Here is a 71281-nt window from a genome sequence, read left to right on the forward strand (position 1 = left end):
TGTAAAATGAAGGGTTAGACATGTTTGAGCAATTAAAAGAAAAGAAAAGAAAAGTAAAATTAAGAACAGACAAGAGAACAGAAAGATTAGAAATCCAACGAACCATGAAAGAAATGCAATTCCTTATGTTTAGAGCAGATAACCTGCGCCATTTCAGTATCAAACCTTGAATTCAATGCCTAGGTCATATTACACTACACCTCACCTCAGCTCTCACATCTCGCTCACACCGTCTCTTTGTGTGTGTTTGTGTCAGAGGGTGAGAGAGAACGACAGAGAAGAATATAAAATTCTCAAATTCCTCAACTAATGTACAGTTGCACAGTGCACTTACCCTTATGCATGTACACTGTCTACTAGTAATTTTCCCATTATATTATGTCTTCTTTTTAAAATCTTTTTAGTGTTCAAATTATATTATTTCTTTTAAAAAAAAAAAAAAAATCTTTTTAGTGTTCATGGTTTATTTATTGTTAGGAGCGGCATTGACTTTCAGCCATTTAAAAAAAGGGGGAGGAATGTGTTCGATTAATACATTGTATTATAAGAAACAACAGCAAAAAGACACACAGGGATTTATAGCGGGAAATCATGAGTTGAAAGAAGCAGACAGCGAGGAGAATTTCGATGCTCAATACCTTTCAACTCAAATTTCTTCTACTTGATGACTGCACGATCGAGCAGAGCAGAGCAGCTTGTTCTCTTCTAAGCTAACGAATAAAAAAGAAAGAGATCAACATCATGCTCAAAGAAAAGAAAACAAGAACAAAGCTATATCTCAGAGTAGAGAAGTAGAAGAAGGATTAAAGAAATTAAGTACATTCTTCTAAGAAGAAGAAGGCAAACACACAGAGAAAAAAGAAAATAAAAATCACCTGTAGCAGCAGCAAAGTCTGTCCCTTAACAATTTTGCTCTAACCGTGGGCTAACAGGTCTCTTTTATTTTATAGAGAAGGGTTATCACTAGAACCCTAGAGAGGGAGGTAAACAAAAGGCGGCGGCTAGTTGAATTAAAAAAAAAAAACACAGCGCCTACCCTCCCAATCCAATGCCGTTCGCTAGCCATGCAAGTCCTCACTCGTGGGCTTTCATTTCATAGTGGGTCGGATTTAAAACATAAAAGCCCAAAGAAATGGGGACTAATTCTTGTCTTCGATTAACTCCCAAAACCATGTGATGAAAAAAAAAAAAAAAAAAAAGTTTTTTGGCCCACTATATTGTAGATGATATGGGCCACGGGGAAAAGGGTTTGCAAATCAATCTTTACAACTTCTGGAGCAGGGTGCGATACATGGGGCATTTTTCATACTTCCCTGTGTCTTGAGGATTGGCAACTCATTTGAGAACCCAAGGAAAAGATTCCTTAATGGCAGCTATGCACTCAAGAAGGAAATATATTCCTGATTTAGTACAAACATTATTCCTTGTTTAAAAAAAAAAAAAAAAAAAAATTCTTAGAAAAGATGTTATCAAAATATTAGTTACTACTTTTAAATTACTTTAAAAGGTAAGTGATTATAATATAATCTATTACTATGATTAACCATATATTTTTATTATCACCACATGCATTGTTCACTCTACATGTATAAGTGCTTATGGGGTGTGGAGGGTAAGGGGTGAGATTCAAATCTCTTAGGAAAGAGCTTCACATATATATATACACTTGAATTAGGTAAAAATAAAATTTCTATCTTGTATATAAAAAATGATTTTTTCTTTTAAAAAATTATATGTTTCTATTATAGGCTATTTACTATTCATTTGATTTTATAGTTAAATCAATTTTTTTTTAAAGCAAATTAATTAGTAATATTTAAAACCCCATTTAAGTGATTGCTAGTTATTCCTTCTTTCTAAAGTTAAATCCCATTCTGACTTTCACTTGGATGAAAATTTTTGATGCTATTAGTATTATCAATTTCCATAAAATGCCAAATTGACGTAATTTGTGGGATTACGTCAATCGTGTCCTTTTTATTTCCCTACTTTACTTATTTCATCATTAGTAACATATTTAGAAAGTTTAATCTCCCTACACACCCTCACGTTATTTCATGAAGGGTGCTTTGGGACTCATGGATAGGACATCTACCTCCTAAAATACAATGATTAACAACATGCCAAAAAAAAAAAAAAAAAAACTACAATCTCCATGCATATCGAACATAATCGCAGTGGTGGCTCTAAATGCAAGTTAGGGTTCCATGCATATCGAACATAATCACAATGGTGACTCTACATGCAAGTTAGGGTGGTCACAGGACCACCCTAACTCGCAAAAAAATGTATATATACACTTGTCAAAAAAATATTATATGCTAAACTAACTTATTGTAACTACTCTAATAAAAATTTTGAACACCCTAACTTGAGAATTACAAAAATTTGGGTTCAACAAAAATAAGAGTAGTGCTACTACATTCATAACATTTTCAGAATAATTTTACAAAAAATTTAATGTAGTAAGCTGTTATTAATTCTAATTTGGGCCAAATACTAATATTATTTTTTTACCCACCAATAACAGCTTTTTGCATAAAATTTATTGTAAAAATGCCATGGATGTAGCATTACTCCAAAATTAATTTTGCCTCCAAAAATAATTCTTAATCCCTACTTTTTTTAAAGCTTAAATAACAACAACAAATATAAGCAAAAATAATAACAAACATAAACCAAACAAAAACAAGACAAGACCAAACAACAGTGGCGGCTCTAGGAATTTTTTCCAGGATATTCCTCAAAAAGCATAAATTACACAATCTAATAAAAAGAAAATTTTATATATTGACAACAAAAATCAAAAAACACGCAAACACATAAAGTTTTATAACATAAAGCTTGTGGAGTTCAGTTGTGGTTGTTGTTAATGTTGCTGAACAGGGATGGACAGCAATGGCTAAGGAGAGTAAGTGAGTTTCTTATTTTCTTTTTGCCTTTAGGTTTGATTTAGTTTTAGTTTGATTTAGTTTTAGTTTAAATTGTTTAATGACTTGTGAATCTGCGAGGCACTGAGGCTGTCACGACCCAAACCTATACTTCAGAGTTTAGAGCATGACCGGCATGTTAATATTAAGTTTACCTCAATACTAACACAAACCAGCCTAAACTAAAGGTACTTATCAAGAATTGTTTCTTGACTTCTTGCTTAATTTATTACATAAAAGCCATAATATACAAAAAATGATGGCAACCTTGAAATTTCATTTCCTTCGAACTTGGAAAATTACCACCTAGCTGAAACTTAAGGTATATATGTAAATATTTCATAGCTAAACGTTCAGCGAAACTCTTATTACAAACCTAACCCCAAATATATACAACTGGGGTTCAAAACAAATTAAGGTACCGAATTACATCTGTGCTCAAAGGATCAAGTACATCTTGATTCCTCCTATACAACAAAAGAACTAACTGCTATACAACAAAACTCTACATTCTTACAAACAAGAAAACACAAAATCCTTGCCACCTCTAATACTCTCACTGCTTCTAGGAAGAACCTGTGCACTGAAATATAATAGGGTGAGCTGTGAAGCCCAATAAGGTTTTAAAGCTCCATGGGCCTTTAATAAGAATGCATGTAAATCAAATAGTTTATGGATATGCCAGATTTGATAAAATAACCTTCATACTGTTTATATTGTTCTTAAAAATAAGTTAAGAGCTTTAGATGAGAATACTTCATTTTCCTTCATATAATAAATAAAATGACATAATAAGGAACTTAAATATAAGTTCAGTAATCTTATCTTTGAACAGATTATCAAATACTTTATCATAACTTCTCATCAGATTTATAACACATTCAATATACCTTTCTTATCATCATACTTTTCTTATAATTTCCAAATAACTTTATCTCGTTTATAATACATATTAGTTAGTCCAATTGTAAGTCTGTCACTACTTTGGGAGGCTTCCAGCACAAAGTACTAGGCATCCAACATTCCCCACAATGCCAGGTAATTCTAGAATCATATCATAAAACATACTTTCAACCATGGGGGTAGGTTAACATCCTGGCTGTTACCAACAAGGGCGAGTACAGCAGAACCAGTCCCACTTTTAATGGCCAATCAAAATTTCCATGGAAATGCCAGTATTATAACCCGTACTGGCTGAGTTCAAATCATAACAATGGAATAACCCGAACGCTATATTTTTCTGATAACTATGCTTTTACATAATTATTTCATAATAGTAGCATATCTACTTCATTCTGAAATATTATTTTCATGATATAGGTACTAGCATTAATATGCTAAAGTTATCATATATATAAGATTGAACACTCACAAACATATATTTTACTTAAATCATGCTTATATGTAATATCTCTAATCAACAAGTTTTAATGCATAATAGTTTTCGAAATAATTTTTATACTTATTAAAAGCATACATCACAAGTCCCTTACCTGATAACAGAAGGCGCGAGAGATTGTACACGAGGAGCTCAAGTGTCCGTGTTCTCGTTCTTGCCACCTAAATGAAAAAACAAAACTTATTACAGAAAAACTCTTCCTAATATATAAACTTATACCTCAATCATAACCTAACTCTCAAACTCAAGAAAATCTTAATTCTCATTACATAAAGTTCCCCAAAACATATGATACAATCATCAAACACATTTTTCAGCCAAACCAGAGAGAAACCAATCCATAAAATTTATATATGCTTCAAACATACCAAAGGATGAGCGTATTAAATTATAGCTCAAAACATATAACCTAACTTGAGAATTAAATCCACAAAATCGGGTGTAGCATATGTTGTTCACTGCTCATTCCAACAGCATATGCTCCATTTCTAAAATACAAACGGGCTGCCCAAACACCTCCAATTGTCATGAAATTTTACATAACTACTCCCCTGTATGTCCAGTATAAATCATAAAAATTTCGGAGTCAAAGCATAAACCCATGATTTACTAAAAATCACACAAAACAGGATACTCAAATCTTTCCTGAGAGAATTTCTTGCAACTTACAAATTAAACCATTATTTTTATGTTCATCCAAATTATGTGAGAACACTTCTATAAAAACCATGTATGTCTTAGAATTCATAAAAACTACTCCTTGCATCCTAATTCACAAAATACGATTTAATACAGAATTTTCTTGTACTAAACGTCAAATCTGTCACAGAGACAACTTCAGTACACATTCTTACAAAATCATCAGCAAATAGCAATAGGCCTTAATTTCATTTGGGTATTTTTATACCCATAGTATACATATTAAAATATGTTAATAAGCATTCAATTGATCAAAATATCATCAAACTTTCAATCACTAAAACAGAATCATAGTTCAGCCTCTAAAATCAGGATAGAGGATAAAGAAATAGAAATAAACAAATGAAGGTTTGATTACTTACCCACAAACTTGGAAGCTGAAATTTTAGTGTTAAACCTTTAATTTCTTCTTTAGAGAGGGATATTTTGTTTTGGTGAGGGAGAGAAGGCTGCCGTGTAAGAAGGGGAGAAGAAGGAAACAAGAAGAAGGAAAGATGAATAGAGAAAGAAGAAAAGGAGTTGCTGGACTTTCTGGTCTGAGGCAGCCAGCAAAATAGGATAAGAAGGAGACTTTTGGGGCACAAAAGAAGTTAAGAAATGTGGACAAATTGGGGTGGGATACGTGGGATGCTAGGGAAGAAAATCACACCCACTTTTCAACCCTTTTCTTTTTTCTTTGCATTCACAGTTATATATATATATATATTCTTTGCATTCACACTTATTTTTCTTTGCATTTACACTTATCTACAAAGAATAATATCACTTTACACACACACACACACACATATATATATATATATATATATATATATATCCTTACCTTTATAAAGTTATATCCATCACATTAAAAGGGCATATATGTTCTATAATATCACAAAATCAAAGGTTCATGCACTAAAAGTAATTAAGATAATGACATGCATATAAACCCATAAATTAATTAGGCAATTAGGTTGGGGTGTTACAGAGGCAGTGAGGATTTAAAATATATATATATATATATATATATATATTTGTTGAATTAAAAACGTAATCGTGTTGGTGTTGGAGTTGCGATAATCTTAGTCTGAGATGAGATTGATCTTATACTGGGCTTTTCTATTGGCATTTGGTTTGAGCCTTATTAGTGGTTTTATTATAATTTTTTTTTTCCAGATTTTCGTTCAAGTTTTTTTTTTTTTTTTTGGGTTTTTTCTGTAGTTTTTTGGTTGGACTGAGATTCAACCAATGGTCAAACAGGTGACTTCATAAATAATATAATTAATAAAATTTTAAATTATATAAATAAAAATATAATAAATTTATTACTAATAATATGATAGAAAAATGTAAAAACATAATATTTAGTGACACTTTTCGTGTAAATTTAATCAAATTTCCTTAGAATGGACAATCAGAGGTTTAATTATAATCATAAAAATAAAATGTTTATTTTATATATATATATATATATATAATGAATTAATTGATGTTATATAAAAATTAAGTAACTTTTTAAGTTTATTCACTTAATTAACTAAAACTACTATTTTTTTTCTAATCAAAAGTATCGGAAAAAGAAAAAAGAAAAGTAGTTGTACAATGAAAAAAACTAAATTTACGTGACTTTGACTAATTAGCTATATAATATATATTATAATATTTTTGAGAAAAGTAGTCGTACAATGACAATGTGTCAGGTAAAACAAAAACTAAAAGTTAAGCCATAGTATAGGCTTAAAAGAATATAAAAACATGTGGTTTTTTTTGCTTGAAAGACCCTAATATATTTTTAAGTTACTCAAATTATGGACCAAAATTTAATTTTATTGGCATAAAAAAAATTCAAGGTGTTCCCAAAATTTTTTTTGAAGGTAGATAAATATAAAATTTTAAATTATTATGTATAATTTTTTTTTTTTTTTTTTTAGGTAAGGTTGTCCTGGGACCAACCGGCCATAAGGTGGCATCGCCTTTGCCAAACAACAACAAGTGAAAAAATTATTCAACAAAAAGCCTATTATAAAACAAAAAGATAAAATTTGTAACTCGTTCAACTTATTCAATAAAAATAATTTCTAATTTTATTTTTCTTTAAAAAAATGGTATCAATAAAAATATTGTGGTAATTTAAATTTCTTAGTGACCACTCTAAAAAGAATTCCAAAAACCACCATTGCATAATCGTGTTCGTGTCTCCCTTTCTCAGAATATGACTCCACGCATGAAAAAAAAATTAAAATGAAATGAGGGACATCTATTTATAGAAACACTTACACCTATTCATAAAAGCTGAGATAATGAACAAATACATAGTTCCACTTCATTTTGGATACTCACAGTAAACAAATACTAAATAAATATTGATTAGATTCTAATCAGGTTGGGTGACCCAGCCTAATAACCAACTTACTTTATTTATATATATATATATATATATATATTATTAATATCATTAGTATTATTACATATTTCGAAAATCTAACCATTAAATTGCATGTTTTTTACGTTCTTAATACACATGTTAAATTTTGTACCAATCAGAAATTATTTACTATATAATCTATAATTATATTTTATGCATAATTTTTAACTACAAAAAATTACAATTTAAACAATTTATTGACTTTTCTAAATAAAAAAAAAAATTCTAAAGAAAATGTAATCCAATAATAAAGGTGTTAAATTTAAGTTTTTAATCCATACACGTGTCAGACATGGAATTGGAGTAAAAGAATTTTGGATAAAAGAGAGATACTACGTCTACAATATTTTTACAACAAATCACAGGTGGTTAGTTGTTATTGGTTCAAATTTAAAACTAACACTAAGATTACTTTTTTACCCTAACAATAATAAGTAACAACCTGCCAATTAAGATTTGTTGTAAAAATATTGTAAAAATGTTATAGACATATCATTTCTTTAGACAAAAGGACTTGAGAAATAACATTGTTCAGCGGAGGAGGAACTTCCTCTTCTTTCTTTTATTTCTTCTAGAGTGCGTGAGAAAGTAGCAAGCATATCTTTGCTGAAACTTTCAAATGGTTATAACTTATGAATACCAACACACCATTTTGAATCGCAATTCTTTCAAACTGTCTGTCTCTCTCTCTCTCTCTCTACCAATTCAATTATGTCAATCTCCCAGAATTTTTTGTCCTGGATCAATATGCAGAAGCACTAAATTGATACAAGTAAGCTTCAAAGAATTTTAGCATCTAAATATGTAATTGCAATTTATGGTTTTGTATTCGTAATTTTTTTGTTAAAGATTTGAAACAAAAGCAAGCATTCTACTAAAAAAACAATAGTTTAATTGTTATAGATTTGTACGTTTTTGTTAGTAAGTAGTGATTGTGCTTGCCAATTCTGTCATATGCTACAGGTTGAACAGCTGTTGTATTGTAATTAACCAATTTGATTAGAGTATAAAAAAAGACTGGATAAAGTTTAGTTACAAAATTGACTGTAACTTAAGGTTACAAACTAACTCAATAAAATAAATACTACAACATATTTTAAAAATCTAACCGTTGAATTGTATGTTCTTTACGTCCTTAATACACATATTAAATTTTATGTCAATCGGATATCATTTATTACATGATCTATAAGCTTATATTTTGTGCATAATTTTAAATTACAAAAACTTTCAATTTAAAAATTTTAATGATGACATAGTTATTGTTCTTTAATTTTCTTGAAATTTTGCAAGCATAGAAAATATAAGAAGATGTAATCCAATGATAGATTTGTTAAAATTCACATCAAATAAAAAGATATTAAGAAAATTTGTAACCTAAGACTATAATTAATTTTGTAATTAAACTTTAGCCTAAAACTTGTTTTCTTAATTTATGAAAATTAGATATTTTCTTATCAGATTTCAATATATTGTTAGAGCAGCAAGTCGAAAACCCTTCCATTTCAATGGCTTCAACTTCAACGTCTTCATCCTCTTCACAAAGCTCATCCATCTTGGATGATCCATCAAATCCTCTGTACCTGCACCATGAAGAAAGCCCTGGTGCTATGCTTGTGTATCAACCTCTCGTGGGAGAGAATTACCCAACTTGGGCTAGATCAATGCGAATGGCATTGATTGCCAAAAACAAGTTAGGGTTTATTGATGGCACATTGACTCTCTCATCTCCAATGGTCAAAACACCATCAACAATTCAAGCTTGGATTCGCTGCAACAAAATGGTTGCTTCATGGATCCTCAATTCTGTTTCTCAAGAAATTGCTACAAGTATAATCTATAGGGACACTGCTCTTGAAATCTGGAACAATCTCAAGGAGAGACTTTCACAAGGAAATGGACCACGAATTTTTCAATTACGGAAGGATATTGTTGGTAGTATTCAAGGACAATCATCAATTACTTCATATTTCACTCAATTGAAGGTTTTGTGGGATCAATTGCAACATGTTCGACCTTTCCCAGTGTGTTCTTGTGGATCTTGCACGTGCAACTTAGGTCAAAAAGTCAGTGATCTTCAACATCAAGATTTAGTGGTACGATTCTTAATGGGTCTTAATGATTCCTATTCTCAAGTTAGGGCACAAATTCTGTTGATGGATCCTCTCCCATCCATCAATGAAGTGTACTCCTTATTGATTCAAGAAGAAAGGGAATGCAGTGTGAAAAAAAATTTAGATCCTCATATGGAATCAACAACCCTAGTTACTAAGGTATCTTCTTCTGCAGGAAACAACAATAACAAGAACTCTGAGGGGAAAAATGATTCCACTTGCAATCACTGTGGAATGATGGGTCACACTGTTGAGAAGTGTTACAAGTCAGAGGGAAAGAAGTCCACTGTAGTACACCAAGTCAATCTTCAAGATGAACAAGTTGAAAAGAATTCTACTTCTGCGTCTACCTCATTTTCATTCACTAAAGAGCAATGCCAACAATCCTTGGCTACGCCGGGAACTCAAATTCAGTCAGTCAATTTTGATTTTGCTAGTAAAGAACACATGGACAACAATGTAATTCAGCCAGCCACTCACTCCACTTTTATGGCAGGTAATTTTCCTTTTTTGCAGAACTTTCATCGTCCTAATTTCAGTTGTGAATTGAGGCATTTGATATTTTCTGAAATAGTGGTTAATGCCTTAATGGACATACATATGAAAGTGATACTTGTGTTATGGATGCTAGGGCTACAAATCACAATGTACATTCTATTACTCATCATAATCGCATTTGTAAAGCATTATGTTGAGGAACTTCCAAATGGTGAAATAGCTATGGTAACTCACATAGAATCTATTAGATATTTTAATGAAATAGAGTTTGGAATAAATAATTTGATGTGAGAATTTTTGAAAAGTGGTTTAGTAAAATAGAAGAAGTAAGTTCTTGTGCTAAAAATAGACAAAAATTATTGCATGAGTTGATATGGATGCTCTTAATCTTCTCTTGAGATAATTGAAATTAGTTTTTTTTTTTTTTCTTATTAATTTCTTTGCAAGAAGATGATAGTATTTATGTATTGCTAATGATTTATGAATTTCTTAATTCTATTTTTTTTTTTTTTTAAGAAATAACTGAAAATGCTGAAATCAGAAATAAATACTATAATCACAATAAATGCAATGCTCTGATCAAAATTCTAATTCTGGTGTTCGCACCACAATGTCTCTCCTTCTCAACCAACTTTGTTATTAAGTGACAATCTGGCAGCCCTTCATATGGGTTCAATCCGGTTTTTCATGAATAAATTAAACAGATAGAAATAGATTGCCATGAGAGACAAGTTACAAGCTGGGACTATAATATAAAGCTACTTCATGTTGGTATATTCAACGCTTTTCTCTAAGATGGTTGTGATCAAACCCATGCTCCCATACTCCATCATGAGGGTGAGTGTCAAAGAATTGAACAAAGCAGTAAGCATTCTGCTGAATTTCTTGTACAGTCTGCATAAACGAAAATAGTTTAATTGTTATAGTTTCCTATGCTACAGGTCATATAGTGTTCACTTCTTGTTATTTAGTAATTGTAGTGTTTGCCACATGCTTATTGGTTACACTGTAACCAGTTTGACCAGTTTGATTACTCTGTTTTTAGGTTTTAAAAACAAAGTTTTAACTTCTTTTGCTAATTAAATGAGAATTAAATATTTTCTTAACATATTTTGATATTTTTGGTAGCAGAATTTGTTGCCAACAACAGCTCAGACCCCGGCAGTTGGGTAAGGAATGGAACAACAAACCCAATTCCAAACTTCTCTAAGCAGCTTTCCATTGCATCACTCTTCCCAGCCTACAACTCTGACACTGAAACTGATGCTAGTTCAGAATCCAACGAAATACCTCCAAAATTATCTCTTTATTCTAATTCCATAATGTCATTCTTCCCACCAGCCAGGTCTCAATCAGACAGTAGTAATTCTGAAAATCATGAAATAATTCCCACTGATCCTTCAATATCAGCAAGCCCCATACACCCAATCCGAAAAGTTACCTTCAAAGACTTGTTTGAGTTTCGTAAGTGGAAGAGCAGTAATAGTGCAGAATCTAATGGAACACCTCCGAAATTCTCTCATTCTAAAAAAAAATCCATTCTGTCATTCTTTTCCACAGCCAAGTCACGAACAAACAATTCCAAAAATGATGAGACAATTCAGATAATTCCTAGACGCACACTCCTAACACCAAGCTTCAAAGACCTGATAGGAATTGTGGGTAAGAAAGAATATCCTTTGCAAATGCTACTTGAAGCCACCAACAACTTCTCAGAATATCACAAGATTGGAACGGGTAGCTTTGGCTCAATCTACCGTGCCACTTTAAATGATGGCCGAGTAGTGGTTATTAAGCGAGCTGAAATTTCAAAGTCTAAACCATATGAATCATATGTGAACGATTGTGAGTACCATGGCAATGCTTTCCTAAGTGAATTGGAAGCTTTGTCCCGCCTTAGTCACAAGAATCTTGTTCGCTTATTGGGATTTTGTGAGGATGATAATGAGCATGTATTGGTCTTTGATTACATGAGAAATGGTAGCCTTCATGACCATCTTCATAAGCTTCCAAGTACTCCTCTAATGTCATGGGTTACCCGGATTAAAGTGGCACTAGACATAGCTAGAGGCATTGAGTACCTGCATGTATATGCAGTTCCACCAATCATACACCGCGATATCAAGTCGTCCAACATATTATTAGATGCCACATGGACTGCCAAGGTGACTGATTTCGGCCTATCTTTGAAGGCCCCCATGGACGCTGAGTCACCCCTTTCACTTCTTGCGGCTGGCACTGTTGGTTACATGGACCCTGAGTACTATAGGCTTCAACAGTTGACCACTAAAAGTGATGTGTACGGGTTTGGAGTAGTATTGCTAGAAATGTTGTCCGGGTACAACGCAATTCATGCGGATGAAAATGGTGTCCCACGGAATGTCGTTGATTTTGTAGCGCCATACATCATCCAAGATGAAATTCAGAAGGTTTTGGACCCAAAAGTACCACCACCTACCCCATTTGAAATAGAGGCAGTGGCATATGTTGGGTACCTAGCAGTAGATTGTGTAAGTCCTGAAGGTTTAAATCGCCCCTCAATGACTGAGATTGTAAAAAGCCTACAAAGAGCCTTGGACGCATGTTTGGATCCAGATGCTGAATAGTGTTCATTTCATGATTAGTTTAACTGTACTTAAACCAACTGAACGTTAACATTAATGTTAGGTGGCGTGGTAGATGGATGTGTTTGTGGCATTCCTCGCAGTGGAGGTGATGAAGCTACCGGCCAAATATAAATAACTTGACATTAATAGTTTTCATCTGTTTATGATAGTTCTTAATCCTAATGTAATCTTGAATGTTAATGAATTTTCCTTTTGGTAGATTTGATTGATTTGCCTTTTGTTGTGAGGTTTGGGGGGTTCAACGGGCTCTTGGTGGATTGGGAGATACCTTATTGGTCAGTTGGATAAATTTGCTCTTTGGAGATCTATTTTGGTTGATTCAAGCACATTCTTTATCTATACTGCTCAATGTTATTAGTTGTGAGGTTCAAATTATTTTAATTGCCATACAAAAGAAAAATTAAAGACATTATAGGTTGATTTCAGTGGCATCCTTCTCCTAAGTATGATTACTTTTCTCAATATTATGAGACCTGCGATTCAAATAGTGATTTCAGCACATATAATTTTCTGTTCTATATACTTTGAATCTCACCCTGATTCACTCTAGCTTGAGGCATATATTTAATGTCAGTGTATGTCACAGAAGTTTTAAAATGTTGAAATATTCTTTTATACTTTTTTTTTCCAGTAATTAAAACATTTTGAACAGCTCAATGACCAAGTAGAAACTTTTCAAAGTATAAGGATTAAATTGAAAACAACTCCAAAATATAGGGATAAAAAAGGAGTTTTACTAAAAATAAATTATTAAATTTTGGGATAATTTTTAATTTATATCTTAAAATTTTGATATGCTCCCCTAATGTTAGGCATCATTTTTGAGGAGGCGAAAAAAAAAAAAACAAAAAACAAAAACAAAAACAAAAAACAAAAAACCCTTCTTTCTATGTTTGGTGTTGATATGTCCATTAAGTGTCGCTTAAGTCTATCACATATGTTAATTGACGGAATGATATCATACCACATCGGTTTAATTATTAGATATAATTAAATTACCTAAAAACTTTAAAAATTAAAATAAATAAAAAATCTCACAAATCTAATATACTAAAATAAAATAAAATAACTTTGTTCTTTCTTTTCAAATTTTTTTTAGAATAACGATTCTTGGATGAATAAACCGCAATCTTCTACACCCAAAATCTTTTCCACTTTAATTACATTACAAACAAGAAATTAATTTACAGAAGTTGTTTGAAAGAACTAACAAGATTTGACAAAGATAAAGAAATTTAAAATTTTAATCAAGATTTGACCAACAAGCTTTACCAATCAATCGCCTCTCAAATCCTCTTCCAAATTGATCTCTATACACAACCTTCGCCAAAATCTCTTAACCAATTTAAACCTCAATCCCTAAAATTTTGTTCTTCCTCAACCTCTCAGCATTCAGCAGAACACCACCACCATTTCTCACTAACCAAACGGTAACCAATTGAGAATTTTCTTGGAGTTCAAATAGGATCTAATCTAGCCAATAACTTGAAACACATGAGCATAAACAACAATAGCTTAATTGTTTTAGTTTCCTATGCTACAGGTCATATAGTGTACATTTTTTTGTTTGTAAGTAGTTATAGTGTTTGTCACGTGGTTATTGGTTACATTGTGTAATCAGTATGATTACTCTGTTTTTAAATTATAAAAACAAAGTTTTAACTTCTTTTGCTAATAAAAGAGAATTAAATATTTTCTCATCATATTTTGATATTTTTGGTTGCAGAATTTTTTGCCAAAAACAACTCAGACCCTGGCAGTTAAATAAGCACTGGAACAAGAAATCCAAATCCAGACTTCCCTAAGCAGCTTTCCATTGCATCAATACTCTTCCCATCCTACAACTCTGACACTGAAACTGATGCTAGTTCAGAATCCAACGAAATACCTCCAAAATTAGCTCTTTATTCCAATTTTATAATGTCGTTCTTTTTAGCCAGGTCTCAATCAGACAGTAGTGGTTCTGAAAATTAACCTTCAAAGACTTGTTTGAGTTTCTTATGCGGAAGAGCAGTAATAGTGCATAATCTAATGGAATACCGCGGATATTCTTTCATTCGCCAAAAAAAAAAAAAAAAAAAAAAAAAAAAAAAAAAAATCCATATTGTCATTCTTTTTAGCAGCCAAGTCTCAGGCAGTTCTGAAAATGATGAGATGATTCAGATAAGGCCTACTAGACACACAATCCTAGCAACAAGCTTCAAAGACTTGATGGGAATTGTGGGTAGGAAACCATTGCAAATGCTAGCTCCTTGAAGCCACCACCAACTTCTCAGAAGATCACAAAATTGGAACGGATAGCCTTGGCTCAATCTGCCATGACACTTTAGATGATGGCCGAGTAGTGGCTATTAAGCGTTCTGAAATTTCAAAGTCTAAACCATATGAATCATATGTGAACGATTGCGAGTGCCATGACAATGCTTTCCAAAGTTAATTGAAAGCTTTGTCCCGCCTCAATCACAAGAATCTTGTCCCCTAATTAATTAGGATTTTGTGAGGATAATAACGAGCACCTTGGATCCGAAGGCGGTGGAGGTGATCAAGATAGAGGCATTGGATCGGCGGATGTGTTGGTGGCGTTCCTCGCAGTGGATCACAACTGTAGAAGCAATATGGTCTTTCGTTGATTCGCATTTTCCTATATGGGGTGGGTTGGCTTTGTAATTTGTATGAATATAGTTTTGTTTCATTCGTAACTATTGGCAGTTGAGCCTGTATTGTCGAATAGTCAGATGCTATAAGTGGCTTTTTTCCCAATTTGTTTCTGTTTAATTTGAATATTCTATTTGGGTGTATTTAGTCCAATTATTATTATTATTTTTTTTAGAATATTAAGTATTAACACACACGGATAGAGGAAAGAAAGTTTTTAAAGAAACTTACAGTGGTGTATATTTAAAAGGGTCTAACTCTTGAATATACATCATAGATTTTAAATCTCTTTAATTCACACTCATAGGCCAATTATATCTTATTGGCTTGTATACCGTATATGTTGGGCCAAATCTTAATTTCTTTAAAGGAACAAGTGGCAAGATGGGAAAGGATCATGAAAAGTAGGATGCCACCACATTTAAAGACAACAGAGGATAAAGGCTCAGAAAATGAAGACTAGCTACAAAAATGATGTAACATATTGACGAAAATGAGGTTACATTATTTAATTGAATAAACTAAACTAAACCCATATATAGTAAGCTATAAGCTTCATGCAAAATATGGATTAAATGATTGCTGATACAAATGGAATAAAACTTTAAGGAATTAAATCTAAATTCTGAAAATTTAAAGTGTAAAATTCCAACATCTTCAAAATGTTAAAGATGTAGTTTGCTCTTTAGCCTAAACAGAATAAAAACACAAATAACTATTTTTTAGTATATTTTAATTTCAACGTAATCACTTACAATATATCAAAATGAAACTCAACGTTATTTTGTATCATTAAATGCATATATGATGTACTAAATTATGCAACAAATATTGTTGAATATGTTCAATGTACAGAATTGTGTAAATTTAACGAAAAATTGTGTATATTAAGGGTCCGTTTGGATTGAGCTTATTGTTGCTGAAACTGAAAACTGAAAACTGAAAACTGAAAACACTGTAGTAAAATAATTTTTAAATGGGTAAATAGTGTCGTGGGACCCATGAATAGTGTGTAAACAGTGCATGAATAGTATTTTTTGTCCCCTGCACAGTACTTTTACTGTTCACGTGCAGAGGAAAAAAAAAAAAAAAAAAAGGGTAGGAAAACGTAGAGCTGAAACGCAAGTTTCAGCTCTACCCAAACGGGCACTAAATGTACAAATTTTCTAGATTTATAGAAAAAATTGAATACGTTAGATACGTTGAATATACATAATTGTGTAAATTCAACGAAAAATTGCATACATTAAATATACAAATTTTCTAGGTTTTGTAGAAAATTTTGAATACATTGGATACGTGGAAGGTATAAAATAGCGTAAATTCAATGAAAAATTGTGTACATTGGATATTAAGATTTTTTGAATTTATAGAAAAAATGGAATTCGTTGGATACGTTGAACGTACAAAATTGTGTAAATTCAATGAAATATTGTGAACATTAGATGTACATATTGTCTAGTTTTGAAGAAAACTTTGAATATGTTGAATGTACAGAATTGTGTGAACTAAATGGATAATTGTGTACATAAGATGTACACATTGGACATACAAATTGTCTGTATTAAAAAATTTTAAAAAAAAAAAAAAAAAAAAAAAAACCAGTAAGTTGCTCGTGTGATGCACGGATAATTTTGTGATCTTTGTGATCTTTTATATAAGATGGTTTTGGAGAATGTTATACATATATTATAAAGAAAAAGTGAACTAAATTTTAATAAAGAAACATATCCATTTTGAGATATTAAAAATTAGTTTAGTAGCTTTACTACACATTTGTAGCATTCTTAAGGTAAGATTATTATTATTATTTTTTTTTTTAAATCATGAAACCAAAAATAAATGCAAAAGAATACTACGACATTAAAAATCAACTAATTTGTGTTGTGCTCACTAATTGCATACCATGTGTAGGGCTGGGGAGCTTATGATCCGGCCCACGCTCTATCCGGGCTCAGGTGCCGAGGACGAATGATCAAAGGCCGAGGTGTCAAGGGGAACAGCTGAAGACGACCCTATCCTCGGCACTCTAGGACTTCAATGGGGAGAGCACCGTCTCGATGAAGGCTATCCCCAAATAGCCCCCTGAAGGGGGTGTGAGTGGAATGGAGCCCGCGTGGAGGTATGGTGGAAAGTTGGTTCAAGGAAAATACGTCCCCTCCGCATTAAATGCACCCGCCAGCGTCCTGATCATGTTAATGAGAAAAGATACTTGGGCGGTGTAACTTCGATCATCGCAACTAACAGAAAGTAAGAGGGGACAGTTGATGGGATGGGTACAGAAGTAAGCACCTGCCAGACCAACAAGTGGAGGGCTAAGATCGACCAAGAAGGACTATATAATGTAAAGGTTAGTGCACCAAAAGGCTGGCGGGGAATAATGGCCAAAAACCAGAGCCTCCCCGCCCGCCTCCAGGAGAAAGCCTCCCAGGGTGAACACGATTTCAACCATGTATGAACACCATGAAAGACCCGTCGTCTGGTGACTAAGACCTAGCCTTTCAAACCCACGCTCTACAAATGATATTGTTTGGGCCCTTTTACGTGCGAACCCAACACTGTTACGGTTCGTTACAAATCGCGTCCTTACAATTGGCACCGTCTATGGGAAAGACTTGTGTGTTGGCATAGGCGGTAGGTCGAGAGAGTTCCCTTGTCATTTCTAACAGCCGGTTATAGAGTTATAGCGTAAAGTTCCACTAGGGGCTATGATTCTTGACTAGGGGCTACGCTTTGTAGCGTCAATCGCATGGATGGTTCTAGGGGCTTGGCCGAGGAGCTAATTCCCCTATAGCCAAGGCCCCATGCCAAAAACTAAGTTTTGGACAGAACCAAGGTATTGTATGGTCCTCGGACTCAAACCTATGGGGAAACCAACTACTTATTAATATCTATCAAGTTTTGGACAGAACCAAGGTATTGTATGGTCCTCGGACTCAAACCTATGGGGAAACAAACTACTTATCAATATCTATCAAGTTTTGGACAGAACCAAGGTATTGTATGGTCCTCGAACTCAAACCTATGGGGAAACCAACTACTTACCAATATCTATCAAGTTTTGGACAGAACCAAGGTATTGTATGGTCCTCGGACTCAAACCTATGGGGAAACCAACTACTTATCAATATCTATCAAGTTTTGGACAGAACCAAGGTATTGTATGGTCCTCGGACTCAAACCTATGGGGAAACCAACTACTTATCAATATCTATCAAGTTTTGGACAGAACCAAGGTATTGTATGGTCCTCAGACTCAAACCTATGGGGAAACCAACTACTTACCAATATCTATCAAGTTTTGGACAGAACCAAGGTATTGTATGGTCCTCGGACTCAAACCTATGGGGAAACCAACTACTTATCAATATCTATCAGGTTTTGACAGAACCAAGGTATTGTATGGTCTTCGGACTCAAACCTATGGGGAAACCAACTACTTATCAATATCTATCAAATTTTGGACAGAACCAAGGTATTGTATGGTCCTCGGACTCAAACCTATGGGGAAACCAACTACTTACCAATATCTATCAAGTTTTGGACAGAACCAAGGTATTGTATGGTCCTCAGACTCAAACCTATAGGGAAACCAACTACTTATCAATATCTATCAAGTTTTGGACAGAACCAAGGTATTGTATGGTCCTTGGACTCAAACCTATGGGGAAACCAACTGCTTTAAAGAAACCTAGGCACCAAGCAGGACTTAGTGGCTACACGTGATATCTAAAATGATCCCTATATCTTCGTTGAAAAAGGGTTAGAAATGAGTCCAAGGCTCTGCGGGTGCAGGTAAGCTAGGGTTTTGAAACATGATGTTAAATGTATCGCATGCACAAATATTCATACGTGTTAAGATGAATTAGTGCAGAATTCATAAACAATAGTAAGTATCAATAAGGGCAACTAACAAGTAACGAAAAGGAAAAATGAAGAAAAAGATTTCATATATACATGTTCAACAGGTTCAAACTACTAACAGATTACAAAGTTTTCAAAATAAAAAGAAACAAGTTAATCGTTAAACTAAAAACAAATACAAAGCCTAGCCAGAGTTTCTACTTTTTTAGTTTTGCGTCGGCCACGTCCTGGGAAGGCGGAACGGGATCAGCTTCGACGCCCTGGAGGATAGTCCCTTCTGGGGAAGGCAGAACAGGGTCAGTATCGGTACTCTTGGGGACCGCAGCAAGAGGAATTGCCTGTGGGGGCTGGGCAAGTATGGCTCGCTCCTCAGCATTAGGCATCTGAGTGCCAACCACGAGCTCAGTAACCTCTTTGGGTGCCTCAGGATCCGTATGCTGAGATATTTCTGTCACATCCTGAGGTTCTCCCTCTTTGGGCGTCTTGCTAGGAGAGCCGCCGACCTGTAAGTTTTCCGACTGGGTGATCCCTTCCTCGGGTTGGCCGCTTATAGCCACGGAGCTGGAGGAGGTGGCCTCACGGATGGCTGTAGGGTAAAATATATTCTCCGCTTTCCACAAGTCGGATGAAGCATTCACCCCAGCTCACTTCAATGCCTCTTCCCAAAACTGGGAGCAGTAAAGCCTGCATACCCCAGGAATCTGGGCTTTAAGGATGGCTTGGGTTTCAGCTACCCCTGCATTATAACCATCATCCTCGGCCGTTTCCTTGGCAACCTCAGCCTCATTTCTGGCAAACTCGGCCTCCTACTTGGCCCTTACGGCTTCGTCACGGGCATACTCCGCCACACCTTTGTCGTGCTCTGCTGCGGCCAGTTTTTTACTTAAATCCTTGATCTGCTCTTTAGCTATTTGCAACTGATCCTCGGATTCAAGTAGACGTTTTGTTTGGTCCTCGGCCTGTTTTTGGGCGCTAGCTAGGCCCGCCGAGGCGCTATCCCTTTCATGGATAGCAACTGTTAGGTCAGCCTTAGCCTTGGTGAGTTCATCCTCAGAGGCTTGGAGAGTCTTCGCGGCCGTTATGCGCTTGGTGCGTTCATTCTCAACCGCCTTACTCTTATTATTCACCTCTTCCTCCATCCTATAGGTAGCCTGGAGAGCCTGGCAAGGGAGATAAATGCATAGTTAATGACAAATCAAGAGCGAGAGTTAATAAAGTTTTAGGTTTCAAGAAACCTTACCATGCCCAAGTACCTCTTAGTACTGAGGAAGACCTCCTGCATCCTCATTCTCCTCAGACCATCCATGTCAGTAGGAAGTAGCATGGTTCTCCCTAGTGCGTCTGCTACGTAGCCACCCTCGCCATCTCCAGGATCCCTCATGGATGCAGTTTCTAGCAGTGGACCCCCGTGAAGCATTGGGGCAGGAAGCCAGGCGCTCGGCGAGGACTGGACCTCGATCTCCTTCCCCTTGCCTTGAGAGGACTGGACTTCAGTCTCTTTACCCTTGCTTTGGTGCCCAATCTTCCGTTGTTTGGTACACGGAGCCTCCTCCTTCTCCTTCGAAGGTTGGGATTTTCCCCCGTCCATGGTTTCCTTGCCCTTGGGGCTCCTCTTTCTCTTTGAATCAGTGCCTTTCAGCCGAGGAGGCAGAGCTAGTTGGGAGGAAGCAGGAAGTTTGGGGCGGGGGGACTGTGGCTGTGACTTGGTGGAAGATGACCTAGTCTGGACAATCTGGGGCTGAGGTGGTGGGGAAGGAGCATTGGGTTGTGACGTTCCCTGCGTATCCTTCCCAGGTTGACCCTCGAGGAGTTCGAGCAGGGGGGTCGGGGGCTTTCTCTTGAGTCCCATCTCGACTTGAGAAGAAGTGCCTATTGACGTCAATTCTGCCTCGGACAAGGCTGGGTCACCTATATCACCAGGGGGGTCCTCGGATTGGTGGGCTAGGTCAAATACCCCAAAACCTTCCTCGGGCCGATCTAGCTCGCCTTCGTCCTCTGCTACTTGATGAGATGAGGAGGGGCCCACCGGTGGGATGTTCTCGGGGGCAGATGGTTTCTGGGAGATTAAAAATCCTGTCTCGACCACGGTAATTTTTGGAAGCCAAGGACGGCTGGCGCTGATCACGTGCCTTGCGTCCGCAAATGACTTCTGAACAGGAGGGTACCCTAGTATTTTGTGAGCTGCTCGGACTTGACCATCTCCGTCGTTTACAAAAACTGCCGTTTGTAAGACAGTCTCCAAGTCCGCCCGGTTGACTAAGTGAAAATGCCGTTGGTAGGCATGTGGATCTACAAAAAGAAAAACACATATGCATGGTTAGTTACTGAACAACATCAGATTAGAATGGTGCAAAGGTTCATTGCCCTTCCATTCCCAGTACCCCACCTGGTTGTCCTTCTACAATGGGGCATGGATCGCCATCGTGCCATTCACCAGAGACGATGAGGAAATCCTTGTTGGAGTCATTGAGGCACTGGATTAATCGAACCCTTTCATCCCTCGTCTTCATGTAGAAGGTTTTCCCCTTCAATTTTTGGAGATTATAGCACCAGTTCACATCATGCTGGGTCAGTCTTAACCCCATCTTCTCGTTTAAAGCGTCCACGCAACCCAGAATCCTAAAAACGTTGCAGGCGCATTGGGTGGGGGCTAATCGGAAGTGCCTGAGATAACCCCTCGTTACCGGCCCCATAGAGATTCTCATACCCCCCTCTACAAAGGTGAGGATGGGTATTACTACCGCGCCCGTTTCCCTCTTATAGTGCCACTCTCCCATCTTACAATGCCTCAGACTTACGTTGGGAGGAATCCTATAATCGACGATGAACTTATTCATCGCCTCTTCAGTATCGACTAATTTCCTCAGTCTCAATTTAGCCATCTCTATGATTTACTAAACAAACCCAACCCGCGACGGGAGAAGAAAGGGAACCAAAGAAAAATAAACCCAGAAAAAAAAAAAAAAAAAAAAGTACGAGTTAATGGAGGTAGGGAACTTACATAAAAGAGGAAAGGCGCTTCGGATAGGCTTTTTGTGCTGGAGATAGACTTGAATTTGGACGAAAGTTCAGATGAACCCAGAATATACGCGTTAGAACTCTTAAGTGCAAAACTGAAGAGACAGATCCATTCCAAAAAATCTCTTATACTTTCTAGGGTAACCGCACAAATTTTCCCGCCCATAAAGACCAAGGGATCACCACCGTTCGATCTTCATCATGCCGTAGAACGTGGGAAACACAAAGCCGCCCGTATTTAATGAGGCCACGTTTCGCCTTCCAAGGGCTCTAGGAACGTGTCTCGGGCAGATAAAAAGTCTCGGGAACCGATAGGTGACAAGGATGGACAGGCATTGGCAGATGTCTGATGTCATCAAAACCCTCCTATCCGTCCGAAGAGTCGGATAGCAAGATTTTGAGGGGCTATTGTAGGGCCGGGGAGTTTATGATCCGGCCCACGCTCTATCCGGGCTCAGGGCCTGTGCCGAGGACGAATGATCAAAGGCCGAGGTGTCAAGGGGAACAGCTGAAGACGACCCTATCCTCGGCACTCCAGGACTTCAATGGGGAGAGCAACGTCTCGATGAAGGCTATCCCCAAATAGCCCCCTGAAGGGGGTGTGAGTGGAATGGAGCCCACGTGGAGGTATGGTGGAAAGTTGGTTCAAGGAAAATACGTCCCCTCCGCATCAAATGCACCTGCCAGCGTCCTGATCATGTTAATGAGAAAAGACACTTGGGCGGTGTAACTTCGATCATCGCAACTAACAGAAAGTAAGAGGGGACAGTTGATGGGATGGGTACAGAAGTAAGCACCTGCCAGACCAACAAGTGGAGGGCTAAGATCGACCAAGAAGGACTATATAATGTAAAGGTTAGTGCACCAAAAGGCTGGCGGGGAATAATGGCCAAAAACCAGAGCCTCCCCGCCTGCCTCCAGGAGAAAGCCTCCAAGGGCGAACACGATTTAAACCATGTATGAACACCATGAAAGACCCGTCGTCTGGTGACCAAATCCTAGCCTTTCAAACCCACGCTTTACAAATGATATTATTTGGGCCATTTTACGTGCGAACTCAACACTGTTACGGTTCGTTACAAATTGCGTCCTTACACCATGAAATGAAAATATGCCCAATTCTCTCACCATCATCTACTCATTGATAGTGCAATATTAAGACACAGTAGGCAATTACGTATGCATGTGTCTTATAGATGATTTAAAACAATGGTAGAATATGGCTTTACATTGCATACCAAATACTCTCTCTACTTATATTCCCTAAACAAAAACTATCCAACCAAATTATTCAAACCTAAATTATATTTAAGCCGCTAATTTATAAAGAAAAAAGAAAAAAATTACCCGTAGGGGTTTCAGCGGCTTGATGGTGGTGGGAAGCTAGTATGACAGAGGTGGCGGCTCCTCAGATTCCTGTTTCTCTTTCTTAAAAATATTTTGTCAATCTTAGGTCTTTTATTTTGGTAATAGTAAAATAATGTGCTTCATTTTAAAATCCACAACATTTTCACGTCTCTCTATCTCTCCTTGGGGCCTTATCTGGTTAGTTATTACTATTAATCCTTATTATTATTATTATTATTATTATTATTATTATTATTATTATTATTATTATTATTGCTTCTATTTTTAATACTAAAACGGTGTGTATGAAAAAAGACATGAATAAAAGTAATGAGATAACAATAAAAAATAAATTAATATGAAATTTTGGGTAACAATAAAAAAAAAACTTAATAAAAATAGGTAAAAATACTAAATGCAAAATTAGAGTGCCACGAATACACTAGTACTCCCGCATGAAGTCTTTACTTATATATATATATATATATATATATGTGAGATTAAATTCAATAAAGACAGGGTGTAAACCCTTTGATTTACACCAGCCAATAAGGACAAATCATACCAGAATTTTACTTAAACTCATTATAAAATCAATACATCTTAATACACCCAATAACATCTCAACAAAAACATCCTGTTGCGACTAATAATATCTCAATCAACTCCTACTTGTACCAACATCATCAATTTCAAAACAAACTTAAACCCAAATCTCATCAATTCCTATAAAAAAAATAAAAAAATAAATAAAACAAATCTCATTGTCTTAGCTGCATCGTGAATCCGTGATAGAGATTCCACGACCTCAAGGTTTACTTGTTCTTGATTGGACAAACTGCTTGGACGTGCTCCTTATTTCTTTGAGTTGTAACTGATTCTTATTTCTTGGTACAAACTGCTAGCAAGATTCTATGTTAACACCAACTCAAATTTAGATTCGTTTCTATGTTAACAGAAGCAATCAAAAAGTAAAAAATAAAAATAAAAATCTATGTTCAGCAAAATCCATATATATTTCAAAATTGCAAAATAGCTAAACCCAATTCTATTTCAAAATAGCAAAACCCATACCTAGATATCAAAATATAGCTATGGCCATACCAAATCAAAGTAGAATATAGCAAAACGTGAAATAGGGCCTAGTAAACAAACCTTGAAGTCACAAAACAACGTCATATTATAATCTCTCAAGGTTTCAACAGTGACTCCTTTGGGGTAATGTGGTGGAGGATGAAGGTCCGATGATGTAATGTGGCCGGAGACAGAGGAGCAGAGGAGGGAGATGAGATTTTAGGGCCTTTTCTCACATCTAGTCTAAAAACGTGAATTAGGATTTTTTTTTTTTTTTTGAGATATTATTAGGTGTATTAAGATGTATTGATCGATTTTATAATAAGCTTTAAGTAAAAAGCTGATGTGACATATCTTAATTGGAGGGTGTAAACTAAAGGGTTTATACTAAGTCCTTATTGAATTTATTCTCGTGTGTGTGTGTGTATTAATTTGAATATGTTAGATACATTAGATGTACAAAATTATATAAATTAAACGTAAAATTGTGTACATTAAATGTATAGATTGTCTGGATTTCTAAAAACTATTCAATATGTTAGATAAATTGAATTTACAGAATTATGTAAATTCAATGGAAAAGTGTGTACAAGCAACGTACACATTATCTGGATTTGAATAAATTTTGAATACAATGAATATATAGAATGTATAGACTTGAGTTAAAGCAAAGGGTTGCATTGTAGAACAATTAGGGTTGAATATTCTCAATTCTGAATTTGTATTATGGAGGTGAGCCACGTTGTTTCCACAAGCCTCGAATAACAATTGTAATTACCTTAGAATTCTTGCTAAGCCTCTTTGAGCTCATCAATGTTGAATGGTTGACAATGAGAGTGTCCGTGGGAATCAATCTTGAGGTTAGGGCTAAAACTAGTCCTCAGCAATATGAAAAATTAATCCATTAGATATCATTGGCAAGTTAAGATTTGTTTTGTGTATGGTTTACCTATAAAGAAAAAGGATTTATTTTGTGAAATTGCTAAATATCATAATTTCATTATACTTTCAACCTTGTTTTCAAACATATTACTACAGAACATACTTTCAACCTTCTTTTTTTTTTTTTTTTTTTAATTTATTTATTTTTTATTATTTGATACACAGTTTAAATCCATTAAAGACCGGAAAAAGCACCCTCTAGATTGAAGGGGACAGATAAAATTCCTGAACGATCAGGTGATCCACTACCAGTTGTGTCCTATTGTCCTGTAGTGTCTTTGATCTTTATGGTTCTATATGCTCTTTGATGAGTTTGATAGCATTCACATCTTCAAAGAAAAAGCAATTGTCCAAAGTTTACCACTGGAGATTTTGCATGACCTCACCTCTGTTATTAAACATTGGTGAACCCTTCATTCAACAAGCCCTTCACTACCAAAGTGCAGTCCTAGCTTCTACCCACAGGGGAACCCCATCATCAACCCATAACCCAGGTACTTGGGGAGTTAACTGCCATGGTGGGAAATTTTAGGGACAAAACAATTTGGGCAGTTAGGCAATAGAGGAAAAGGTGTATTAAATTCCCAAGCTCAATCAATGATATAATCAGGCTAAAATCGAGGTTATACATATTTATGAAGATACGTACACTAATTTCACTCAAATCTTTAAGACTTTACTTTTATAATATTATAGTAAAACTACAATTTTTTTTTTTTTTTTTTCTAAATCACATCAATGTTTATTGTTCTTATAAAAAACTAGCATCGTCACATGTGCTCCGCACGTGCGATGAAGCTCTTTTTTTCTTATTTTGAGTTTAATGTAATTTTTTTAATTTAAATTTATCTATTATTAGTGAATTTACACATAAAGAAATTTTTAAGAAACTAAAATTTAGAATTTGAAATGGAGTAAATTGTTGGGTTTAGTATGTGCTAATTTTAAGAAAAAATGCATCAAATGTGCATGAAATATATTTAAATAGAAAGTGTGCTAATTTTTAGGAAAATTTTTTCTTTGCCAGTTTTTTTTTTTTTTTTTTAATTTTATTGAATGAAAATTTTAATTCCATTTTTTATTTTTTAAGAATAAAAATTATTTAATTAGATTAGGAGTATTTTTGACATTTTTTGAAGTCATAACTAACTTTTTGAATCCTCTTAATATATAGAGATTTAAGAAACTAAAATTTAGGATTTGAAATAGAGTAAATTGCTGGGTTTAGTATATGCTAGTTTTAAGAAAAAATGCATCAAATGTGCATGAAATATATTTAAATAGAAAGTGTGCCAATTTTTAGGAAAAAATTTTCTCTCGTAGTTTTTTTTTTTTTTTTGAATTTTGTTGAATTACAATTTTAATTCCATTTTTTTATTTTTTAAGAATAAAAATTATTTAATTAGATTAGGAGTATTTTTGAAATTTTTTGAAGTCATATAAATAACTTTTTGAATCCTCTTAATATATAGAGATAAAGACCGAAGTGGATGAAGATGTAGAAAAATGAAAACATAGATGAAGAAGATAAAAGGGAGAAGAAAATAAAGTTGAGAAGTGGAGAAAGTGGAGATATGCTTGTGGATGAAAAAGGAAAAGACACTAAAGTAGAAAAGTGGAGAAAGTGGGGATACTTGTGTAGAGAAAAAAAGCGGAGAAGACAGTAAAGTCGAAAAATGGAGAAAGAGGAGATACGTGTGTGGAGGACAAAAACAAGAGGGAAAAAAGAAAAAAGAAAAAAGAATAGGAAAAGATAAATAATTAAAAAAAACTATGGTCCCACCCAGTTCTGTAGAAATGGAAAAATAAAAAAATAAAAATTAGAAAATAAGGATCAATGATAAAGCCATAGGATGGGAAAGACTAATTTAGCTTTTTGCTCAAAAGTTTATTGCTGAAAAAAGGACGAAACTAAGGGGGTGTTTGGTTTGTGTTTTTAAACAACCATTTTCAGTTTTTAAACAATATTTCATGCATTTCAATGCACTTTTTCACTCACACGTATTTCCATAAATGTTTTCAAACAACAATTTTCAGTTTTTAAACACATGTACCAAACGGGCCCTAAGATAGTGAGAGTGGAGGGTATGAACAAAGAAAATTTATGAAAACCAACTTCTTAATATATTGCAATACAATAATCTACTATAAGAGATTTGGCTTTATTTTAAATTTCAAAAATCATTTATAATTGATCACGTACTAAATATCGTATTGTATAAAATCAAAGAATTTATCAAAAGATCATCTTCCATTTTGATTTTATAAAGCCAAAACCAATTTTATATCACTAATATTAGACTCTGAATAATTTGAATCTTTTCTTAAAAAAAAAAAAAGTAAAATATTATAATTGATTTTTTAATTATATTTATCATATCATTATTGTTGCCAAGTAAAGAAGAACACAAAAATATAACTAGTATGCATAATGAACTAAGTACAAATGTTAATGTGTTTTTGTTATTGTTTGAGCCATTCTTGCAATTAATTAGGTTATTATATTAAGAATGGATTAAACTATTCAATAGAAAATTTTCTTTCCTTAAAACCATAGGGGCTTAGTAAGTATTAATATCTATATATATATATATTATAGGATAATATTTATACTACTATTTAAGGGGCTTGTCTTGTTTAGACTGGATTTCTTTGTTCTAAAATACTCCTATATTCCTATGTTTAAATAGAGACAAAACTAAAGGACGATCTAGTAAAAATACAATCCTAACTCCCACTAAAACATTACTTAAAAAATAAGATTATTCTCTTTTTAATTTTCAAATTTCTTTATCCACTTATAAATTAGATTCTCAAAAAAAAATTTATATATATAAAATAGAAAACATAATTTTTTTTTTTTTTTTTTGCTACGACCACTAAAAAAGAAAAAGAAAAGAAAGCCTCATAGCACTTCGCGCGCGTGCGATGAGACTAGTGTAAAACTTATAATTTAATAAAAAATTAAATAGGATTTTAAAAAAGATTAGCCCCTCCCCCGTCCCTTTAGTTCCGTCCCTGGCTGAAAGTATGGCTAAAATATAAAAAACAAAAAGGAGAAAGAGAAAGTAAAGGAAAAGCCACGCGGAACCATGGTACCCATAAATTGTGCTTATATTCAAAAAAGTAAACCAACTTACTTTGTAAAGTAAAATATGGACATGGCCACAAACACCAACAAATAATGTTTTTAATGACTAAACAGCTCGTTTAAGAACAAACTTATTTAACTTTCTGCTTAATAACGTATTTAGATTTTTGCTAGAAGCGGGCAGTGTGCTAAAATAGTTTATTTTTACTTTTTTTTTTAAAAAGTAAAATTTTAAAAACTGTATATAAAATTATAAAATGAAAAAGTTAACTTATAATTGAGTTTTTTTTTTTTTTTTTTAATAGATGTAAAAAGAGTAAAAAGAAAAATGCATGGTAGTTGCTTGCAGCCTCTAGGGTTAAAAGAAAAACTTTCCAAATAGCATTTGCCAAATGAGCTTTCAGATATAACCAAGGAGCTCACCTAGCAATGGCTACACCAAGATGGTGGTCAGCGAGTCTCCCTGACGACATCATCGAATACATCCTTGCTTGCCTGCCACCGAAACCCTTAATCCGATTCAGATGCGTTCGCCAATCTTGGAATTCCAAAATTTCTGATCCCGAATTCATTAACAAACACCTCAGTATGAACAAAGCCAAGTCATTATCATTAGATGATGATGATAACAACAACAACAACAACAATGGTTATCTCCTATGTAGGTCACCAAGGCCAGTGCACGATCCAAGATTGATTATGGTGAGAGAGTTGTGTACGTTCGTTTGCAATACGAACAGCAACAGTTCTTTGACAGAGATATCTAGGTTGAGAATTAATCCAATTTATCATGACAGTTCTTTTGGCTTCTGCAATGGCATTTGCTACGGGACTATTACTGTTAGTCATCCAGCTCCTTGGAACTTTTGCGGCACCAGTTATCATTGGCATTTTTCGAAAGCACGTTCTCTTGCTTATCATACGGTTAGAAATGCTGGAATATATTTGTGGAACCCAAGCGTTAGAAAGCATAAGAGACTTCCAGCTGTTCTCGATGATGACCGTTTTAATTATCGCTCTTATGGACTTGCGTTTCCCACTTCTCAAAACAATGACTTGAAGCTTTTGGTATTTGGGTGTTCCGTTAACAGAGAACAACTTCGGGCCCAGGTTTACACGCTGAGTACCAATTCGTGGAGCTGGGTTGAACAGCCGGTGGAGCCACTTGATGGGTCTGTAGGATCTAGACCCTGGATTGATTCATCATCTTGTTTATTTTTTAATGGAGCTTTGCACTTTATAGCTACCGCTTCTCAGGGCTACGGATTCATTTTGTGCTTCGATGTTGATCATGAGCAATTCCAGGAGATAAAACTGCCGCATAATTTCTCATTATCTCCAGAACTTGCGGTGTTCAAGGGATCGCTGGCTTTGATTGCTTTCGACCAAGATGGAGTGTGCCACATTTGGGTGATGGGGCAGAATGGTCTTGCTAATTCTTGGACTCCAACAATTTCTGTACCGTTGCCAGGTGTTAAGAACTTCTTAGGCTGCACGAGAAGTGGTGAACTTGTGATTATGAAGTCAGATAATCAAGTCTTTTCATTTGACCCTGTGAGTCAAAATGAGAATGGTTATGGAATTCTAAATTTTACAGAGGTGGTTTACACTGCTAATCTCTTGGAGAGCTTACTTTTGCTCAATGAGTAAACCATAAAGTGGTCATCTTTGAAATTCACATTGACAGGTCTGTTGTTATATCAAGTAAAATCTCTGTTGGGAAGTTTTTGTACCTATGTTATTGTTGTGTTTTCTTTCTTTTTATGTAGATGGACAAAATCAGTTATGACTGTTACTTATCAACAAATGTTTACTTCTCTTTCTAGTCCTAGCAATGTCATAGTGAAAAACAAGTCTAGCCATCGTAAATTCGTAATGTTATTTCATTGATCATAGCATAATGATTACTGGGTTTGGAATCAAGTTAATAATTTGATCCCCAGGATACAAAAGAAACTTTTCAAGACCCGTGCTTGTTAATGCAGAGTTTCATTTGGTTTGCTCCTGTATGAATGTTGTCTGTGATTTGTGTCCTCTCATATGTAGTTTCTCTGCCCAATTAGGAAAAATGGTGCTAGGTGATTTATGTTAGCTGTCTTATATGTGATTTGTTTGTTGGTTCTTATGGCTGAATGTTATATGTGTTTTGGGTTCTCTAATGTATCATGTGGTGTAGGACAAATGGGACTGATGAGTTGTGGAGTACAATAATAGCTCTTCTTTGTTTTTGTGATATAATATAAGCATACATCAAATATACAAATGTACATAGGACATAATAGTGAATGGAGCTTTGGTTTTGCTGAAGTATGATCTTACTTCTTAGGCATGCTAACTTTGAATGGTGACACTATTGGAGACGCATGGACATACTCGAGTGTACACTTTCCTTTCACCAATTCCGCTGTAAAGTTGCCAGCTCTAAGGCATGGTTTTTATATAATTTAAGGCGATTTAGGTATTAAATGACTTAATAGTCCTAAAACTAAACGAAAGGAACATAGAGAAGATTTCAAGTTTTCAGCACTAAAAACTGGGGTCATATATAATATATGAGGGAGCTGAGTTTTGAAAATTATTGTTGATTATATAATAGTATTTCAAACCCATAACGTTTACTCCATGATAATTACTCTTTATCATCAGAGCAAATAAGAGACTGTAATTAAGATAATTAAAATCCACATGACATAAACGACATGTTAAAACGATAAAGACATATGTCTAAGCAAAAAAAGGAAATATCATGCAATAGATATTCATAAACAAAGAAATCCTCCACCTCCGGGAAAAGTAGGGATTTAGTAAAGTGAAGCTGATATAGTAGTCCTTGATCCTTATCTCACCTACATCACTTGACAGAAGTATCAGTTTGTTCACTTATACTTGCTCAAACATGGTCAACCCACTAGTCCCCTTGGAGGTATATTAATGTAAATAAGGTTTGATGGGGTCTGAATTTAGACTTTCCACAGTATTAAGTCTAGCTAGTCTTACTCATGAAGAAAAGTGAGGACGACAAAAGCCCTATCCAGTCAAGGATGATTGCTTGAGGCGGCCAATTAGGTATCCAAGTAATAAGAAAGAAGAAAATAAAGTGTTAAATAATTAAGTAGCTTTTACAAAGGCAACTACGACTTGAATTTAAGCCACTATCTCTAACAAAAGATTTCAAGGAACATAATTTCCAAGTAGAATTATTCCTAAAAAGATTACAATAAGTTTACTACCATATAAATGAGTCGATTTTGACTTAAGTACTTCCACAAATCTTTGGTGTGATTGGAAACAATTCCAAGGATGATGTTGAATGAAGCTAGACCATCCTTTCTCAATGCTTCCATAACCTATAAAAGAGGAGAGCCCATTTAGAACTGCAACTTCAAGTAAAAAACTTCGACATACCAAGCAGCAAATGATTTTTGGAATGTTATTGTACAACATGCACATGATTTGGGATAAACTTGTAATTTTAATATCAAATTATAAAACCATCTTTCTGAAACAAATATACAATTCTTTAAATTTTATGCTAATTAGCAATAAAAAAAAATGTTTGAAAGCTTTGATCCAAGGAATAAGATTGTTATAAAATAATTTTTTTTTTTTTTTAATTCTTATCTTTCAAAAGTATCAAGAGCTAAAATTATTTACGCAATAATTTACTGTTTTTCAAAAAAAAAAAAAGAGTAAGTAGTAAAATTTTAGATGCAAAAATGGTTATAGTTTTTTTTTTTTTTTTTTTTTTCCTACTTGGAGATTATACATGAAATTTATGGTGCTTGTTATGCACAATGGGGATTTGTAATTCAATGGTAGAATTTTCAAAATATAAATCTAACTAAAATTGAATTTTTAAAGTTAACATAATGAAACACGCCTTTCTTATTTAAGTTTTTTTATTAGCTTTTTTGACCAAAAATAAAAAGGGAATAGAGAGTATTAGTAAATGCTGGGACCTGAGAGGAAGCACCACTAACTTAAAAAAAAAGGAGAAACACCCAGAATGCCATAAGAAAGGAAAGCATGTAGCTTTCTAATAATATCACTTACCTGTGGCAAATCCTTTCCCCCATGGCCATGATCTTCCTATTATTTGATTGTGTTTTAATGTGTTTCTTTTTATGTTGTGATGTGATCTTTAACATGTTGTGTGTGTTATTTATTTAGTGCACAATATATATTTAGGTTAAAGATTAGGGTTCTTTTAACAACTTTTTATTTAAACATGGTCTAACAACACATAATGGAGGCCGGCCTACAAACAGGGCAATATTGGGTGCCTAACTTAGTATGTAGACCTATAAATGTAAGTGGCCTAAAAGGCCTAATTTAGTTCTTGAACCTAAACCAAGTGACAACTCTTAAACCTCCACCTCCGGTCCATTTAGCTTATGCATAATTCCCATGGGGGGCATGAACCACACAGTGAATCAAGCACGAGACGATGTGTTCACAGCATGCAAGTGTATAACATGCTTTTAATTGCAAGATCTAAATTTCTCAAATGCTTTTAATTGTTAGATCTAAATTTCTCACATGTTTTAATTGCTAGATTTGAATTGTTCACATGATGAATTATTAGATCTGTTTCCTCACATGCCTTAAAATTAATATATGTAAGATGTGATCTTAGTTCTAGGGTTATTCTTTTGATTAGTTCATAAATCTACTTTTTTATGTCAAAAATGATTTTTCTATATACTATATACTTAAATCTATTATTTTTCATACCAAAAATGTTTCCCTATCTAATATATACTTAGATCTACTGCCTTATATATTAAAAAAAAATTTTCTTTAATGAAAATCATTTTTTTTATACTTACATAAAATACATCTTTTACTTATATGAAATCTAGATCTGCTATTTTATTTATAAAAATGTTTTCTTTTACATAATAATTCCAGATCTATTATTTTGTTTATAAAAAAAATTTCTTTAATTAATACAAAAAACCAGATCTAGTATTTTCTACATTAAGAATAATTTCCTTTTTTTTTTTGTATAAAATCCTAGATCTCATATTTTACCTATATAAAAATATTTTACTATTTATATCTTTAATACTTCAAAACTATTTCTTTAAAAATAGATATATGAATGTTAGCTTGAGAATAATCCTAGATCTAAAAAAACTAATATTTGAATGTTTGCAATTTTATATTAACATGTTCTATGTTTGTATGATTTTCATCATGTCATGTTTATGGAAATGTGAATGGTCATCCTAAGTTAGAAGATTGGGTTTTCCGGGCAGAGTGGATGTCTAACACCTTCTCACTCTATAACCTAGTCCACGAACCTAGATCTCAGGTTCTTAATAAAGTGTTTTGTTCAATGTTTTTACTTTCTTTAGATTGTAGCGAGGACAAAAATGTCTTATACTTCCTTAAATTGTAACTAGGATCCAAAATGATGTAATTGCTATAAAATGTAATTTCATTCAATTCAATGCAATGCAGAATTATTCATTTGTCTTTTAGTTTTTCTTTTTTTGTATAAATTTAAAAAGTGGCGACTCCAAAAAAAATTTCCCCAAAAGAGATTCTACGAGTCTCTTTTTGAAAGGTCCAATTCCCGGTCTCTCACAATGTGGCACCTAGTGTAGCATTGTAGTCTCACGTTCCAATTACGTACATCTCCATTTAGGGTGGTCGGAGCCGTACTCATCGTCGTCATCGTGAGGTGTGAGCAGGGAGGTATCGACACCATTGAGTTGTCAATGATTTCTATTATTACATTCTCTAAAAACCACGCATCTTCTACTTAGTGCTTGGATGAACTTGTAAGAATTCTTGAGTGTAGAAAAAATGGCCTATTGGGTTTACCAGTTTTTTACAAAGTGAGTCAATCAAAAGTATCTAAACAAGAGAGAGAGTTTAGGGTAGTGTTGGCTAAACATGAGGAAAATTTTAAAGATAATGTGGGCAAGGTGCAGAGGTAGAGGACAACTCTAACTGGAGTTGGTATTTTTTTCTAAATGGAATTAAGAGAATGGGTTTGTATATCTCATCATTAATCTCATGCTTTTCTTTTCCTTCATTTTTAGATAAAATAGGAGAGGTTTATATAGATTTAACAAAATACAAACCAAGGATATTTACAACAAAAGAGGTGCAATGCCATAGGATTATCTACAGCAAAAGATGGGCAAAGTCTATCTAAACCCTAACCCATCCAATCAAACATAATTGCATGCTTAACAAAAGATAGGCTCTGAGCATATTCTCTTATTCTTTCTGCTTGGTCTTTTCCTCTCTTAGCTAAAAGATCTACAGCCCCATAGCTTCATGGTAGATATGTTGCAGCTTAACATCCCATTGTCTCCCAAGAAGGTCCCACATAGAAAACAGTCATAGATATTCCATCAATAGGATTGGATTGAGAAGTAGAAAAACCATTCCCATAGAACTCACCACCCACACCAAAAACTCCATCAAAATGTTTAATTTTGAGTTTATTGAACGCAAGTAGCTGTCCAAGTGGAGGCAAGGAGAAGAAAAACTTACAATCGTAAAGCTTTAGGGACACCATGTTAGAGAATGAACAATCTCCAACCCAATTTGGAAATCTTGTACCCTCATTATTTTTTATAGTGAGAGAAATCAAGTTTGTATGGGAACACAACTGCTCAAGCACATTTCTTTCATTTACTGAATGCTTCTCATGGTCAAGTTTCCACTCCAACTCCAACTTAGATAGATCCTATTTATCCTCTAATATAGCCTTCGTATCATCTTCAATGCTATGAACATTTTCCAAGTTTAATACAGACAACTTTCTAGAAAGATGTCGCAACTCCCCCAACTCTCTAATGTAAGACCCCCCACGTTTGCCCACAACAAAAACAGGTAATCTTCTGAGATTTTTCATTTTACCCAATTTGTGGTGGCATCTCTTTCATCTCAGTATCACTATTATCTAGGTGGCGCATGTTGATTAGTTTACTCATGTTGCCAGGAAACTCAATGATGTATGATGAAAATATCAAGGTTTGCAAATTATACAAGCTACAAAAAGAATCAGGCAAGTGCTTGATTTTAGCGTCTTGAATATTCAAATAGTGTAGATGTTTCAAATTACCAACAGAAACAGGCAATTCTAATATATTTGTACAACTAGACAATGATAACACCCGCAAGGACTTAAATGCCTGCAAGAAATCATCTATCATCTTCCCTATGTTGTTATATTCATCACACTTAAATGATATCCAATCTTCTCCGAAGAAGGTTCGCAAACCCTTAGCTTCATAAGGGATCTCAAATTTCTTAGACATGTCAAATCCAGCTTCATAATATGACAAATGACGTGTCTTTCTTGTAATTTCATTTGATTCAACATTATTAGACCTAAAACAAAATTTGCCAGATATAGATCTTGCCAAGTCATTGATAAGATCATGCATTAAGAAATGTGACTTATTTGACCGTTGAAAAAATGACCTTGATACTAGATCATTAAAGTATTATTCACCCATTTCTTCAAATTCCATATTTCTATCTTCTTTGGGTTGTTGCAAAAAACCTTCAGCCATCCATAACATGATCAATAACTCATACTTATCAAATTCATATCCATTGGAAAAATTGAGCAATATGCAAAGCATCGTTTCAAATGTGATGGGAGGAAATGATAGCTCAATCTTAAAGCCAGAAGGATATTATTTTTGGCATCTGGTAAATCCCAAATATGACTCTTCAAAATCTTATTCCAGTGTGTTGGGTTTTGATTCAAACGCAATGAACCCCCAATTGTTTTTGCAACTAAAGGCAAGCCTCTACACTTTTCCACAATCTTTTTACGAATTGCCTCTAGGTGTGGAATTTCACAGGGCTTTCTATTTGCAAATGCATGTTGTGCAAATAAAACCCAACACTCATCATTTGATAGTTCCTTTAGACAATGATGAATTGGAATAGTGCATATTTTTGATGCAACTTTTTCACTGCACGTCGTAACAATGATCTTTATCTCTTTTGCCCCACATTTAAAAACTTTAAGTAACTCATCCCAATCATTATAATTCTCATTCCAAACATCGTCTAAAACAAGAAAAAATTTCTTCTCCATCAAAGCCTCCCTAATTGTAGTTTGCAAAAAATTCAAGCTTTGAATGTTACATGGGGAGAAAGTGACCTCCTCAAGAATAGTTTTTAATATCTTAAAACTGTCAAAGTTTTCTGAAAGGCAAACCCATGCTTTGAGATCAAAACTCTCATTTACTCTACTATCATTGAATACAAACTGAGCGAGTGTTGTTTTTCCTATCCCACCCATACCCACAATGGGCACAACACAAATGCCATCGCTACTTGCATCATCTAATTGCCAAAACTTAAATATCGCTTCTTTGTCAATATCTCTACCAAACACCCCACATTTTTCTGGGCAAGAAGTCGTTAATCATGGTGATCGTAATGTTACTCCACCAACAACCTTTTTTAGACCAAGTTCATTCTGTTTTTCTATAATATTTTTTAAACTCTCCAGAATATTTTCTAGCTCAGATTGAATCCTTTTGTTGAATGAAATAATAGAAATAGAGAATGAGTTCCATAACGAGTTCCATAACTTACTAGTGTTATTTTGAGATTCAGCTTCTAGTTTGCATCGCAAGGCTTCATAGGCAATCTCATCCAACAGGTCATCGGCAACATAAACAGCATCTTTAAGCTCGTCCAGCCGTTCTTCCACAGCTGGGTTTGTGAATTGCTTCTCCTCTGCATCAACGAGCACTGCATCAGCAGACATCAGCTCTATTTTCAGCTTCTGTACCAATCCATCAATGGGTTTCCTTCCCTTGAGAAAGTCTAACACCTCGCGAGAAGCCAGTCTGTCAAACGCAACCTTAAGGAATGCAGAGAGTACTCCACCCACCAAAGCCTCCGCCATGTTATCTTCTTTGAGAAAGAAGTGAGTGATGAGAAACCAAAGGCAAGAGAACCAAAAGAGAGTATATCAACTGTTAGAGAGAGAGAGACAAAGAGAGGTTCTTTCTCAATATCTAGTACAAAAGGAAGTAGGAAGTTGCTTTGTTAAAGTTGTAAATGAATAGGCAAAGACTTTGCCTTAGGCCAGGTGTAGAAGCATTTCCCCCTTTGATTATGATATTGGAGTATCTAATTTAAATAGTGTAAATCTTTTAGAATAAGAAAGGTCTATGTACTTTCTCAGAAAAAGAAAAAGAAAAAAATAGAAAGGTCTAGGTAGTGTAGAAATTTGAAAATCTATGGAGTTAATTGACAAGACGTGCCATTACCAAATACAATTACTTATATTTTACACGGTTATTAAGCCTACCAGGAAGCACACTCATTGATAATTTCACATTAGACATATATGGCTTCTTGTGCTACGATGGTTCCAAGCAATTGTTAAAAAGTGAAACAAACGCAATCTAATCAGGAGGTATTTAATCTCATCAAACTTAGCTGATAGAATGTAGCAGTACAAAGATCATAGTCAACAAGTGTTTTTTCTTTCTTGAAATGATCATAATCAAAATTTGATAACAAAGTTGGAGTGTTTGTTTTTATTTGTTTTAAATTTAATAAAAATTTGGGACTATAATAAATAGTAGCTTTTAGTGGGGGATATCCAAATTGTTCACAGAATGATCCTAATTCCTGTCTGACATACTTTTCATCCTTCTCTAACTGATACTTGAATCTTATATCTTACACAAGTTTAAACTACCTAATCTTTCTATTGTATTGATTATTTCTCCACATGTAACATTGGTGAAATCAGTATGTCCTTCATTGAACAGCCTTTCTCTTACTTGATATGCAAAATGTTTAGGTAATCCTCCAATAAATTTTTCTTTCCAATATGGTTGACTATTAGCACTTCTTACTAATACTTTTGACAAGAATACATCTTTATACCATCTAAAATCTGATAATGTTGGACATTTTAAGATAACTAAGCTATCAAAACTTTCTTCTCTATACTTATCTAGGTCTCCTATGAAATGTTTTGTTATGGCAAAAATTAGTGAATTTACTGCATCTTCGATTCTTTCTCCTCTTTCATTTTTTACTGGTTGTCCATTTGCTTCTTTCTTAAATGCTTGTTTTAACCATGTTCTACTTCCTTCAGTTAATGTATTATCCCATCATCCTTTCAATTGACCTGTAAATCCTATGACTAATGCATGTGCTACTTGGTGATCTGTTTTACCCTCTGATTTATAAATATTTGAAACCATTGTTATTTCCTGTAATGTATTCATTATTTAATAATTGGGATAATTACACTTTATCCACCTGTGATTTGCCTTTAATTTGACTTACTTATCCGTAGTTTCATTTTTGACACTTTACCCACCTGTGATTCCCTCCGTTACTACTTTGCTACCCACCTCCAGTGCAGCCGTTACTTTAACACATAAACTCATCAAAAACAAAACCTAAAATAGATCAAACACTCCTCACTCCCAAAATACACTCTCATCCAACTTGTTCACCAAACTAAGATCACAATGCAATGTGCTTGAGATAATGGACTGAGAACCACCTGGGTTTTGGGTAAATCCTATCATTTTTCATCAATTTATTTTTGAGGACATTCTGAAATGTACTAAGTCTGGTACTATTTGAGGAACTTTGAAATTAAACGTTTAAAATATAATATTACGAAGAAGATTAATTGCACAAACATCAGTTGTTCTAAACGTTTAAACATATAAATTTTCCAATACACTGACTGGTTTTTTATTCATAACTTCATTTTAAGCTATGTATATAGTGTATACTCCATCTAAGTAATAAAATTTCATTTCGTTAAATTTATTGCAAAATTGATAATGATAAATAATTTTAGCCACTAAAAAAATGTACTAGTACTGTCACAGTCGATCAGGTACACATGTTGTTTTAGATAAATTAATGAAATATGAGGTAAGTTTAAACGGTGGGTGAAGGCACTGAGGGGTGACCGATTATATTTATGGATCTATAGAGACCCACACTTCTTCATGGCTCTCAAGGTCCACAGTTTAATGTCGCCTGTTGCAGAAGATAAAATAGAAGAGAGAAAGTTTGGTAGCACTCACTGTCTTTGCCATTTCTTTGGTCACTATCTCCAAAATCCGCAAGCAAAAACCCAATTTCGAAAAAAGAATTTTAAAACCCTAGGTTTCAAAAATTAAAAGGATCTACCTGCAACAATTGAACAGATGAACACTGTGTCTCCTTCTTCCTTGATTTGCTTGCACAATCAAAACCCAGGTGGTTCTCAGTCCATTATCTCAAGCACATTGCATTGTGATCTTAGTTTGGTGAGCACGCTGGATGAGAGTGTGTTTTGGGAGTGAGGAGTGTTTGATCTGTTTTAGGTTCTTTTTTTTATGAGTTTATGTGTTAGAGTAACGTCTGCACTGGAGGTGGGTAACATAGTAGTAACACAGGGAATCACAAGTGGGTAAAGTGTCAAAAATGAAACCACGGGTAAGTAAGTTAAATTAGAGGCAAACCATAAGTGGGTAAAGTGTAATTATTCCTTAATAATTAGCTGATAAGCTGCTCTAATTCCTAATTCTCTTTCTTCAAATTGTAAATCTCTAATGAATAAGCTGCTCTAATTCCTAGTTCTCTTTCTTCAAATAGTAAATCTAGTGTTGTGGGTCTAGGATACCAATTTCTTGTCACTGAGGTTGGGATTACATAATTCCTATTTCTTTCGTTATATGAACTACATGTAAGCTATGCAATGTATGGGATTTTTAAATTTTATTAATATTATTTTTCTAATTAGTTTTTAGAGTGTCATTATCAACACTGATATTGATATATTTAACAGTAGATCGCAAATTTGGAATTGAATTGATAGCATTAGAAAACAAAAGCCATTTAGATTCATGGTTCAAAATAACAACTATAATTCCAAAAAACCTACAAATTCTTAGAGCATTAGCATGGGGGTGTAAAACCTTCCAAATTGCTATTTTACATCCTCATATATAAGTCAAAATGATGCACAATTGTAATGGATATGTGTGCACAATTTTAAATTTTTACTTTTCATGATGAATTCATTACTTCAACTAATTTCTATGACATACTCTATTTCTTTATCCTCTTGAGATTTTAAAATATATATATTGTAGGGTTAAGGGCCCAAATCATATATTGGGCCTTGGGACTTGGCCGAGAGCGTGGGTGATCCGAGGACAAATAAATAGTAGTGGATGGTTCAAGCTCAAAATCTCATGAGTAAGGAACGAATAGGAAGGTGGTCCGAGGAGGAATATCTCCTCAAATATGCTAAGTGCAGCTCAAATATGTATCCCAATAATCAGAGTGACCTTCCAAGAAGTTCTAGTGATAGGGACGTGCATCATGAATATACAAGAAGGATAGGAACTCAAAAATATCTAAGGAAAAGCTGCTACCACCGCATTGAATGCTCTGCAGCTAACTCTCTGGCCGCATTAATGATGAAGTGATCTCTAAATAGTATTTTTTCAGCCTTACAACCATCCCCAAAGACTTTTGGGGGAGGCTGATGGGACAAGGATCAACATAAGTAATCAGATGTACACGTGTAGGGCAAGGATAAAAGGAGAGACATAGTATAATTTAGAGTAAAGACCCCAAAGGAAGGGGGATCGGAAAATTGAGAGGGAAATCACTGTAGCACTCAAACTTGTATTTGTAATCTGTTCAATTAATCAGTATTAGAACTTATCTCCTCGAACCTTGCCGAGAGTAAGTTTATTTGAATCAATCCTTCTTGCTGTATTTGGTTATCTTTCAAATCCACTTTAGTCGTTGTCCAACTCATCAGGGCCTAGTTTTTTAACCCACTCTTTATAAATTTATTGTATTTGGCTCACTGGGCTGACATCCCTTTAAATTTTGGGCTTGGGCTCAAAACCGTATCCTTACAATTAACGTCGTCTGTGGGAAGAACTTGTGTGTTAGTGAGTGCAATGGTCAACTATGGTAGGATCAGGTCCCCATCAACAAGAGTCTACGGGGTCCCAACGACAAGATGATTTCCTTAATCTTGAATGTAGGAGAGATCAAGAGGGTAGTATGCATATGACGCATACAAGCAGAAGTCACTCTCAAGTTGGAAGTCATGTCTCTTAAGAGCAGAATAATAGAGCCATACAACTGGAGATTGATCAGTTAAAGCGGAAGTTGTGTCGTGCACGGCGAGAACGAACCCCCTCCAACTCTGACATTTCCTCTGAGGGTGAAGAGGATGCTAGTTATAGGCGAAGGTTAAGAACTCCACCCAGCAAGTCCTTCTCCTACGATAAAGAACACCATCACAAACGTAGGTACAAGAGCCCGCCTCGCAAAGGCCTGGGAAATGAAGCTATGAGCAAAGTGTTGAACCAGATTTCCAAGTCGCCTTTCACGCGCAAGATTGAAGGGGCAAGACTTCCTCGGCGGTTCCATCATCCCACATTCACCATCTACAATGGTCGAACGGACCCTGTAGAACATGTGAGCCACTTCAATCAGAGAATGGTTGTCCACTCCAAAGACGAATCCTTGATATGCCAGGTGTTTCCATCTAGTCTGGGACCCGTGGCGATGAGATGGTTCGACGGCCTAAGGGCAGATTCCATAAACTCCTTCAAGGAGCTCACCCAAGCATTTGGCTCTTGTTTAGTACTTGTAGCAGGGTTCCTAGGCCCTTGGATTCCCTACTGTCCTTATCCATGCGAGAGGGAGAGACTCTGAAGACATACTCAGACAGATACTGGGAGATGTTCAATGAAATAGATGGTGACTTTGATGACGTTGCGATCAGTACTTTCAAGGTCGGCCTTCTAGCCAAGCACGGTTTAAGGAAGTCTTTGACTGGAAAACCTGTCACCAGTGTGCGCCAACTCATGGACCGAATTGACAAGTATAAGAGGGTTGAGGAAGACCAACAGCAAAGGAAAGGAAAGGCTAAGGTTATCCCTTAGGAGAGGAGGGAGTTCAGGTCGGATTGATACAATAACAACCGACCTTAGAGAGACTTCGCTGGGCAATTAGGGTCTGCCAATACTCAGGCGGTTAATGCTGTGTTCTGAGAACTAGTGCACCAGGTTTTAGAGAAGATTAAGAATGAGCCGTTCTTCAAATGGCCAAATAAGATGGCAACAAACCCCATGAGGTGAAATTAGAGCCTTTATTGCCAGTACCACCAGGACCAAAGACACACCACTGAGGAATGTAGAAATTTGTGGCACCATTTGGACCAACTAGTCCGAGAAGAAAAGTTAAAGCAACTCTTGTATCATCCCAGTGGCCAAAGGGGACAGACAGGTTCAGAACTCTAGAGAGATGCTTCTTCAAGACCTCCCTTAGGAACGATAAATGTCATATTTGCTGCTCCAAGGAGGACCAGCTCCTATCCCTCCAGAGTGATGTCTGTGGCTCGACTATCCTCCGAGGACATTAATTTAGAGTCGAAAAAGGCCTTAGTGGATATCCAACCGGTGTTGGATTTTTCGGATGAGGATAAGATTGGAACCATATAGCCCCACGATGATGCTTTGGTGGTCACCCTCAGAATTAGGGGATATGACAAGAAGAGGGTGATGGTGGACCAAGGCAGTGATGCTGAGATTATGTACTCCGACTTATACAAGGGACGAATTTAAGACCTGAGGATTTAACAACCTATGACTCTCATTTGGTGAGTTTTGATGGGAAGATTGTCATTCCAAGGGGTCAGATTAGACTACCCGTACAGATTGGTTCAGAAGTGGTGGATGTGGATTTCATCGTGGTGGACGCTTATTCCCTCTACACGGCCATTGTGGCCAGACCCTGGCTTCATGCCCTGGGAGCTATCTCTTCTACTCTACACCAAAAGGTGAAATATCCGTCAGAAGGCCAGGATAAAGAGATCCTTGGGAGTCAATCCACGACTAGGCAGTGCCTGGTGGCTGCCATCTTACATCAGCCCGAGGCTAAGTCCTCGGCCTTTGCTAAAAGGGGCTTATAGTAATCAAAAACTCTAGTGTTGCCTATCAATGGACCAACCGAAGAGGCAAAATGTGAAGATTTAGAAAGGGTTGTTATTGGTGATGATCCGGAGAAATTCTTTCAAATTGGGGCTCAACTACCTCTTTAGGAGAAGGAAGAGCTGATCGAGTTTCTCAAGAAAAATGTTGATTTGTTTGCATGGAATGCTTACGAGGTTTCAAGGGTGGATCCAAACTTCATATGTCACCATTTGAATGTTTGTCCATTCGTCACCCCCAAAAAGCAGCTACCTCGACACTCATCCAAGGAGCATTTTGACACTGTCAAGGATGAGGTAACCAAGCTTAAACAAGTTGGGGCCATTAAGGAGGTATTCTATCCTGAATGGCTAGCCAATACTGTGGTGGTGAAAAAGAAAAATGGAAAGTGGCAAGTGTGTGTAAATTTCATAGACTTGAATAAAGTTTGTCTAAAAGATCCCTTCCCCATGCCTTGAATAGACCAGTTAGTAGATATAACAGTTGGCCATCCTCAAATAAGTTTCTTAGATGCCTTCTAGGGATACCATCAGATACCACTGGCCTTGGACGATCAAGAGAAGACAGCTTTTGTCACTCCCACTAGAAACTACCACTACAAAGTTATGCCTTTTGGGTTGAAAAATGCAGGGTCTACCTATCAGAGGATGATGACTAGAATGTTCGAGCCCCAATTGGGCAAGAATATTGAAATCTACATAGATGATATAGTGGTAAAAAGTAAGCTGGTGTCCGAGCATGTTAGAGACCTCGAAAACATTTTTGAAATTCTGAGGAAACACAAGCTACACCTTAATGCCTCAAAGTGTTTTTTTGGTGTGGGATCAGACAAGTTTCTAGGCTACATGGTCACTCGTCGTGGAATTGAAGTCAATCCTAACCAAATTAAAGCAATTAACAATCTTCAGCCACCTCAGAATCCCGAGGAGGTCCAGAAGCTAACTGGGATGACTGCTGCCTTGAACCGGTTCATTTCTAGATCAGCGGATAAATGCAGACCCTTCTTCTTGTTGATGAATAAGTGGAAATGATTTGAGTGGACGGAGGAGTGTGCCCTAGCTTTTCAATAATTCAAGGAATACCTCTCTCGGCCACCTATCATGTCCAGTCTTAAAGTGGATGAGGTCCTGTTTGCTTACATTGCCGTGGCTCCACATGTAATAAGCTTGGTGTTGGTACGAGTCGATGTTGGTGTACAAAGGCCAATTTATTATGTGGCAAGTCACTACATAAGACCGAGATCCGTTATCTACCACTAGAAAAAGCCATCTTAGTGGTAGTACACGCTACATACAAGCTCCCCCACTATTTCCAATCACACACAGTTGTAGTCTTAACCCAACTACCACTAAGATCTCTACTCAGGAGTGCTGATTACATGGGAAGGATTGCCAGATGGGGGACAATCCTGGGGGCTTTTGATATCAAGTACATGCCTCGTACCTTTGTCAAGGGCCAGGTACTCGCAAATTTGGTGGCCGAGTTTATTGTGCCCCCGTTGGAGGAAGTGGTAAAGACACAGAGCATGAATGGAATATCAGTTGGCACAATCTTTCTGTAAGAGCCCTTATTCTAGAAGGTATATGTTGATGGTGCAGCAAATCAAAGGGGCTCTGGAGTAAGGCTAGTCCTGGTATCTTCTGAAAAAATCACCATTGAGAAATCATTAAAACTGGGTTTCTCAGCCACAAATAACGAGGCTGAGTATGAGGCTCTGCTGGAAGGAATGTCCATGGTCCAAAGAATGGGTGGAAAGGCAGTAAAAATGTTCTCGAACTCAAGATTGGTTGTTGGCCAAGTAAAGGGAGAGCTAGAAGTAAAAGATGCGAGAATGCAAGGGTATTTAAGCCAAGTTAGGCATTTGCAATCAGGGTTTGAATCTTTCAACGTACTACACGTTCCTAGAAGTGGAAACACACATGCTAATTCCCTAGCCACACTTGTAACCTCCTCGGCACAGAGCTTACCTCAGGTCAACCTTGTACAAGACTTGTGCAAACCTATAGAGGTAAAGGGAGAGGTGGTCCATGTTCACCAGGTTAAAGTAAGGTCTAGCTAGATGGACCCCATGGTACTATTCTTGAAAGAGGATATCCTGCCTGAGGAGAAATCAGAAGCTGAGAAGATACGGAGAAAGGCTCCTCGGTTCTGGCTATCCGAGGATCATAAATTGTACAAGCGCTTTTTTTCTGGGCCATATCTACTCTGCATACACCCTGAGGCATCAAAACTACTCCTTAAGGAGTTACATGAAAGGATTTGTGGAAGCTACATAAGGGGCAGATCTTTATCTCACTAAGCCATCACATAGGGCTATTGGTGGCTCAACATGCAGAAAGAGGCACAAGAGTATGTAAAGAAGTATGATCAATGCCAAAGATTTGCACCAAACATACACTAACCTGGAGGAGTCCTATTCGCGCTTGGTGACTTGGCATTGAGAAAGGTTCTGGGTACTGCAGAGAACCCAGCATGGGGAAAGCTAGGGCCCAACTGGGAAAGGCCATATCACATCACCTCGGTGGCTGGTATAAGAGCATACTTTCTTGAAAACCTAGATGAACATGTAATACCACACCCATGGAATGTAAATAACCTGAAAATGTATTATTATTAATAAAAGTTTCCCTTGTCATATGCTCATTTATTGTGTAAAGGCTTTGTATTTCCTATTATTATTTTACTAAGTGTTAAACAGAACCTCAGTCATGCCTGATTCCTCGAACCACATACTTTGGGAAAATTAACATTCAATGACATCTTTATAAGTGTTAAACAGAACCTTAGTCATGCCTGGTTCCTCGGACCACATACTTTGGGAAAATTAACACTTAATGACATCTTTATAAATATTAAACAGAACCTTAGTCATGCCTGGTTTCTCGAACCACACACTTTGGAAAAATTAACACTCAATGACATCTTTATAAGTGTTAAACAAAACCTTAGTCATGCCTGGTTCCTCGGACCACATACTTTGGGAAAATTAACACTCAATGACATCTTTATAAGTGTTAAACAGAACCTTAGTCATGCCTGGTTCCTCGGACCACATACTTTAGGAAAATTAACACTCAATGACATCTTTATAAATGTTAAACAGAACTTTAGTTATGCTTGGTTTCTCGAACCACATACTTTAGGGAAATTAACACTCTGTGACATTTATTCATTCTTACTAAGTGTTAAACAACACTTTATTATGCCTAGTTCCTCGGACCACATACTTTGGGGAAAATTAACACTGTGATATCTACTTGTTTTTCACCAAGTGTCAAAACAGATCCAGGGTTGTACTCAACTCCTCGGATTGTTGGCTTTGAGTAAGAAGATTATTCTCAACATAAACAGAGCCTTTCTTTTCTATATAAAAAAAATGGCCATCCAGAACCTCACTCTTTCTCTCTAGAAATAGCAGAAGTCTCGCCTTTTACATTCCTTTCTCTACTTCTTCTTCTTCTCTTCCTTCTAATAAGCTTCACTGCAACAAATGGAGGTCATCGGCAGTGGTGGCCCTAAGAATTTTGTCCAGGATGTTTCTATTCCACTTTGAAAAAATTTCGGGTCATTTCGGTCTATTTCGGGTGTTTTGGGACGTTTCAGTAAATACCGACTGAAATTCAAGATTTGGCCAGCATGAAATTTGTGCTTAAAAAAAAAAAAAGTGTTATTAAAACCAAAACAAATTTGCATTTTGTACATCGAAAAACCTCAAAAGGAAAAAAAATGGAAAGAAAAGAAATAAGAAAAAGGTACCTGAACAATAAACTATAAGTTCATTTGAAATATTAATAAAATTATTAATTATTGTTGTTTAGTTGTTTCATAAATTTGTTTGTCTTTTATAAACTATAATTTGTTGTGTTGTTGTTTCATTAATTATTAAATTATTAATTGTTGTTTAGCCTAACATTTACAATGTATTAGTTAATTAAATTATTAATTATTAGTGTTTAGTTGCTTCATTAATTTTTTTTACTAACTACTAGCACTCTAAAAAAATTCTATATAAATTAATATATCTAATTACATTTCAAAATTTTACCTCTTTTATTCAAATTATTTTAAGCTAATTTCACAACTCAATAAAAAAAAAAATTAAAAAGCATAATAAGCCTTCTACATAGCCTATCTACCCCCACCCCACTCAACACAAGCACGCCTCATGCCTGATGCCCCCTGCCAATTAGAAAATTTCACAATCACACATTACACTAAAAGACAATCAATATTTCATCAACACCAACACATTACACACACCAACACCAATAGATAAGATAAATTGATAAAGCTAAATTCAAAAAGTCAAAAACAGACAAAATATTAATAAGGTGAAAACCACATTTTCGTCCCTACATTTTCAAGCGATTTCCACTTTGATTCCTAACTTTTTTTTTCCACCGCTTTTAGTCCTTGTCTTGGAAAATGCATCTTGTTTTTGTCCCTACCGTTACATCAGAGACGGAAAATGAACACGTGGCAAACGGCAGAATTAAAAAATATTTTAAAAAAAGGATTCCTTTAATTTTAAAATAAAATAAAATTTTACTTAATATTTAATTATTTAAATAATAATTGTTCTTCATGTTCTTCCCCCAAAGAACATGGTTGCCCAGAAAATTAAACTATAGATCCACATAACAACACATGCCCGGATTTTCTAGCATTTTCTTGCTCTTTCTTGTTAACCAAACACAAACTGATTTCTAGCAAGAACAAAAACACAAACACAAACCCAGCAACAGATCTTCCTTGTCATCCAAACACAAAAGCAACAAATACAAACCCAGTTAGAAGCAAACAACCAACCCCATTGGCCACCACCAAATATCACCACCAATCACAAGCGAAACCTATTGGCACCGCCAAAGCCTAACCCCTCAACCACCAAACCCATTCGCACCACCAACCCCACTGGCGAAACCCACTCACACCACCAAACCAACCAATCATCGGCCAAACCCACTTGCACCACTGAACTCACCAATCACCGGCCAAACCCACAAAGTCAAGACCCAAAAATACAAAGCAATTTCACAGCAAACCCCCCATAAAACAAACCCATGACAAACCTCAGTTTCATTCTCAAACTCAAAATCAACAGTGGAGAAACCAAGATTTGATGATGTTCGTAGTGGTGGTGGTCAATGGCGATGGACTAAGATTGTGGTTTTGGCCTTGGATGCCTTACAACGAAAAAAAAAAAAAAAAAAAGGAGGAGAGAGAGATAAAGCTAGTGATGCACAATGGTGAACTCCAGAGAAGGTGAACGGTGGTTTGAGGAAGGAGTAGCACAGCTTGAGTTTGTCCATGGAGGTTCAAGCTGTGAGAGAAAGAGAGAGAGATAGCAGAAAGTGTGAGATAGGGAGAGCAGTGGCCAGTGAGTGAGAGAGAGAGAGAGAGTCAGAGACTCATATATGAAATAAAAAAAATAATTTATTTCAACAATTTGAAATGGGAAAAAAAGGACGAGAGGTAATGCGCGAGAAGAACACTTAGATGAAACTGTTTTTAATTGTTTGCTTCTAATTGGGTTTGTGTTTGTTGCTTTTATGTTTCGTTGACAAGGAAGATTTGTTGCTGGGTTTGTGTTTGTGTTTTTGTTCTTGCTGGAAATCAGTTTGTGTTTGTGTTTTTGTGATTGGTTGACAAGAAAGGGCAAGAAAATGCTAGAAAATCTGGGCATGTGTTCTTATGTGGATCTATAGTTTAATTTTTTGGGCAACCATGTTCTTTGGGGGAAGAACATGAAGAACAATTATTATTTAAATAATAAATGATAAGTAAAATTTTATTTTATTTTAAAATTAAAGGAATCCTTTTTTAAATATTTTTTAATTCCGTCGTTTGCCACGTGTGCATTTTCCGTCTCTGATATAACAGTAGGGACAAAAAAGAGATGCATTTTCCAGGACAGGGACTAAAAGCGGTGGAAAAAAAAGTTAGGGACCAAAGTGGAATTGCGTGAGAATGTAGGGACGAAAATGTGGTTTTCACCTATTAATAAAGCTAAAGTTCGGCCAATCATAGATAGGGGTGTCAATGTTTGACCCAACCAGCGAACACAACATGAACTCGACACGGGTTTTTTTCTGTTTAGGGTTGGACCTTAATGGGTTTGGGTCATAAATGGGTCGACCCGAAAGCGATACGATAAGAAACGTGTCATAAGCAGGTTAACCTGCGTAACCCACAATAGACATGTTTGACACGCTAATTTATTTGTGTCAACCCAAAATGACCCACTTAACACAACCCATTTAACTCGTATAACAAATAAATATTTATTTTATTTTAGATTTGTCAAATACCTTTTATATCCAACATATATTTTAAATTTAAAAAAGAAAAGTAAGTAATTACAAAAATTTACAAGGGATATAATTGGAAATTGAAACTTTACAAACCCTAGAACTACTAATACTTTTTTTTTTTTTGGCATAGAACTTGCACAAATGAAATTGGATGAGCTTGTGGAAGATGTTATGAATTTGGACAACAAAGAATCTATGGATGATAATCGTGGTCATAGTTAGGATTAGTCTACTGTTTGCTCAAATTCTTTCAATATTGATACTTAGCATTTAGCGAGTTTCAAGGATATTATATTTTTGTTGAACTATGTTATTTTATTTTTGTTAAATTTTGTTATTTTGAATTTGGGTTGAAGTGTATGCACTTCTTTTAGAGTGTAAAAAACTTATTTTCTAGATGAATGTTATATTTTTGTTGAACTATATTATTTTGAATGTGGGTTGAAAACTTGAAATGTATGCATTACTTTTTAGGATGTAAAAAAAATTATTTCTAGATAGATGCTATATTTAATATTATGCAGGTTGAAATGAGTTGTATTACATTCGTGTCAACCTAACACGACTTGTTGATTAAGCGTGTCAAATGGGTTGGGTTAGGTCAACCCGCCTTATTAACAAGTCGGGTTAGGGTTGAAGGATCATGACACAGTTATTAAATAGGTTGGGTTAGGGTTGAGCCATTTAGTCGAATACCCCTACTTCGACAAAACATGAACCCAACACACTAACTCGAGTCGTTGGTACTCTGCATCTTCACGGAGAATTCAATTTCACTGGGTCCATGTTGGAGACAGCGGGGCAGTCGTTACACCATTCATGCAGGTCACTATTTATGCGTCAAGGAATTTCGCTACCTTAGGACCGTTAGAGTTACCACCGCCATTTCCCGGGGCTTCCATTCAAAGCTTATAACACTTCTCCTTCCGACCTTCCAGCATCAGGCAGGTGTCAAACTCTATACATCATGTTACCACTTAGCAGAACACCCCTAATCATAGACTCAGGGGGAATGGGCAGACTAGTAGTGTGAGGGGCAACTATGTAGTACGTTAGGCAAGGTTTGAAAGAATAATGGAAAGTAGTATCTCAAGTTTTAGAAACTCGAAATCCATATTAAAACTTGAGTCTCAAAGACTCGCTTTGCGAGTGTTTTGGACTGAAAATACCACATAGATCTCGAGTTTTAGAAACTCGAGTTCTTATAGTGGCATTTTTAAGTCCTATAGTGACGTTTTAAAACCCTATAGCGGCGTTTCCCTGTAAAATTTTTTTTATATGATCACCCCACACTACAGGGAACCCTATAATAGCGTTTTTAAGCCTTATAGTGATGTTTTCCAGCAATTTATGGAACTCGAGTTTTTAAAACTCGATTTTTACGTTGATTTTTTCCTTCTTAGAACTCAAGTTTTAGACACTCGAGATGCTACTTTTCAGCATTGTTTTGAAATGTGATAACTAATTAAATTTTTTTATATTTATTGTTATTTGGAAAGGGTGTTCCACATACTCAGTTCAAAAGAGAGATAATAAGTCTTATTAAAGAATAAAGAGGGAGAGAGAGTTTCATTTATTTCATAATTTTCATTTCAATTCAGAGAGAGAGAGAGAGAGAGAGAGAAGTTAGCTTAGTAAAATGACATACCTTGAGGGAGGGAGCACCGGAGCAGCCGAGCAGGGAGGCCTGAAGGCTGAGGCCGCTGAGGCAGTGACGAGGCGACGAGCGATCTGTCGATCTCCGTCCTCCGATGAGGGTTAGCGACGAGCGATGACGACGACGCGGAGGGGCGAGCGAGCATCGACGACGATCTGGACTGGGAACACCCTGAGTTGCACGTGGCGCCGCCACCGGTCACCGGTGGCCTCAGTGCTCGAACTTGGCGGAGTCAAGATTGGTCGAGAAGGTAACTTGGATACCCATTTGAGAATTTTTTCTTAATTTTATCATCTGGGTTGGTCACCTTTTTTTCTGTTTAGTTGTAATACTGTTTTGAATTGCTGTGTCACTGAAGTTATTGTAGCTATGTTTGCATTCCAACAATTGGGTTGGTCCAAAAATTTGAACTTGTTTGCTTAAATTATGATGGGTATTTTTTGCATTTGCAATTTCTGTACTGGTTGGTCTGGTTTCTGGGTTCTGTTGTGCTTTCTGATGTATTTTTGTTATTTATGTACTTGGTGAGCAATTTCACTACCTGGGTTGGTTTTATGTTCATCTTGTTATAATGTAATGGGATTGACATTGGCCATTGCAGTCTGGAGCATTGAATTTTTCTCGTTTTGTTGTTCCTTACTGATTGTAACCGTGAAACAGGTATTGGTGCAAGTTTGTATCATTATTCTTGACAAATTGCACGTTCAAGTCTTTATGATTCCTTTCTCTCTCTTTAACTAGTTTTGCTCATCTGATGGATAGATGCATTTGTTGCACATGCAACTATTTATCGTCATGGTAAATTATATAGTTTGTATGCCACATGTTGGACAAGGATGAAATTATTTTCTAAACTTCTAATAGCCCTTAAGGTTGGATTTATGGTTTCCAAAAGCATTACCATAACTTTCAAAGTGAAGCTCTTGATCTCACAGTCAAATTTAAAGTCTTTGATATTAAGTTTTATTAACCAAAGAAATCATCTAAGATTATTCTACTAATTTTGACTACATAATTTCACAGCCATCTGTGTTCTACCTTGGTATTTGGTAGAATCACCATAACTTAAATTTTCAGTGGAAGCCATTCAAATTCTAGGATTTGAAATTTCTAAATTCCAATTTCATGTTTTTATTTTTTTGTATATAATTATTTTGTTTGTTATCATGGTTGCATCTTCTTTGCATGTTTTATGCTTTGCCTCTCTCTCTCTCTCTCTCTCTCTCACTTCATATCTTTATTGAGACTACGATTACAGATACATGTTTATTGTGAGTATTTTGAATTGTTTTGCACTTTCTTCTTTGTTTTGTCTATTTTCGTAATTGTAAGTACTTATAAAAAAACAAATTGTAAGAGTAAGTGTAATTCTTGCAGAATTTTGATGATGTCTTGGTTCCTGCTGATCATGTAAGCAGGAGTTATAATGATACATACTATATTGATGCTGAAACTGTTTTGAGGTGTCAAACAAGTTCTCATCAGGCAGAGTTATTGAGAAGAGGACACACTCATTTTCTTGTTACAGGAGATTTATACCACAAGGATTCCATAGACTCAACTCATTACCCTGTGTTTCATCAGGTTTCTCCTCTGATTCTAACAAAGAAAATTATATCTTGATTACCTTCTTGAAGTTTCTTGTTTCATTTTGTTTGATGAATCTGTTTCATTAATATTTAGATGGAAGGTGTACGTGTGTTTTCACTAGATGACTGGGAGGCATCTGGTGTAGATGCCACATCTTATGCAGCTGAGGACTTGAAGAAATGTCTTGAGGGCTTGGCAAATTTTCATTGGCCCAACAGCATATACCTTCCTAACTATGCATGACAAAAGTGTGGCTGTAAGTAAAATTGATTTCACACAAGACTCAATTCTGCAATTATGGGATATATCAAATTCTCTAGTCTTAAAAAATTGTTCAAACCTAAATCTAATGCTTGACGACTTGGTCATTAATACTGTTGTTGGCTTTATTGGTTTAAAATCACTCACGATTGAAAGATGCACAATAACGAAGTCATGTCCAGTTAGAGGATTGGCTGCCTGCTGTGACCTACTACCAAATTTGGAGCAACTTACTCTTGGCCATTTGAATGGAATAAAAAGCATTTCAGAACTATTTATACAGCTTGGGCTACAAAATAGTTCTGAAATGCTTTTTATTCCATTCAAATGGCCAAGAGTAAGTTCCTCCAAATTTGGTAGTAGGTCACAGCAGGCAGCCAATCCTCTAACTGGACATGACTTCGTTATTGTGCATCTTTCAATCGTGAGTGATTTTAAACCAATAAAGCCAACAACAGTATTAATGACCAAGTCGTCAAGCATTAGATTTAGGTTTGAACAATTTTTTAAGACTAGAGAATTTGATATATCCCATAATTGCAGAATTGAGTCTTGTGTGAAATCAATTTTACTTACAGCCACACTTTTGTCATGTGTAGTTAGGAAGGTATATGTCTTGTACCAAACGGGGCCATAAGTTTTTGGATCAATGAATCATTCACTGAAAACAACTTGTGTGAAGTTGTGAGAGGAATTGCTAGAGATCTTGCTGAGGAGGCATGTTTTTAAATGTTATTCCTAACAGATGCTTTGTAGAACAGTTAACTTGTTTAATCATTCACTAGATTGACCTATTTATTCCTGTACTCTGTTATGTATAGTAACTTTATGCATTGTGATTTGCTGATTGAGGGGAGGGTGTGCCTGGAGGCCCTGGACATTCAGTGTAAATGAATACATTTAATTAAGTGTTTCTTTTTCTGATCATTATATATAAGTTACGTTGCAGAAATAAACTGCTTATTATTTCATTTATCAATATCATTGTTTGCAATCAATTTTATATTGTTTTTACCTTATTGCTCCCTTATAAGCAACAGATTTGTGCACTAGTATGTTATGAACGACAAAATAAAAATATGTGCATCTAATCATGCTTAGACTATGTCAACTAGTAGAAAGGGTCATTAAGTGATTCGAAGACTAAGAATGATTATGCTTGATGTGATCTGAAGCTTGGTTCTGAACTTTTCTGGTTGTATGTCTATGGTTTCTTCATCATCATCGTTGTTGTAAGCTTGTTGTTGTTGTTGTTTGCTTGGTAGAATCTACTGAGACACTCCAGGGCATATGAACTGAGTTCTGACTGTGGCCATCACCGTATATTTATGGAGGCTGGAGGTGTCATTTGCCATTTTTTTTTAACTTCCAAGAAATGATTCACCTTTCTCATACCTTTAGGCAGTTCTATAAAGTTCTTCCTTGGGTCAGTTGGCTTCAATACTCAACTTTTGGCAGCATGGAGTGGCTGAATAAATCTCTAGCGGCTTTGTTTAGGGTTTTTAAGTAGTCACTAACACTGGCAAATGTTTGTTTGGTAGATGGTGAGAAGTTCAACAAGGTATGTTGTCAGTGCATTGCAAGTTCCTTTGTCGATATTGCTTCTTAATGAATCATTTTATGCATGTGAAGAATTTGAGAGTGATTGCTGGAAATAGATTAGAGAATATCTTTCATGGTTACCGACATGAGGTTTGTCTTTCTTACCAATGAAGACTTTAGGACCAGATATGGTTCATCTAAAGGCACTTTAAGAAATTTATCTTCTCTTTCCTATCTTTCATTAATGCTAACAGCTAATACCTAGTTTGAGGGGGAATATTTGATCTATGGGCTCCAGCGTGGTTAAAATAGGTAACCTGCCTAAAAATTGTTGAGAAAGTATTTAGGTCAAAACAAATCATAGAGGTTCGAACTGAAGGATTGTAAGATTTTATAGACTATTATTGGGATTTAACTTGGACAATTTTCTGATGATACTTCATAGGGATAAGTAAGAGGAGGACATTTCTCTCAGATGAAACTTACTATGTTTTGAAGCAATTTTGGGCTTAAAATTGAATTTTGCTAAGAGTGAACTAGTTCCAGTTGAGGAGGTGCAAGTTGTGGTAGAGCTAGCACATGTAGTTGGTTGTAAGGTCAGTAAATTTATTGCTTTACATTTTCTTCTTAGGCTCTGCCTCTTGGTCTGCGTTATGAGTAAATTTTCATGAGATGTGTTATTGGAGAAGACAGAAAGATGGTTGGTGGGATGGAAAGAAAATTGTACCTTTCTAAAGGAAATTATGAGTACTGTTTCCTGTCTACCAACCTATTATGTCAATATTTACCATGCTTGTAAGTGTTACTAGAAGGCTTGAGAAATTACAAAGAGAAATTTTAAGGGGGCTTAGGAAATAAAGTACCTTTTTGTAAATTGGGAGACTGTTTGTTCCCCATTTAGGAAAGCTTGGTGTTTTTAACAGCTTTATTGAAAATGGTTATGGAAAAAAAAATGCTATGAAGTGGGATCTTCTTTGCAGAATGGTGGTTGGGGCTGAATACAGGGAGCGTATTGGGGATCTTATTGCAGTTGCTTTGATGGTTTTTCTTCATTTTGGGATTTATTGGGTAATGCCAGAGTGGGTGGTGGGTTTATTGTGGTGTATGAAAAATTGTTTTTTAGTAGGCATGGAAGTAGCATTTTTTTTGGATTGGTAAGTCTGTAAGAGGGATCCGGATCCAAGAATCTAAACTGTGATTCTGATGGGATTTTATTATCTAAGTTGATCCATTGGATCATAAAATTGTAGGATTTAAAGGTCTAACTATGATCATCAGAGTAAAAGTATAGTCCCTTCATATTTGCCTACTCTCATCCTCCTGGAAGCAATGTCCTATGCCATTTTTCATTCCGTCCCAAATCTTTCTGAAAGTATATAGCTTCTTTATGTTATCCCTCGTTTTGAGTTAAAGCAAAGGGTCGCATTGTAGAATAATTAGAGATGAATATTTACATGTCAAGTGTAGTTCCCTTTTGTAAAGTTGCGATTTACAACTATGTTTTATGTTGATTTTATTCCATGACAAAAAGTGTTGTATTTGCATTATTTTATTCCTTGTATTTTGTGGGATTTTATTGTATTGGATTTAGTATTAAGTTGGTGAAGAATTAAGTATGAAACGAAAATCAGTGCTATTTTGCGACTAACTCGCAAGAAGCTTGCGAGTAAAGCAACTTGCAAAAAGGCCATGTGAGAAGCATATGCTGAAAGCTGAAGAGTCAAGTGTCAGGCTTCATTTTGCGAGTGCTTCACGAGACAAGTCATCTCGCGAGGTATTCGCGAAATATTTTGCTTGGAGGATTTTAAGTGTGACTTTCTTAACTTTCACCCATACTATATATACCCCTCATTACTCACAAAAGTATGAGAGGCTATTTAGAGGGAAAAACCCTAGATAGGTTTTCTACAACATAACACACCCATCATTTAGAGAGAGAGCTACTCATCCTTAATGAGAAATTATTGTATTCTCTTCTCCTTTCCTCTCCCATTGTCATACTTTGAGAGGAGATTTGTATCCAAATACAACCCACACCTATTCAGAGTGTAGAGAGTGTTTTGAAACTTGGGAAGCTTTGGGGATTTGCCAAAAGAAGCCAGTGAGGCTTGGCGGATGCAATCGGGCGTATTGCGGGATCCAAAAAGCTAGTGAAGACAAGACTTTGAGATGTTTGTTGGTAGTAGGAGCTTGGAGGGCTCAAGTACATTGGGTAAACTAGGCTTAGAGGGTTTTTAGTTATGTACTCTACCTTATTCACTAGTGGATCGATTTCAACTTGGAAGGCCGCGGAGAGGTTTTTCACCGAGTTCTTCGGTTTCCTCTTCAATAATACGTCTTGGTATTATCTTGTATTTACATTTTTCTTCCCTTTTTCTTGTGCTTTGCTTTTATTGTTTATTATTCATGTATATGCACTAGAGTAGATCCGGTGATTGCGCTTCATTTACTCTTGTTCCGCATTTAGATAAGTTAAAGTAAAAGTAATCTAGCCGTAATTTTTATTTTGGGGTCTAAACAAGCTCTTGTGTTTCAACACAAATCCAAACTTTCACCTTTCAATGTGGAGAGCTTTTGAAAAGAACTTCATGCGTAATTTAACATGTTCGCAGGCACATTTACATACTGTGGATGTTTTTGTTTACTTTTTTTTTTTTTTTTTTGGATAATATTTAGTGAGTCATTACAAAAAAGATTTTTTTTATGATCAATGGTGATATGTTATTAGACAACCTAGTGTGTGTGTGTATATCACTATATTGCCTTAAATTGGGATCTAGACTTTCTTCTCAAGCATGTTACAGCTATACATATTCATAGCTGCACTTTTAGTGTCATCACCATCTTTAACAAGAATTGTAATTCTCAATTCTGAATTTTCATTATTGGGGGTGAGCCATGTTGGTTCTACAAGCTCCCAAATAACAACTGCAAATACCATAAAAGTCTTGCTATGGTTCTTTGAGCTCATCCATGTTGAATGGTTGACCATGAAAGTGTCAGCAGGATCAAAACTTTTATTTGTGTCTTTTATTTTGTTTAGATTTTTTATTTTTTATTTTTTTTTAAAAACACATAATAGAAACTAGTTGTATTTTTTGAATACTAACTTAGATTTGAATTTTAGTATATTTGTTATTCTTGAATGATAAAAAATTTATTGTTCAAGTTTTTGTTCTCCAAAGACAAATTCCTACATCCATCCTTGGTTCTCTCTATATTTTCCTTTTATTTTCATTATTGGATGAAAAAACATTTGGCTCATGTGAGACCTGCGTGTTCTGTTCGGTAGAAAATGCATGAGCCACTGATAGAAGAGGCCAAAAACTTATCGTACCAAATTGACAAAAAAAAAATTTATGGAGCCTTTAATGACTTAATGTAACAACTTGAAAGTTCAAAGGGTGCTACTACAATTTAAGCTTTGAAAGGGTGGTTTATGAACAAAAAGTTTGATCAACTTTTCTTACGCGGTATGGAAAGTTTGACAATCACTCATTCCAAGTCTGTATGGAAAGTTGTGTTTTCATTCATGTTTCAATAAGAAAGCAATAAAGATAAATTGACTTTTGCAATTAGTGTGGCTTCCATGAAGCTACAGTTCCATTCCCCTGGATGACACTAATTGCAAAAGTTGTTTCCAAGTCTATATGAAATGGAATTGCAGCTTCATGGAAGCTATTTGTCGACTCATGAGTCATGAGTCATGGCTTCAATTAGAAATGAACATGCTTGTAATATCATGTGCAGTACCCACACCACTCTTGTCCATTATTAATTGTCACGAGCATCTTATAATTGAATAAGGTCTTTTACCCTTTTTTTTAGGGGGGGGGGGGGGAAGAGAATTGTTCTACCCTTGAATAACTTTTAAAATAGTTAACGAATTTTTTATTGTCAAAAGCCTTGGAGCTAAAAATATTGGCACTTTTTGAAGTGTCCACAATATCTAGAGCTCAAATCTCTTACACCCAATCCAAACAAATTGGTGTTTATGTTATGAACCTATAATATGCCTGTTAGAGTACTGGCTCAAAGAGACACTAACAACCATACCTGAATGCCAGCATTACTTTACTTCTATGTTGAATGGCTTAACTTGAATGCTAAGTTGTTAAGTAACCCCATCAATTGGAATTCTACTCAACGATTAAATTGATAATTTCTAGTTCCTTCTGTCTTTAATAAAAAAAAACAAAAACAAAAACATTAAAAAAAATAATAAAATAAAATATAAGTAGCGTCAATCGGCTTTTGATATGTAAAATAGTTGGTTTCCTTGGCCTATCCAAAATGACCATAGATATGGTTTTTTAATTTAAATTTCAACTCCATGAAAGGGGGGGACATGTGGACAACTCATTTCCAGGACGTTTGGACAATTCATTTCCACAACTTCCACAGGTCTGCAATGAAAAAATAGTGACTCAAAATAATTTACAATACCAATTAAGGGAGGTTGAGAACAAAAGCAAACTACTACTTTCATTACAACTCACCATATGCCCACAGTTAAAGGCCATGTCCCTTTCATCAGCACCACAATTTGGGCAGACCTAAAATTCAAAATACATAATATGATCTCAAACTGATAACATATAGTCAAATCGACCAAAGCAATGAAAAAAAAAAAACAAATTCAGCAATCGTAATAAGACCGCCAGGTCACTCAGCACATCTGTTGCCCATTGAGAATAAGTTCCCGGAGGAGGGAGTGGACTGATTTCCTTTGCTCTTCCTGTCACGTCTTTTGTCCCAGAAGAGTAAATGCAAATTAGAATGCATTCACAAACTACTTTGGTTACATGACATTAATCAATTACTACTACTTCAATTACATGAAATTTATACTGAATTAGGTCGTGGTCGTGGCTGCAAATGAAATGAGATAAAGATGAGAAAAAATGGGTTCGGCTTGGGTCCAATGCATAGGATGCACTAAACCTAAGCCTTTCCTGGAAAATAAAAATACATATAATGAAAAGTATGTAATAGAGACTAGAAAGAATATAGGAGAATAGAGTCAGAGAGCAGAAAGATAAACTGATAGATGAATGAAAAACTAATTTTTATTACGATTAGAAGTATATGCATTTATAGATGCATGAGTATAGCACATGCTGAACCAAGAGCCTGGCAAAACTACTCTAACAAACAGCTAAGGAACATTCAAACTCTAACACACCAAGATCTCTTAGAAACATTCGAAGCCATGATAAGTCAGCAATGCCAGTAGCTAAGGAACGATACTTTGCCACAGTAGAGGAGAGAGAAAAAATTGGGTTTTTTTTTTTTTTTTACGTAAATAATGCTTCATTGAAAAAACAAAACAAGACTTTACAAGAGAAAATCTTAAAGAAACTTACAATGGTGTATATCTATAAAGGCTTATCTTTTAGATACATAACATAGATTTTAAAACTCTTTAATTTACACACTCTTTCTAATGTGGGATTAACCTACTGTTTTTTTCTTTTAAAAATACTAAATATTTTAACATACACACACGAAGGAAGGGAAGAAGGTCTTAAAAAACTTATAGTAAGAATAAACAAATAAACAAGGATATGTAACATATATCAACAATAACAAATAAACATGTACCAATAAATATGGAGGACAGAGCTCATTAACAAATAAACACGGACATGTAACGTATATAAAAAATAAATCCACTTAATCATAAATTAAAAAAAAAAAAAAAAAAAAAAAGAACCAACTTTCTTCAAAACAAATCCTCAAGCTATTAATACAAAAAAAAAAAAAAAAAAACTATAAATATTTTTGGATCATTAATTTAATATCTTTTGAATCGTGGATTTCTTGGTACTGATACGCAAATGACCCATAATTAAGGCTGCATTTGTTTTGGTGTCTTGAAACACTTCGGCCAAAAACTTTTCAATAATTGTCTCGTATGTAAAATAGAAAATTATATAAAAAAAATTTTTTTTTTTTGTTTTCCTTTTTTTTTCCAACAAAACATTCCTGTATAAATTCATAAATTGCATCATAAGCCATGGAAGTTAATGTTCAAAACACACCACTTAACTTGCTTGAAACATAAGCATCGATTATTCTCGCATTACCCTAATACTACATGTTACAATAAATTTATCAATTCCATATCCATCCAAGTTAATACATAACCATTCCCACTCAACAATTATTCCATATACATAACCATTCCACAACATTGTTCTATATCAATGATACTTTCATCCCAATTCCAATACATAATGATTACAAAACACTAAGATTATTCGGAATCCAAAACACTACCATTTATAATATTATTTCAAATCTCCAATTGCTTTGGGTACTTCAAGTGCTTTCTAAGTTGCTAGAGCAAATGGGCTTGAGAGGACTGTAATGGATAAGTACTAAGAACAGAGAAACTCCGAGTAAAATAAAAAAGTAAAAAACAAGCAACACCACCGCCATCGATCTCTCTCTCTCTTGTCATTGCTTCACGAATCAATAGTGCCAAAAGGCCCAAAAAACAACTGAATACAAGAACCCATTATAACCTGTCATTTAATTAACACATAAAGAAGGCAGAAAATTATTAGTGAAACAAAATTGAAATAGAGCTTAACCTTTAAAAAAAGACCAAAATTTTTTCCATGCTTTTAAAGAAAATCCAGAAAAGCAGTACACACAGAAAAACTTCCAACTTTACCTTGGAATTAGTGAATGTTGAATCTTTGAGCAAGTACCACAAATCCAAAAAAAAAAAAAAAAAAGTTCCACAACTCTAACCAAAACAAAAGAGCAAGTTCCAAAGAATTTCATTTATGATCATTTTAATTTTTACAATAACATTATTCCCATTTCCCTTAACACCAAAATCAAATTCATACAAGAGACCTAAAAATATACTAGAGTCAATTGTAGAAAATGAACCTTAACATGAAAAGCATTCAAAAAAACAAAGAGGTTCATGCATATCATTGTACTCCACAACTCATCAACCACATTTGCATACATTCCCTACACCATATGATACAACAGAGAACCCAAAACACGTAACATTCAGTCATAAGAACCAACAAGCAAGTGACATATGGGGATTGGGTAGCTAACAAATATAATCTCGCACCATTTTTCCTAATTGGGCAGAGAAACTACACATGAGAGGACCCAAATCACAGACAACTTTCATATAGAAGAGCGAACCAGCAAATCATATATGGGTAGCTAAAAAACCTCTTAATTTACATCATCTTTCAGATCAGGAAGCATAGGGAATAAAAAAAATAAAAAGGAAGCCACTAAATCACAGTTAATTCCATTCTGTTTGCTCTGTTTTGGTCGGAATGAGGTTAAAAATTACATACAAGCCACTAGATTGGCATATGTCTATAGTGGTTTGTTTTGGTCATTCTAGTCTGATATCTACGTTTTAACTCTACTAAGTTTATCATAATAAAATTTCGTGAAAGTGTAATGGGCGAAGAGCCTCTCCTGCTGCCATAATCCTAATTCCTAGACCCCAAATTTGTCTTGTTTTTCCTCATTCTGGAAGCAAGAAGAAATGCTATATATAATGTAATAAGTTGATAAAAAAAGCAAGTAGTATTTTCAGTTGGATCAAACACCTGAAAATAGGAAAAACTTTTCTGGAAAAATGTTTAAAGTTGACACAAGCATGGATTACTGAAAAATTTCTTTTGTATCCTAAGGATCAAATTGTTAACTTGATTCCAAATCCAATAATCATTATGCTATGATCAATGAAATAGGCTAGACGTGTTTTTCACTATGACATTGCCAGGACTAGAAGGAGCAGACTAATGTCCATAAAACTCTCAACTCATAATAATCTAAAACAACAACCCAATCTGAACTCAGAATAAAATGAAAGTCTAAACTAATCCAATTACATAAGAAATCCAATCTCCCATGAGATAAAGATAATCTAAAATAATCAATTCCAAAATAATTGTGTTAAGCTCCCACATCACAAATGTGGCTTGATCTTAGCCTTTTTCAGTTGTCAGTAACTTAGATGGGATAGACATGAACCAAAACAGCTAATGCAACCATATAAACCTTCAAAATCTGAATATGATGAGGTCTTATTGCAATATTTTTTTAATCAAAATTTAATGAGATATATGCAAAGAAACATCAATTATTGTAATACTGCAGGTTAAAAGTTTCCCGATTAACAAAGCACATAAAGGAACATTAAGTGCCTACCGGTTCAAGATTACCCCAGGGAAGTCTTCCAGTTAACATTTCAAGAACAGTACAACCCACACTCCAAGTATCTACAGCAAGAACAGCATCGGGGCTGGAAGGCTCCAAACCATGCATGAGCTGCAGAAAAGACAATGAACTCAGTAGGGGAAGATACAGGCCAATGGCAAATTGATGTAGCAGCAAGAAAATACCTCTGGAGTTGTCCAGTGTGCAGTTCCAATGAAATAAAGCTTAGTTGCGTCTGCGAGTAGAGCAAGCTGTGCAACAATAAGTCCCAAGTTTCTTAAGCCCAATATTAGACACATCTTCTAGAATCACAAAAAGCAAATTATAATGGAAAGTTGGCAACAACAATTCTTTCATTTTATTTTATTGATAATTTGGCAACAACAAGAAAAGAGAACATGAATGGTTTTAATAATGAACATGATTTACATCAACCTATCAAATTAGTTAGGTGATGACCCATATTTTTCTGAATTATTCTCAGCCAGGGGGTAATTTGCTATTAAATGCTTGAAGTAATGAATAAAACACACAGAGAAAAGCAATATTACTGATTGTGATATTTTACAAGAGCACTCTTTATACTAAGGATTACATTCCGCTATTCTGCGTTCTTATAACAGGGCCATGCTGTTGTCACAACTATAGACTTGATCACAATTGAACATTTGAGCATACAATCAAGGTTTTGAATTCCGTTCTGGAGACCGTTCGATTGACAATTGGAACGGAATATTCTGGTATTGGTGTGTTTCGGTGCACCATTTTGGGATTACGCACCGGATATATATACACGCACATGTACATAATATATATATATATATATATATATATATATAATTTCATATTTCATTATATCTAATTAACCAAAACAAAATCTAAAATATGATATGGGAATAAAATGAGTCAAATGATGAATTTTGGGTTTCAACATTTAAAATAGGCCGGAATTTAGAGACTGGAATAACCGGAATAGTACAAAACAACCTAGAATTTTTTAGATCGAAACGGAACAAGGGGTTATGTGAACAAGATTAAGGACCAAAATGGAATGGAATTTAAAACATTGATACAAATGTCAATTTATCTTCTTTTAAAATAAGTATCCGTTTAGATAGTGTTGAGAAGCATTGTGTCTGCGTTTGCGTTTTCTTTTCTTTTGTTTTTTGTTTTTTTTTTTTTTTTGAGAAGTGTGTTTCAACAAAATTTATGTTTTTCTAGTGGGTCTCATGCACTGTTCACAGGACCCACAAATCTCTTTTTTCAGCAAAACTTTCATTAAAAATAGATCTCACAGCACTATTCACAAATTTAAAAATTATTTTACTACAGTGTTTTCAATTTTTAGCAATAAGCGGTATCCAAACACACCATAAATTTGCCCACAAATATTGAGAACCTTCTTTAATGAAGGAAAAAAAAAAGTAGGTGAAGTCAAAAGATATTTTTTTACCAAAAGTTCAAGATGATGAGGGACTGTTAATGTTAATCTAAGTAGAGGAAGAAGAAGAAATTGAAAAAAATACCATCTACTAAATGTATAAGGAAGAACAACTACATCAAAAGAGAAATCATTGTGCAAGATAAAAATCAAAGCACAAGAAGATACAGTAATAAAGAAGAAAATGAACTCACACGTTTAGCCGTCCCAAAATCAGCAAGCCTGACAACTCCAGATGAATCAATGAGCAAATTAGCCCCTTTGATGTCCCTATCGACACATGAAAAATAAATAAATCCAAACGTCATGTTAAGCAAATTCTCCCCAAGACTACTTCCATTCTGAAATTTCACGTACTTATAATAATTGTTAAATTCTAATTTGCAACACTAAGTAGATTGTTTCAACAAATCAAATCAAACGTGAATTGCACCTGTGAACTATATTTTCACTATGCAAGTAATCCAACCCAGAGAGAATATGGGTAGTAAACCGGCGAACATCAGATTCTGGCATGGCTCCATTATCCTTTATATATTTTTTGATTGAACCTCCAGGAACATACTCCAGATATATAGGAAACCAGCTATCAACCTGCATGCATAACATTAATATCATACATTGCTGCAAGGATACTACAGTAAACAATGTTGAGAATGTCTAAACATGCAAACTGGGAGAATACTTACTATTTCACTGTCATAATATTGCACAATATTTGGATGCTTCAGCTCACTGCGAAGTTTGATTTCCTGAAACCAATAAGGAGTAATAGAGGCATGAGGCAAGAAATCCAAATAAATAATTATAGAGACAATTTACAAAGAGAAAGAACCATGAGAATTATAACAACAATTTACCAAAACAACAACAACAACAACAACAATAATAATAATAATAATAATAATAAATATTTATTTATTTATGTAAATTCTATAGCTCAACATCTAAGAACACGTCATACATACTCCTGACACACTGAGAACAAAGATCAAACCAAACTACATTAAGAAAATCACTGGCCAAACATCAACCAACTAAGATACTTTTACCTTCTAATGAATCACATAAGTTAGAATCATTCTGGATGATTACTTTCAAGAGATAAAAGTTTCCCTTACCATATGCCACTCTAGAGGTGATGCAGGAGGCAATGGGTTGACAGTTTTGTTTTATTTTATTTTATTTATTTTTAAGTGTCAGGGGCAATTTTGTAATTTTCTAAATTCTGGATTTGGACTGTACTAACAGTCCATTAGGTCCTCTTTTGGGTTTTAATTAAGTTTGGTTATTTAGTTGGGCTTAGTAGTAAAAGCCTAAGGAGTCCAAGTTCATGTCTTATTATGGTTTTAAGAAATCCTATTTTGAGTCTTCTATTTAAAGAATTGTAATGCATTCTATTAAAGGAGATTAAATATTTTCAGACTAAACAGCTATGAAGCTTTTTTACGGTTAGTGTGATGCAAACTTCACCAAATGCAGGGTTGGACCTAAGAGGGGGCTCCTGGGTCCCCAAAGGGGCCTAGCCCCCTAGGCTTATGAAAAATTAAAAAATAATAAGTATTTTTAAGGCTTGGAGTTGGTCGAACCATATCAAAATATTGTTGTTTTGTTTGATTGTTTTATTTTATTGTTTGTGTAATGCCCTTCCACAAGCCCCATTTCATAACAAGAACAAACAACTTCTTAGTGAAAATGGACGACCATTGATTTTTGTTATAGCCTTATAGGGAGAGTTCCTAAGGATGGAAAGTTAACAAACCCAGACATACACCATTACCAGTAAAATTAAATATATAACTACAAAACAAGAAATAAAATGTGTGGTCCATTAATATGCCTATGCAATAATTAGCCTAAGCATACTTGCGCCTGCTAGGTCAACCATAACCAATGTTCACATGTTCATGCATGTCTAGCATAGTTTACCCACTGACAGCTTTGTGCTATTGAGGAAATGGATGTGCTAATGGTTTCCCTATTATAAGGTCCAAGATATGGGATGCAAGCTAAACCTTTTTTTTTTTCACACATATATAATGTGCAAAAAAAAATCTCGCCAAGATATGTTTGCAAAGAATTCCCTAAGATATGAACAAAAGTAAACACTTTGCTGCAACTATTAACCCATGTTGGTAGCAGAAAATTGCCATATTTACAAATCAAGACAATTTAGACCATGAACTTTAATCCTTACTATAAGATTTCCTTCAATAAACCAAGACAAACGCTTGATATGTTTGATAACAATATATATAATTATAGAGTGAAACTAGTAGTGCAAAAATTCTTGAGAATGACCTGCCATAACTGCTTTATAGAGACTGCAGATTTTGTGTCATCAGGAAATATTTCAACTTCCTTTGTTGCACATAAAGCTCGAGTATTCCTGTAAGAAAAGTGTAACTGTACTAAAGACATTGATGCAGGTAAAGAAACTAGCACAAGAAGGACATCAAACATATAAACCTGTTGTTGGCAATGTAAACACTTTCAAATGAACCGCGCCCAATACGATTTCCTCTTTGCCATTGGCTATTCATAGGTAATGACACAAATATTACAACAGTTTTGGGAATGGAAGCAGACAGTGAACGTGCGGCTGATCCAGGAGGACGAGGTAGTCAATGGACTACTACAGGAAAAATACTTTTTCTTTCCACTGTTTAGGTTATTTCAAGGGATTAATTAGAATGACAATTTTTTTTTTATCTTTTTTAAATAAAAAGATATAAGTGGATTTTCCATTCCTTCTCTCACATCTATTGAAGGAATTGAAATCCAACTCAATTGAAATCCCTTAATTATCTTACCAAGAGAAAATTGTTATAAGTGTGTTTTTTTTTTTTTTTTTTTTTTTTTTTTTTTTTTTTCTTTTTTCTTGATAATATTTCGCTTACCTTTGTCCAAAAAAAAAAAAAAATACTACTATCAATTGTAGACGAGATTTTAATAAAACTTAAATACAAAAATTTAATTAATAATCTTACATCTCAAATGGCAAGAAAATAATTTTTAAACAAAAGGAAAAAAAATTAAAATATGGAAAGATAAATAAATATTATTTATTTATTTTATATTTAAATATTAGGAATCATCTCACTTAAAAAGTATTGAGCCCCTGGCAACGATTTACTTTTATTATTATGAAGTAAAATTACTCACACACAAGAGAAGAAAGAGATGGAAGTAAGTACCTTTAAATTCGAAACCAGGACAATGCGTTTGCACCGTCTTCCATATTTGCACCGCAATAGTCGGCAGTTTTTGCCAATCAACCAACCAGAACCTGAAGACACTGTCCACCAACTTATAACGCCACCTCGCGAAGTGCGTGCGAACCAGGGAAATATACAAATGATCCCTATTTGATTTTGATGTAATGAAGACACACTGTTTACAGAATGACTTCATCATTGAAATACTCAAAGAGCTACTTAGAGCAAATAGAGTAGGTAATTAAAGCCAAAAAAAAAAAAAAAAGGAGAGAGGAGCTCCAACAGCTTCTTTAGAACTCAAAAAGTTTTTGAGTGGCCGTGAATTGAAAAGATTAGGCCGTGATGCAAAGTATAATACAGGAATACTAACAATGGAACCCAAAGGCCAAGTTTTCCTAAACCATAATGCAAAAACACCAACCTTTTAAGTGCTAGAAGAATCCCAATTTGGTCCAAGTCAAACAAGGAACAATTTCAAGTCTTTTTCTTAATAAATTTTTTATATGATACATTAATTGATCATGTGATTGTAAAGAACTCAGGTTTGAATCTTAAAAAGCGTTTAGAAATGACTTGATTCTGAGCTGAATCTTTGGGGCATTTGGAAATGACATGTTCAAGATTAAAAAAAAAATTGCGATATTCTTTTTCCACCATTTCCCATTATCTTTACGTAGGGATCAGCTACTTTCCATTTAGAAAAAGGAAAATGCTTTTCTTAACAAAATGTCATACAGAATGATGAAAAACGATCATAAAGCCTTATTATTTTATTTTTCTATACCAAAGACAAGTCATACATGTCAATACTCAATACCAATTACCAAAAGTGGATTTCAAATTCAAATCCCACTGAGTCAAATAATTTTTTTTTTTTTTTGAGGAACCCCCCAACTCGGGGAGAGAGAATTTAATAAACTAAGGCAAATCTCTTACAACAAAACAGGAAATATTTGGAGGAACTTCCTCCATCCAAACCCTTAAAGGAAAAGAAAATTTAGCATCCCTAGCTAAAGCATGGGCAACATTGTTGCCTTGCCACCTGACATGGATGACATTAGAGGACTGAAAGTGCCTTCTTATAGACATGAAGTCTTTTACCAAATGGCCAACCAGTGCATTTGAAACCGTACCCGACTGTAAGCACTTTACCACTAGTTCAGCGTCGCCTTCAAAACACACCTGGCTAAAACCGAGGTCCCTAGCAAAAATAGCAGCTTTCCTAGCCGCCAACATCTCAAGAACTTCCACTGTAACTGGCATCCGCACCTTCTCCGATAGCGCCGCCAGCACCTGCCCTTCATTGTTGCGAATGACCACTCCAATACCAGCTTCCTGATCCTCATTGAACACCGCCTCGTCGAAGTTAACTTTGACTGAACATCCAAACAGAGGCTGCCACACCACCGGGCTGGTTCTGTTTCCTCTCGCCATGCTCTGTTTTCCTTGCTAAAATTCATCCAACAGAGCCGAAGCAGAGTAGGCGGCTCTAGGGCATGGTTGAGGATTATCGTTCGCTCTCAACTTGTTTCTCCGCATCCAAATCAACCACGCCGTCATCGCAAACAACTCCAGACTTAAACCTTCTGCCTTGGTAACACTCACAAGTTCGCTAATGACTTTAAGACTCTGGCCCTTTCTCCTCGCCTCCCCAAAAGCTGGCGCCCATGCCTCACGAACCATCTTACAGTCCCATAAAGCGTGAAACTCATCTTCAGTCATGCATCCACATTGGTCACACATCGAGTTATCCACCACCCTTCTTTTTTGGAGATTAACCTTCGTTGGGAGAGCTCTTGAGCAAGCTCGCCATAGAAATACCTTAATCTTATTTGGCACTTTCAACTACCAAATATCCTTCCAGAAACGTTTAAACACCTCTGAATTTGAGCTGGAAGGCAGGGAGTTCATCTCAGTCTCGCACAACAAGTGATAGCCGGATTTTACGAAGTAGGATCCTAACCTGCACCTTGGCCAAGAGAGGCAGTCCTCTTGATCCATGACACACAGGGGAATACTCTTGATTCTTTGGGCTTCAAACAGGCAGGAAGATGTCATCTACTATTTGCTTATTCTAGCCCCCTCCACCCGGCTCCAACAAATTTGCAACTGTCCAATTTGAAACCCCTTCAATTCTTGGAGAAACTACACAAGCCGAGGCCCCCCCAAGCAGCCACCTGTCATTGTATATATTTATCTTAGAGCCATTCCCTACTCTCCAAAGTAAACCCAACTGAACCAACTTTGAAGCCTTTACTATGCTCTTCCATGCAAACGATCCCAACGCTACCTTAGCATCAAAGACTGACCCACTTGGGAAATACTTCGCACTAAAGACCCGGTAAAAAAGAGATGATTTGTCCACTAGTAGTCTCCATACTTGCTTAGCAAGCATAGCCTCATTAAATTTCTCCAAGTCTTTAAAACCCATGCCCCCTAACGCCTTAGGCTTACACATAGTTTCCCAATTCTTCCAATGAATCTTACATTGATCACCCCATTGGCCCCACCAAAACTTCCTTATCATCATTTCTATGTCATGTAGTAGTCCGGATGGGAGCTTGAAGCAACCCATCGCAAAGGCGGGTATAGCTTGGACTACCGCCTTTAGGAGCACCTCCCTTCCCGCTTGTGAGAGAAGCTTTTCCTTCCAACCTTGAAGCTTATTCCAAACTCTCTCCTTATTGAAATTTAAGCTCGCCTTTTTATTCCTTCCCACCACCGCCTGAAGACCAAGGTACTTCTCATACTCCCGCACTTCACTTACCCCCAACTCATTAATTAACTCAATCTTCCTCTCAGCCGGAGTAGCCTTGCTAAAGAACACAGAAGTTTTTTCTCTGTTTAGCTTTTGACCGGAGGCTTTCTCATACAACACCAAAATACTTTGGATAACATCCAAATCCCTCTTAGTAGTTCGACAAAAGACGGGGGTGTCATCCGCAAAGAACAAATGGGAATTTTTTGGGCCATTTTTGCAAAGAGAGAAACCCTTAATAGCTTCGAACTTGGCTGCCTGTTGCAGTTGACAATTTAGGGCCTCATAACAAATTAAGAATAGATATGGAGAAAGGGGATCCCCTTGCCTAATACCTGTTGATGGGCGGATGTCACCCTTAGGAACTCCATTCACAAGGATTGAATAAGAAGCTGAATTTATACAACTCAATATCAAGGCCACCCATCACGCATCAAAACCCATCTTTAACATAGTGACCTCCAAGAAACTCCACTCCAGCCTATTGTAAGCCTTACTCCATAAAACCCCCTTCTTCTTCTTTTTTGGTTCTTCATATGGTGCAAAGTCTCGAAAGCTACAAGGATGTTATCGGAAATTGCTTTGTCCGATTGGAAAGCACTTTGAGATTCTGAAATAATCAAGGGTAGTATCCCTT

General features: G+C 35.4%; 7 protein-coding genes and 1 long non-coding RNA gene across 13 annotated transcripts in view; 3 read left to right on the plus strand and 5 right to left on the minus strand.

Moving 5' to 3' along the window:
- Nucleotides 1-912, minus strand: part of LOC115986231 (probable polyamine transporter At1g31830) — a 2732-nt gene extending 1820 nt beyond the window's left edge. Inside the window, exons 1-2 of the mRNA XM_031109081.1 lie at nt 876-912; nt 639-710 (exon numbers count right to left, since the gene is read on the minus strand). The gene's annotated coding sequence lies outside the window, so the exon portion shown is untranslated. The remainder of the gene's footprint in view (nt 1-638; nt 711-875) is intronic.
- Nucleotides 913-3187: 2275 nt separating this feature from the next.
- LOC115984252 lies at nt 3188-5678 on the minus strand. The gene is made up of 3 exons (XR_004090449.1): nt 5391-5678; nt 4424-4490; nt 3188-3513 (listed from the first exon to the last, which is right to left on the minus strand). It is a non-coding gene; the product is annotated as an uncharacterized LOC115984252 (long non-coding RNA).
- A 2349-nt stretch (nt 5679-8027) lies between these two features.
- Nucleotides 8028-12872, plus strand: LOC115984253 (LEAF RUST 10 DISEASE-RESISTANCE LOCUS RECEPTOR-LIKE PROTEIN KINASE-like 1.4). Of its 3 annotated transcripts, XM_031107218.1 has the most exons (4): nt 8028-8207; nt 8915-10045; nt 11179-11421; nt 11461-12872. In XM_031107218.1, the coding sequence occupies exons 2-4, from the start codon at nt 8944-8946 to the stop codon at nt 12651-12653; spliced, it is 2538 nt and encodes an 845-aa protein (XP_030963078.1). In that variant the 5' UTR covers nt 8028-8207; nt 8915-8943; the 3' UTR covers nt 12654-12872. The 3 variants fall into 3 exon arrangements, with proteins under 3 accessions (XP_030963078.1, XP_030963076.1, XP_030963077.1); XM_031107216.1 differs by having other exon boundaries at nt 11179-12872; XM_031107217.1 differs by lacking the exon at nt 8028-8207 and having other exon boundaries at nt 8883-10045; nt 11179-12872.
- A 16222-nt stretch (nt 12873-29094) lies between these two features.
- Nucleotides 29095-30315, plus strand: LOC115986232 (F-box/kelch-repeat protein At3g23880-like). Its single transcript, XM_031109082.1, has one exon. The coding sequence runs from the start codon at nt 29095-29097 to the stop codon at nt 30313-30315; it is 1221 nt and encodes a 406-aa protein (XP_030964942.1).
- Nucleotides 30316-31750: 1435 nt separating this feature from the next.
- LOC115983585 (putative disease resistance RPP13-like protein 1) lies at nt 31751-37618 on the minus strand. Its single transcript, XM_031106302.1, has 2 exons — nt 37249-37618; nt 31751-32012 (listed from the first exon to the last, which is right to left on the minus strand). Exons 1-2 carry the CDS (start codon nt 37562-37564, stop codon nt 31837-31839), a joined length of 492 nt encoding a protein of 163 aa, XP_030962162.1. The 5' UTR covers nt 37565-37618; the 3' UTR covers nt 31751-31836.
- Nucleotides 37619-51568: 13950 nt separating this feature from the next.
- Nucleotides 51569-53683, plus strand: LOC115987370 (phenylalanine--tRNA ligase, chloroplastic/mitochondrial-like). 3 transcript variants are annotated; one of them, XR_004091069.1, is made up of 3 exons: nt 51569-51870; nt 52998-53204; nt 53304-53683. XR_004091069.1 is itself a non-coding variant. In XM_031110890.1 (3 exons), the coding sequence occupies exons 1-3, from the start codon at nt 51735-51737 to the stop codon at nt 53451-53453; spliced, it is 342 nt and encodes a 113-aa protein (XP_030966750.1). In that variant the 5' UTR covers nt 51569-51734; the 3' UTR covers nt 53454-53683. The 3 variants fall into 3 exon arrangements, 2 of the variants coding, with proteins under 2 accessions (XP_030966750.1, XP_030966749.1); XM_031110890.1 differs by having other exon boundaries at nt 53149-53204; XM_031110889.1 differs by lacking the exon at nt 51569-51870 and adding an exon at nt 51881-52280.
- Nucleotides 53684-61188: 7505 nt separating this feature from the next.
- Nucleotides 61189-67280, minus strand: LOC115988105 (mitogen-activated protein kinase kinase kinase 5-like). 2 transcript variants are annotated; one of them, XM_031111744.1, is made up of 7 exons: nt 66970-67280; nt 65358-65420; nt 65102-65262; nt 64863-64938; nt 63413-63478; nt 63219-63338; nt 61189-61543 (listed from the first exon to the last, which is right to left on the minus strand). In XM_031111744.1, the coding sequence occupies exons 1-7, from the start codon at nt 67129-67131 to the stop codon at nt 61484-61486; spliced, it is 708 nt and encodes a 235-aa protein (XP_030967604.1). In that variant the 5' UTR covers nt 67132-67280; the 3' UTR covers nt 61189-61483. The 2 variants fall into 2 exon arrangements, with proteins under 2 accessions (XP_030967604.1, XP_030967603.1); XM_031111743.1 differs by having other exon boundaries at nt 63413-63529.
- A 1524-nt stretch (nt 67281-68804) lies between these two features.
- Nucleotides 68805-69320, minus strand: LOC115986233. The gene has a single exon (XM_031109084.1). The coding sequence runs from the start codon at nt 69318-69320 to the stop codon at nt 68805-68807; it is 516 nt and encodes a 171-aa protein (XP_030964944.1).
- Between the last annotated feature and the right edge of the window lie 1961 nt (nt 69321-71281).

This window comes from Quercus lobata, chromosome 4 (genome assembly GCF_001633185.2).
Source record: "Quercus lobata isolate SW786 chromosome 4, ValleyOak3.0 Primary Assembly, whole genome shotgun sequence".
NCBI lineage: Eukaryota > Viridiplantae > Streptophyta > Magnoliopsida > Fagales > Fagaceae > Quercus > Quercus lobata.

What these genes read in the sequence shown, in the direction of transcription:
- LOC115984253 (XM_031107216.1), top strand. Translation starts at nt 8,944, where the DNA reads ATGGCTTCAACTTCAACGTCTTCATCCTCTTCACAAAGCTCATCCATC. An exon ending in TCACTCCACTTTTATGGCAG is followed by an intron (nt 10,046 to 11,178) that starts GTAATTTTCCTT and finishes TTTTGGTAGCAG; the next exon opens with AATTTGTTGCCAACAACAGC.
- LOC115986232 (XM_031109082.1), top strand. Translation starts at nt 29,095, where the DNA reads ATGGCTACACCAAGATGGTGGTCAGCGAGTCTCCCTGACGACATCATC.
- LOC115983585 (XM_031106302.1), bottom strand. Translation starts at nt 37,564, where the DNA reads ATGGCGGAGGCTTTGGTGGGTGGAGTACTCTCTGCATTCCTTAAGGTT. An exon ending in TGAATCTCAAAATAACACTA is followed by an intron (nt 32,013 to 37,248) that starts GTAAGTTATGGA and finishes CCTCTTTTATAG; the next exon opens with GTTATGGAAGCATTGAGAAA.
- LOC115987370 (XM_031110889.1), top strand. Translation starts at nt 52,197, where the DNA reads ATGGGATTGACATTGGCCATTGCAGTCTGGAGCATTGAATTTTTCTCG. An exon ending in TGATTGTAACCGTGAAACAG is followed by an intron (nt 52,281 to 52,997) that starts GTATTGGTGCAA and finishes TAATTCTTGCAG; the next exon opens with AATTTTGATGATGTCTTGGT. An exon ending in ATTACCCTGTGTTTCATCAG is followed by an intron (nt 53,205 to 53,303) that starts GTTTCTCCTCTG and finishes ATTAATATTTAG; the next exon opens with ATGGAAGGTGTACGTGTGTT.
- LOC115988105 (XM_031111743.1), bottom strand. Translation starts at nt 67,131, where the DNA reads ATGTTTGATGTCCTTCTTGTGCTAGTTTCTTTACCTGCATCAATGTCT. An exon ending in AATATTATGACAGTGAAATA is followed by an intron (nt 65,263 to 65,357) that starts GTAAGTATTCTC and finishes TTATGCATGCAG; the next exon opens with GTTGATAGCTGGTTTCCTAT. An exon ending in CCTGGGGTAATCTTGAACCG is followed by an intron (nt 61,544 to 63,218) that starts GTAGGCACTTAA and finishes ATTAAATGACAG; the next exon opens with GTTATAATGGGTTCTTGTAT.
- LOC115986233 (XM_031109084.1), bottom strand. Translation starts at nt 69,320, where the DNA reads ATGGCGAGAGGAAACAGAACCAGCCCGGTGGTGTGGCAGCCTCTGTTT.